This window comes from Lottia gigantea (assembly GCF_000327385.1).
Source record: "Lottia gigantea unplaced genomic scaffold LOTGIsca_103, whole genome shotgun sequence".
Taxonomy (NCBI): Eukaryota; Metazoa; Mollusca; class Gastropoda; family Lottiidae; genus Lottia; species Lottia gigantea.
Genome location: NW_008706824.1, coordinates 556,822 through 628,910, shown reverse-complemented (window position 1 = coordinate 628,910; position 72,089 = coordinate 556,822). Strand labels below are relative to the sequence as shown.

Below are 72,089 nucleotides of genomic sequence, written 5' to 3'. Positions count from 1 at the left end.
AGGTCTTCTGATCGGTCTGAAATTAATCGGTTGATTCAATGGTTAATTTGAAGCAATTAGAAATTCCATACTTGAGACAAACTAAAAGTATTGTATGTTTCTCTTGCCATTGTGAAAGATTATTGAGTGTATTGTATAAAAACAGTTTGTTCTAGTAGTTGAATTATAGTTTACAGACATGTAATTCTTACACAACCTGAAAAAGATGACCTCGTGTATTTTATGAACTTTCCTGTAGTCAGTAGCACTTGTCTTCTTGTGCCATGGGTTTCCGCCGTCTTCATTAGATCACATGGTGCAGAAAAGTAGGACGTAAAAGTTTTTCATTATTTCTGCCATGAGTTGGGGATATATAAATTCATATCAGAACAAAAACATAAAAAGAAGTCACCAACCAGAAGCCGAAACTTTAACCAGGGGTTTATTAAATCATGAAACTATCTTCTCATTAAACTGAGCGTATGTCATCCCTTATTTCAGTGTCCACATGTGTTCAGGCGCTCATCTACGATCAGGGTTGTAGGAAAATACTTCTTTACTCTGTTTCAAAGCGCCCTCGTGATAAACAAAAAAGAGGTGTCGCGAAATACCAATCATACTACAAACTCATGGTGTTACCTGTCTTCATTAGCTCACATGGTGCAGAAAAGTAGGATGTACAACTCCATTCATTTCATTTTTCCATATTTTATCGTAAGATTTATTTTAGAAATGAGGGTCTGGAATTTATTTCATCAAAATTTACCAAAATGATAAGAAACAAAAGCAGGTACCTGACAGTAAGTTGGAGGATGAAAATAAATGGTTTGAGATACATATTTTCGCTGGTCATACATTGTCCAGAAAACTTCATTTTAATACCCTGAAATTGAAACCCTAGGATCATGTGAGCAACTTTAAAACAGTGCATGAAACAGTGAAATAAACACTGCAATTCTGTTTTTATTTATAAATCAATCCTCTTAACAAATATACTGAGGAGGAGGTGAAGGGGCCGTTTTCATCTGTAATAGTTATTACACATACTCATTATGTTTTGTGTCGGAATCGGCGATCTATTTAGATAAAGTACGATTACGTTTTGTCTGAGAGGCGGCAAGTTATTTAGATTTATTTATGCAACCTGTTAATCAACATCTAAAATCTGGACAAGGACATAAGAAGTAATAAATCAAAGCTAATAAGACAGATGGCTATAGTCCAAGTCCAATAATTAGACGCTAAGAAGTATGTTCAATTGTCCAATGGAGTATATTAAAAGATGAGATGAATTGCCTAGTTTGTTGTACTTAATACGATTAACTCGTCCAGGCTAGACAGTTACGATGCTTCTTGATGGACCGGCCATGTCAAACTCTTATCGTCGTAAAGGGATATTTACCACAAAATTTCATACGGACGTATGAACGTAGCATTACTTTATATACCCAGAGGACTAAAGAGGACTGCGCAAAAAGAAGATTATTATATTTGGATACCTTCCTTTCTTACTATACTACAAACTACACGACAGTTACGATGCACGTTGATGATTAAACGTGCAAGTCAGCCTGTTATAGTTGTTATAGGGATATTTTCCACAATATTTTATCCAGCTTTCAACTGAGCAGTTGGTTTTAAAAAAAAGCCCCGATACGCACTTCTCTCGATTGTTTTGTACGGTGCCGCTTGGTGAAACTCGCAAGTCAGTTTGTTATCATTATAAAGATATATTGTCGCCTAGATTACATCTGGATAGAACACAGTTTTACGAATAAAACTTCTCAGATACCGATCAACAATTACCGCACAACCCGTCCGTCGATATCCACCTGCCCTTGCCACCTTATCATAATGGAGGGATATCGAAATATCACCAACCCGAAAAAGGGCAGAACAAACGATTATACAACCACAGCATGTGTGTGAAGATGAACCTAATAATATGTGGTGATGAACCGACCAACTCTAGTTAAGGATATGTAGAAACCGAATTCTCTAATGTTCGAAGTCCATTGCTTTATCAGACAAAAAAGGGATTACATACACAATAAATTATCCCTTCCAGCTTAAAACAATAGTTCCTAGTAGAATTTGACTGTCTCTTTCCTTCCTAGACTCATCTATAATGGTAAGATAAGTTCTTGTCTTTCGTACACACGTGTTATAACCAATAATAGATTTTTGAATCTGGGTCATTAAAATAAATTATTTTCTCCAAGTTCGTTACTCATTTTCTCTGATTATTTCAACATGTAATCTGGCGATTAATATCGGCCAGTCAGTAAATAATTTCTCGGATTTTCCTCGGATTTTTCAAACCATTGACTATGAAGTTTTTTTGGATGTTGCTGTACTATTGTCATGCTTTCTGAATTCGTGAGTTTGTGTACGTAAATACAAGTATCTAGTTGACCCTCTTGAAGTCTAAAATCAATATACATATATTAGATTTTGGTAATTTATTAATCCAGAATGATAAAATATCCTGTTTGTAATTGCTACTGCCTCTCCTAATGTAACGTCTCGCTTAAAATTGAACTAAAATTGATATACATGTATATTAGTTTTTGGTAATACCTGCCCCTGAAGAAATTCACAATACCGGGTTATTGTGGGGTTTTATAGCAGAGTGCGTTAGAGCGCTGGTTCTTTACATGACGTCATTTGCTTGGTTACGTCGATAGAATAGGGGCTGTGGGTTCCGATCTCGATCGGCGTGTGAAAGACCGATGAACTTGAATAAGTCATCTTTACTCATAATTCCAGTTGACCTAGCTGTAAATGGGTACGGATAATCCGGGAAAGATCAATGCCAAGAGGTTTGGCCAAGGACCAGCTGGTAGAAAGGATCTTTAACAGTGAACTTCAGTTGTTATACTTGTTAAATGTTGTTGTTGTTTTTTTCTTTCATTGATTCCATAAAATGTCCCCTTTGTAGTTGGTCTTTATATATATAAAAAATATTCTAGGAATTTTCTTCAGAGAAAAGCATTGTAAAAAAATCGCATTAGTATTGTTACTTTAAATATAATTATTTATAAACACTGTCTGATCAGACCTCTTGTGACTGGTAGATTAAAAAATACTTGTTTCTCTTCATCTTGGATAATCTTTAAACTTTCAGAGCTCTAGAGGGTTCACTTTAATTATCCTCTTACTAGATCGTGTTACTCCAGCAAATCTCAAGGGGAGGCAATTTGATTCCAGTAGAATAATCAGTTAACAAATTAACTCAATCCCAACAGACTGTTAATATAATTAAACTTGATCCAATTTAAACTTTGCTTGATTCTCAGTTTTGAAATGTGTTAGAAACACCACTAGTATCAACAAGGGCTTGGTATCGATTTTCAAAGAATATGAATTCCTAGCGACGATAATCGATTATTTCGATTATTTTACCCAGTCCAAGTATGCACACTTCAAACCTGAAATCATCCATGCTGACTTTTCATGTACATGTAAATGACACACATTTTTTGGAATATGAGTCCGGGCATGTTCTACTAGTAAGAAATACAACTAATAACAATATTTCCGAAAGCCATCCATGCTTACTAGTCATGAAAACAGGACCTCTTTCTTAATAGCGAGGCAGGACATGCTTCCCCTAAGAAACACCGTGTCACTTGTTAGTAAGACAACAAGAAACAACATCCATACCGACTTGCTAATGGCAAATTGAAATCACTATCCAAATAGCAAGGAATGTTTCTCCCTCTCCTCGAATCTTTTAGTGTCACTTGTAAGAAATGCCTGATCTCATTTTAAATGTGTTGGAAATATGGTATATCTAACATCTCAAGGGTTAACAAGGCTTAACAAAATCACCATTTTATTAGCGAGGTATGACATGGCACCATTTCGAATCAACTGTTTTAATTTATGAAGAGATAATTCAAGTATTATTAAAGTAGCCCCTGTTAAACTTTTAAAAGAGATAACGTTGCAATTCGTTTTTCATTAAACCCAACTGGTAGCTGAAGGATGAACATCCCTTTATTTCTTTGGCGGTATCTAGAATATATTGATATTATCAGGTAGTATATTTAAAATATGTAGTTAATAAAACTGATGTATTAAAATGTGTTATTTTCCCAATCTCAGTCCACGATTTCATAAACCCAAACAGAAGCTGAGGGCCATATGCAGCGCTCATACTTTACCTAAACTTTGACAAAAGTTAGACTTAAGTCGTACTTTAGGTATGCACCGATCGATCTTTACGAAAGTCGTGCTTAAATTTGACTCTCAAATGTAAAAAATAAAAGCCTTAATCCTAACTTTGTAAAGTTCGACTTTAGCCAAAATTCCACTTTAGTCAAGGTAAGAGCGCTGCATACGGCCCTTCATCCCAACTTTGTAAAGTTCGACTTTAGCCAAAATTCCACTTTAGTCAAGGTGAGAGCGCTGCATACGGCCCTTCATCCCAACTTTGTAAAGTTCGACTTGAGCCAAAATTCCACTTTAGTCAAGGTGAGAGCGCTGCATACGGCCCTTCATCCCAACTTTGTAAAGTTCGACTTTAGCCAAAATTCCACTTTAGTCAAGGTAAGAGCGCTGGATACGACCCCAAAAGTTTTATATTCCTGTTTCAAGAATATATTGAAATTATCAGGCAGTATATTTGAAAGATGTAAATACACTGTATTGGAATGTAGTTGAATATTTTTCCCATCAATCTGAGATATCCTGTTAAAAATTATCTCAATATTCAACTGTTACACCCTGCTGTTATAATAGATTATTATTATCATTTACATGTAGATTATATTCACTGATCATTTTAAAAACGACTGCAGTTACTTTTATATGCAGGCAATTCAACTTTGATTATTCTAAAATTGAATATAGGTATTTTGAATTTATGTGTGTCCATGTTTTGAAATATTAAAACAGAACCCTAAAAACCATGTTGTTGTTACTCAGAGTTTCACGCTATGTGATCTTCAGACAACTGACGTATTAATTCAGCCTGCGTCTCAACTGAGGTTGGACAAGTAGAACTTGTTCTCATGTCTATACTGTGTCCATGTAAATTTATGTGAAGACTTCCATTAATACTTTGGATCCGCTTTCCTAATGAGCACAGAAATAATCTGCAACATTGGACAGCAACAACTTTCTTGTGTACATACAGTTTTACTAACTGTTATAACAGTACTCGTGGATATGCTCGTTCCACTGATGTCCTGACAGTCATACTTTTTGAGATAGGTAGGTGACAAAAGGCTTTATCTCCATGACTTGAACATATTCTCAATTGAAAAAGACAGTACGTGCTGTTATATATACATATTTACAGGCAGTATATGTATAGGAAATATGTGACAAAGGAAAAAGCCAGTAAGTGTGAAGAATAGTTTGAAATGAGAATGAGTTTTCTAAAATGTAAGATGTAAATGTACTGCCTTTTGCCGTTATAGGGTTGTGTGATGTCTTATTTTTTCCATCTCATGTCCCAATACAGAATAGACACAGTGCAGTTAATTCTGCTAGTAGAGTTATACTAGTCTTAGATCAATGAAGACATTGCAAACAAATTTGGAATATTTTACAACCGAGTGAATCATCTAAATTCACACCATTTCGTCTTCTAATGTTTCAAAATGTGACGATCTGTCAAAAGACTAATGATTTTTGTTTTATCACCCCCTAACAGCTTTCTTATCCTGGCATTATAAATTACTTCATTCAAGATTTCTATCCTTATCACAATTTTTTATTGCTCACAGTTTTCACGAGCTATTTACTAATCATTAAGATTGGTGGTTATTTAAATACGCGGTGATAAACAGTTTAAATACAGTTTACTTTTACAGAAATTAGTCAAATATTTAAATTATTTCACCAATTTATAGCATGACTGATAAATTCTCAATGTTCAACTCAACTCCTTTTGCAAGAATGGAGAATTTTTTCTAAATATTGCAAGATAAATTTAAATACTTAACATGACCAGTCGGATGAAGATATCCAGATTTAGTTGAAATTTTATGTAAGACCAATTGTATATCTAGTTAATACATGTATACCAAAATATCATTCATCATTAGCAATGTGTAATTTTTGACAAACGTGTTGGGTTATTATAGGGACAGGTGCGCCATATTATGCTAAGCCAATCAATCATAGAGTTCATAGCTAACCGGCGAAATTAGAGCCTTTAAATACATGTGTGTCCAGAATTTTCTGCGTTTGAATGTTAAAATGACGACTCTGTGATTTATAGAAAAGGTATATATAGAAGAGTACAAACTGAAATCCACTATTACATTTATTTTATGCTTTAGGAATCATGTAAGAATTGATATCGTGTAGCCGGCAGCGTTAAGTAACCTTAATCAGTCCTACTGCCTTCAATCCAATTAAAAACCTGACTGTTTCAGTGTATTTCTATTATATATAATTAAAAATTTATAGAAAAATACAGTAGTCAATTAAAAGCAGTCTATTGTTTAATAGAAAATCTGGCAATAATTTGACAATAAACATATTGTCTTCCTTCTAATAGCTTAAAACATAAGGGTCGGCAGTATTGCAGGGTACAGGTGAACACAAGCACACGGAGTTGACAGCTTTAACTTGCAGGAATGGTCATTGGCCTTCCATTGAGTAAAATTGTTTAAATTAAATACTTGCTGGAACGTTAAAATGATTAAAATTATGAATGTTGTCTTTACGGGCATCAGTAAATATTTCACAAGTGTTTCCTATCGTAAAAATAAACCGTTATCTTGATATAGAAATCCAGATATACAGCAATACAGTACCCAGACTAACTATACTTTTTAGTGATTGACCAATCAGTTAATTTGAACACTAAAATCATTTTTAGCTTCTTGTGAAACAGCCTAGTTGTGCACCGCGTTTTGAAGCAGTTTTCAGAAAAATCAACAATTGAACGTAGACTGTTTCTATCTAAGTCTTCCAAAACACGACTCATTTAGTAGAAAATAACAAAACAGTTTGAAACGTTTTCGCTTTTTCTCAGGATAAGTTTTGTTATCACATACTAAGTAAGCAGATAGGACTCGGGTATTAAATTAAATCTTTCATTTTGAAGATGGCAACGAAGTGGGAGAAAAAGAAGACAGTCGCTGTGGTTTCTGAGTTACTTCCAGTAAGAAATGTAAAGATCTTGATACAGCAGATATTACAGCGGAAATTACGTTAATATTGGCAGGTTGACAGTGATGTTTAAATTAACTGTCATTTTGAATTCTACTTCTATTTCAGTTTTTACACGTTTTATATATTTATAACAAGGCAGTCTCCTGGGTTGTATGAAACACTAGATACGGTGCAAAGTGGCTATTGATGTTTGAATGATTTTCAGAAAGATAGTCCGTAATGTATTGTATGAACAATCTGTTTCTTACCTTTTTTATATTTGATCGAAGCGCGAAACATGTATTCGCTGTGTGATGCTGTATTTGATTGTACCTTGCACTGGTCAGCTCGGAGAAATGTTGCGTACGAGGCAGAGATTAAATATCTGAATATCAATTCTGTGTTGTTACCTGTATTTGTCTCGTAGTATGTAATAACCGTAGAAGTAGTATATCCACATATCTTAGTGTTCTTAATGTCTACCTTCCTACATCTATAATGTCTTAATAATATATAAATATTTTAATTCTAATATATCTTTCCAATTGACTTCACTTTGTTTTTTCATACTTTAGTCTCAGAAACTGAAATTGTTTAGCTAAGACTATCAATAATAGTGTTCACAGCGCACCGTCGAAATTTGAGCCTCCAAATCCATGTGTGACCAGAGTTATCTGCAATTGAGTCATTTAAGATACTCTGTAATATTTAGAAAAGACGTATATTGAAATTGTTGGTAGAATTCCTAATTTGAGATATTTTTGAAGGAATTATGCGGTTTTCTAGTACTTCTGAAGACTATTTACACATTTTCAAGACTAAAATCAACCCCCCAAAATCGCGCACCTGCCTCTCTAAAGGATAGGAATTGTATTTTAAGATAATTTCTCTGCGTTTGGGACAAAATACTCACATTTCACTTTCCCGTCTAACTGATAAAAATGTGCATAGTTCTTGAACGTACGTTTCATTTCTCGTACATATCCACTTCAAACCCCCAGCCTTATAAGGTAATAAGAAACTGTCCAAGTGCCTGTACAACAAAATGTCACACGAAAGCTGAGAATTTCAGATGAAAATACAAAATATCCATTAGAGAGAATGTTTGTATGCAATCTTGTGATATGTCTGATTTCCGTAAGAATGTGATGTTACTAGTGCTAATGAATATTGGATGTTGACAGGCGGTGATAGTATAACCTGTGATTGCATGATATAACTCTATATATTTCTACTACATATTCTACATAGAGGATAATCACATCCGCTTTTCACAGTCTCAAGCTCTATTCACACGATACAGATAAGTTTGAGTGTGAAGCCCTTGATATAGCAACCCGATGTCCTTTTTCTACAGTCTCATGCCTAATTCACACGATACAGATAAGTGTGAGTGTGAAGCCCTTGATACAGCAACCCGATGTCCTTTTCTACAGTCTCAAGCCTCGTTCACACGGGACATACATTTATAGATCGGGTGATGTTTCAACAACAATACCAACAGTGTCATATATTCCACTTGATCCTGATCGTACTACCAACAGCTGGAACAGACGTTAACCAGTTGGTACAGAATTTATTGGATTGGGAACATCTATATCTAGCTCTATAACAGCTGCAATGCGTCTTCCACTTTCGTTCAAAAACCTAATGTATTGGATCCAAATAAAACAAAGCCAACTTTAATGGAAATGCTACCCTCAGATAATAATATGCTACCTCCAGTAGGTTAAAGTAAAGAGCTATCTATTGAGTGTAAACAGGGCCTGACAGTCGACCTAAATGTAATGTAATTAGTAAAGTTGTCAGAGAAAATCTATGGTGATATATTATAAGTGTGTAGCTTAGTTTTAAAATATATTTCAACTAGCATGTTAACAATGTATTAATTATATAGGTCTAGAGACAGCCACACCTTAACACCTTTATCACAGTGTCGACTCTTCTTTCTCCATCTTTTATCAATGTATTAACACTTTTAATGGAGTTTTACGTACTACTTCTCCCGATGGGGCTCATGTTGACTTCCCTTTTATCATATGTTTGAGATGCAAAAATCGGGTGTTGACTTCTTGTAATAAATTAGTTTTGCGTCTTAAATCTCCTGATGGGGCTTCTCTCTCCATCTATTAACAAATTTTAAAATAAAAGAAATTACAAAAAATTTTACGTCCACTCCTTCTAATGATTTTAATAAATATTCACAACGCCAATATGTTTATCAGTGTTGCTCATCTTTTAGAATCTTTAAAAAACCCTATAATGCAGTTTTTCGTCCTTTCTAGGGATAATCAGACAGGCAAAGGCATATTGTGAACCGTGAGAGAAAATTGCTAAGATATACATTTTCCATTTTACAACTATGAATTTAACATGCACAGTCTTTGTAGCAACACTAGATTTCTAGTGTATCTACAGAAAGTTTCCCCCATTCCACACGGCATGGTGTTGCTCTTCGTTACAGTTTTAGACTGGACTAAAAAGCATTAAATTTGACATATTCGATCTAAGTCTAGGTCACACTCACAGCCGTTGAAGTACATTTTAGAATTTATTTTAGCCGTGACGGTAAATTTTTCACTGATTTTCGCAGTAAATGTGCATGATAATTGTAAACCTATTTTCAGCATGGCATCTTGTCAGTAACGGTAGACGATAAATTACGTCGGCTATAAAAGAAAATTAAATGTTCTATGAAAGATGTATGAAATAGATTAGATGTGTTACGATGTGATTTTAGAAGAGATTTCAGAGAGATTAAAGCGATTGCAAAACAGATAACGGAACAAAATAACAGTCTTAATAATCATTAACTGGATCGAAATAAAATAAAAAAAAGGGTCGTCGTGTTTACTGCCGATGGTGACAATGTAAATTGCTGAAACGTTGTTTAGAATAAAACTCAGGAGAGGTATACCATATAGACTGATGATGACAATGTAAATTGTTGAACCGTAGTGTGTAATAAAACTCAGGAGTAATATACTATACAAACTGATGATGACAATGTAAATTGTTGAAACATTGTGTACAATAAAACTCAGGAGTAGTATACTATATAAACTGATGTTGACAATGTAAATTATTGAAATGTTTAGTACAATAAAACCAGGGAGTAGTATACCATATAAACTGATGGTGACAATGTAAATTGTTGAAATGTTTAGTACAATAAAACCAGGGAGTAGTATACCATATAAACTGATGGTGACAATGTAAATTGTTGAAATGTTTAGTACAATAAAACCAGGAAGTTGTATATAGATATTTAAACGACAGTATCCCTTTAAGTTATTGGGTCAGAGGCGTGCCGAAATGAATTAAGGTCTATCTGATGACAAAATCAATAATTAAAAAACCTCCTAATCGAGATATTGATTTATAATTAGGTGAAGTTTATTGTATATAAACATTGTATTATCAACTAGAATATTGATTATATTGATTACTGCTTCCTGTTCATCATTCATATCACATTAGTCTTTCTATCATCTCAAGAATATACTCTTCTTTATATCGACATGTCTCGATATCACCCTGATATACTGCGTGTATTGTCAGAGTTGTATTGTCCTCACGCATACCTTTACGGGGCGTTGGTCAGTGATCGTATCTTCCTGTTCATCATTCATATCACATTAGTCTTTCTATCATCTCAATCAGTTTTTAACGGGTTTAAGGTATTGGGGTCCTGTGTAATATCCATTATGTATCTTATATACTTGTATTGTTATAACTAATTTCAAAGGTGTATAAAAGGGGATGGGCGTTCTATGGGTTCTGACGAGTATATACAGTGAATTTCTTTATTGCCCTGATATACTGCCCATGCTGTTCTCATGGTTTACTCGAGGGAAAGGGTGTAGGATGGTGAGAGGGGTCCAGTGACGTGTGTTATGAGTTCAGACGGAAAACCCTCATACTTCCTTTATACTCGTATTTTTTTTCAAAACCATTTTAGGGTTATAGGCTGTGGAGAGGGGGTTTTAATGATGACAAATATATGTTCTACACCAGATTTCTTCTTTCTCTCTGGTTGACATATTTCGCAATATCCTCCCGGAGTTGGGCTGGGGGTACTCGCTGGTTTAAACAGGTTGACCTCGTCATAGATAGTAAATTTATTCCAATACCCCAAAAACATGACCTCAACATATTCTGCTAATATCGACATTTTTTATTTATCAATTTTAAATTGAAAGCTGGTTGCAATGTTAACAAGGTATATAAAATATCTTTCTTTTCACGCCCTGTCAATCTATTGTCTAATTTCAATCGAATTTCCCCGACTGATAATGATGATTATCATGGCTCTTGACATATATTGCTTGAAACTCGGCTTGTCTGACTAGAATTGTGAAAAATAGCGAACAAGTTAAAGGGATTGTAGAAGATTGTGAGAGACATGCAAAGAGACAAAGAGACGAACCGAGGTAAAAGAAACAACTAATTTATGTTGAGAACAAATTAGGTTCATAAGCATCCTTCCTTGAGCTGGACCTTGAATATATGGGCAACATGCATGGGGATAGTTAAGAAAACTCCTTATTAGCCGTGGATTGTCCAAAGAATTCCTGGTTTACAGACCGAGCATGCCCTGTCTCTAGCGATACGACTCAGTACTTCTTAATACTGCCGGTTTAAATTCAATGAAGACTTTAGATTTGAGCTTAAAGCGAAGGTGGACGTTCTTCTTTATATAGGCGAAACAACATCTCCAATCAGTTTAATTCATAAATATGGACTTGGATCTAAATCATAAGCTTGGAGTAAATGGTAATATAGGCCAAAAGACCACCTCCAATAGTTTCCATTCACAACAAAACTGCTGTATATAAATAAACTAAACACTAAAAAAGACAAATTAGAAAACATCGTGGTTATGATTTATCCTATTAGATCAAATACAGGGTAATGATCGGTTAGACTAGTTTTTTTTAATCTGCGATCTCTCACCAACGACGCTCAAGGGAATATTGTATTAAGAGCAGTCAATGGCTGATAGAAAATCTGTACAGAGAGTAAAATATCGTCTATTCATTGTACAGCTTTACAACTCTCTAGATGATTTGTGAATTTTTTATAAGTGTCAGTAAACTGGTCGAAGATTTCAATAAAAGCTGATAATTTATTAAAATGACGAGACATTATTGACATGTGTACAATAAGAATTCAATGGAATACAACTTGGTCCTTGCCTCTCTCTTGATTTCTATTCATAATACTCTTTTAGCATTATTTCCATGTCAAAGGATGGCTCTCTGACCTAGTACACATCAGACGCTCTTGATGTGAGTTAAATTCCACTTTTTTCAAGGAAGTTATAGTCTATAGTTAAAACAGAATGATCGTTTCAATAAAAAAATCCGTACAAGGAGGAAAATTCCTTTAATCCAAATCTCGTCATAAGTATGGCTAAATCTCGAGAGCAAACATTGTATAGTAGAGAGAGAAGTACCAAAAAGAAGTTTCAAAAAGCTTCGGGCTACTGCTATAAATTGAGATGCACAAAATCATCCAATCCCACTGCTAACTACTCGACTACCAACAACTACCTAGTTTGTAATATCAGCATCCGCTGGAAGCGAACGTCAACCTGCATCTACCAACCTTTTTTCATTTAAAACTACTAGATTTTTAAGAGTTTCAAGTGGTCTTGACTTGACTTCGGGTCTTCAAAGCAAGATTAGAAAGAAGGTAAAAATGGGTTGAAAGAAGCTGGACAGAAACAACTTTAAGAAGTAAAGTACCGCTATCACGTTCCTATAAAAACAAACCACAGATTTAAAGGCGAAACAAAAATGTCATGAAATTCAGCAGAAAATAATTTGCAGCATTTAAAACAAAATCAGAAACTGAATGATAAACTTGACTACATCAAGCTAAAAATGAGTATAAGAGAAACTGACCTTTCGCCTATCAAGAGAGTTATTATTATTTCTCTTATCGTACTTCAGATCAAATTAACGGAGATTAAGAGAATAGAACTATTCAGCCAATCGAGACAACCTGATAATTCATCTTCTTCTTTATTAATCAGTTAGCTGTATAGTAACGTAACAGACTCTCCCGTATATAACCTAACTAACTAAATTCATACAGCGCTCATAGTTCCTTGAGCTTAATGTAAGGAACAATCTTGCAGTAAGTCACGATACTTCCTTCATAATTGATTAGCGTTGATTTGACAATCGCGGCAACGTAATGTTTGCCTCTGACCAATTTAGCTGTGAGAAATTAGAGTGTAAACTTATAAGTGTGACCTATTTACCTGTGACACATTTACCTTGTGACCGAATGTACCTTGTAACATATTTCCTATCCTAACTGAACTTTTAACTGTGACCAAGTTTCCTTTGTGATCTTATAGTTGTGACCAAATTTTATATTGTAACCTTATAACTGTGACCAAATTTCCTTGTGATCTTATAGATGTGACCAAATTTTTATTGTAACCTTATAACTGAGACCAAATTCCCTTGTGAACATATAATTGTGACCAATTTACCCTGTGACCTTATAACTGTGACCACATTCGCTTATCTACATCACCGGAATGAGCTGCTTTAAACTGTTTATCAAACGTTTTATTGTTGAATAATGACTGTAGACGTTTTGAAACTCTTTAAATTGATGTTAAATCTACTCCTGATATTGACCACATAATACAATCTTCTACACCTATTATTGTTAGCTCTTTAATGCCATAATGCACAAAACAAGTTGGTAATTTAAAAGACCATTCAAGCCAAGGTGTGAATAGTTGGATAACATATAAAACCTTTCATTTCCAGTCTTTATAAATTGATAGAGAACTAAGTAAGGTTTCACACATCAGACTATCTTCCTACTGGCAACAACATCTCTTTACCACGATTCAAAACAGCCATTATTTCCTTTTAAAGCTAAATTAAATTGTTTGTTGGTTTTAATGGGAATTATAAAACCTGCAGTCTTTAATACGATTATATTTCATTGTATAGGGTATTAGGTGACCTTTCTACTATACAGTGTTGACGTAAACATTACAAGAAAATACATTCTATACATGTAAAACCTTAAGCGACCTTAAATAGTAGAAAAATCATTGGAAAACATATAATTCGTTATTGGTTGAATTTTTTTGCACCATTAAACTCAGGAGCTGTATACCTCATGATGGCAATGTAAATTGTTGAAACGTTGCGTATAATAAAACTAGGAGTATTATACCGTATAAACTAATGATGAGATGTTGTGATCAATATAACCCAGAAGAGGTATACCATATAAACTGTCGATGATATGTAAATTGTTAAAACGTTGTGTGTAATAAAACTGGAGTAGTATACCTTATAAACTGATGATGAGATGTAAATTGTTGAAACGTTGTGATCAATATAACCCAGGAGAGGTATACCCTATACACTAATGATGAAATGTTGAAACGTTGCTTAAATTAAACTAAGGAGAGGTATACCATACAAACTGATGATGAGATGTAAATTGTTGAAACGTTGTGATCAATATAACCCACAGAAGTATACCCTATACACTGATGATGAGATTTGAAACGTTGCTTAAATTAAACTAAGGAGAGGAGTACCATATACACTGATGATGACAATGTTATTTGCTGAAACGACCTTTTCCCTCTCAGTCCATCCAATCTGCATCATGACAGTGGAACCGGTTTGAAAGTTAGAATGTGCCATGTTGACCTATGCCTTGAAGTGTTTCCTTCATTTCAAATATAACTATGTTGTTTCGGCCTACTGAAGGCATCAAAAGAGGTTTGAATAACAAGTATCCTTTTTCATTATCAGTATGATTATCAAACCTCTCGTCTAGTGGGTTCAGTGAATTCTGGTCATTTGCCTACACACTGCAATTATATTTATCTAGAATCAACAGACACCTGCAGATTACTTACATTCCCTCACTAATACTCTAAGGTCATAGATTTGTGTGGGTTCCATTACTAGCATATCTTTAAGGCCATGGTTCGCCGTTTTCGGTGGTTTATTTGGGTTTTGAATACATGTAAAAATATATAAATAGTCTCCAGAACTACACGAAAATGGCATAATCTCTTCAAATATACCCCAAACTAAAGGTTTATAGAATGATGCAGGAAAACTGCTCTCATTTGTTCGAATTGTTCTTCTTTTTCTGCTTTTTCTTCTACGATGTCTTGGTACCTCGTGTGAAGCAGTCACCAAGCGTTATAGAATCGTGAGACTTCTGGATTGTGATTTGAATATGATCGCGTCTGTTTTGATATTGTGATGATATTTTCAAATTAAAAAGGTTGAGAAGTAACTGTTGTAGTTTAGACGGCGGATATAGGGGTCAAATCAAAAACGTTACAAAATATCTTGGTCACGCAAGGGAGACAATTGTGTACGAGTCGGCTGATTTATTCCTGTCATTGTAAGCGTCTGATGTCTCGTGTTTTTCTGACAATTATAGCATGACTGAATGATAAAAAAATGATAATAAACACCCACTATAACCAGTGTATTTAAAACTATTGTCAGTATAAACTCTGAAACTCGGCTGTAATTACATACTTTTGCATTTTAACTTTTAAAAAATGAAAATGAAAACAAATTATTCCGTCTGGAGATTTCTAATTCGTACTAGATACACCTATTATAAAACAACACAGAAAAAACGAACCTATAAAAAAATAACACAGAAAAAACAAACACATGTATAGATTTATAAAAATTGTTTTATCCGTCTTGGAATACAGAGAATCGTCGCCCCAATTGAAACAACCTTTATACGAGAGGTGTTGTCCGGGCTCAACTTCAGATTCGTTTTTGAAACAAAACGTAAAACTAACGACATGCAAGTGTGTTGACTATCTACAAGTAAATCTTCACAGATTGTTACCATACAATTCACGACTCTCATTCAACTTGTACCTGTAACCAGTGCTGTTCCGGTTCACATCAACAGAATGTACACTTTATCAGTAAGAAAACTATAATATGTGGCTCTAATCGGCACAAAAACACTTGCACTATATCACGCTTGTAGGTTTACAGTTTACAGCATACCAGAACGTTTTGGTTCAATTCATATCAAGGTGTATTTTCTTTACAGAATTTTTCCACCTATACACATCATCAAAGAATTTGTTGCAAATTATTTTATCGTGTAATACATTCCAGAGCGATATAAAATACACACTTATACGTTTTAGATTTAGAAGGTACAGGGAAAGTCATAACTGTGGTTTTCATTTTCTGAAACACAATGTAGTTTTACCTTTACCTTTCTGCTCCTGTTTGGGATACTAAAGGTTTGCAAAGCCTTATGCAATGAGGATAATGTTGCCAGTAATTTGCTCTGTGCGTTTGTTTCTGTGGAACACTATACCACTAAACTGAAACACATATTTATGTAGATGAATACCTATTCCACATTATAACACTGGCATTATGAGGACCCTTTTATTTTTTCGAGTGCCTATGATGTGTTGCATGTTTTATGATTATTGATTATGGAATCGTTGGTATCTATTCTTTAACGATATACATGATTTGTGTTGGATTTAAGAAGAAAAAGCAATCATGATATGATTTCGTGTCCCTGTGATATGTATGGGTTGTATAGTATACGAATAATGCCCCCCTTATAACCAAGAAACACAATCGATGCCATCGGGGTACCGATACTCATAGATTTAGAAAACCTCTTTACAGCCCTTTTAAATTCGTTTGTAGATATTGATATATTTCATTGTGATGAGCTGTTTACATAATACATGCCCTGTTTCGGATCGGTTCCACGACACAGACATTAATTTCTTCTACGTCTTTATGGGGTGAGTTGTTCACATTGAACTTGTTTACTTCTATTTAGACTAAAGAATGAAAACATATTTCATATACCTGTTCAAGATAGTGTTATATTCTCGTTGAGATGTTAATTATATTGTTTAATTAACTAATGAACGATGTCTGTTCGAGGTGGTATCAATGTTATAACTCGCCGACAGAAAACAGGTACAGGACAGTTGTTATGGCTACAAGATGTATGTTATTGATGGTGTGAGGAACACGGTCACAATTGATTTTAGGATAGGATCATTTTAGGGGCTTCAATGTCTATGTAAATTTCACGATAATTTGGTATATTCAGTCCAGTAGGTTGAACTACCACATCCACTTTCTTCGTATGGATCGAAAAATAGTTCAATCGATGGAAGAGGCGATCATACAGGTGGTTGTCCTTCATTTTGACAAATCCGAAGGAGTGTTTTACATTTTGATTGATGATTTACCCGATTTAGGCCTACAAGATACAATATCAAACTACGACACAGTGGAAAAAAGACATTCGGAAAAATAGCTCATCCAGATCATAAGTTCTGCAGCTGCCACTCTAAGACAGTGGAAGAGATCAAGGCCCTGTGGTTCAAAACCTGACTGTAACATATTTCTGAGTTGTTAGCGAATTAACATAAACATGTTTGGAGGATGTTTTCACAGTTGAAGTATTTTGATGGTGAAGAAGAAATAGTTTGAAATACCTGGCCAATATTCTCGGTATATATAATAATAATACTGTATTGTTATGGGTAGAATACTTGAGATATTTATAAACATCCCTCACCATCTGTTAGCAGCACTGTCTGTAAACTGAGGCCATACGTCTCATTCCATCTTCTAGATATACTTACCTTTATTTTTATTAGTTGTTCTACACCGAACCGAACATATCATACATGTTATTAATAGTCTAAGAATTTAAACTGAATGTTTTAGTGAAAAAACTGGACTCTCTATAGTTGCATCAATGTAAACTTCAAATTCACTTAAAAAACGAATAGTACATGTATATTAATAGCAATTAGTATACAGGATTTGGACATAATTCCTAGACACTGTGGTGGTTTGCTGGGTAGCCTGAGAGTCCAGGGTTCAATCCTGGACGATATACCTATAGATATACTAATAGATAACAGTTAACTATTTGGTATTTAGGTTTATGAAATCAGCATCACTTTCAAGGAGTCCACTTAGCTTATAGTGTTAGTTGGCATTGATATTTCAAATATTTGCCCGGAATAAAGTCAATATCATCGTTCATTCAATTCGAATTTGATATTAAAATTTTACAATGTGTAAGGTCAAAGGAAATGTTTATAAAATTTGCTGACAACTTGTTATCTGATATAACACAATCAGATACGCCGTGTATTTTTATATCGTCACTAATTTAGTAATAAATAAATATAACTGATGAAACTAATTCCGGTGTATTTTTTTTACATTTTTTTCAAATGTGTGGTGTTGATAAATTGATATTGGATATTGTTTTTATCTGAATTTGTACTGAAATACACCATAACTCGGCGTTCAAACAGCAAAGAGTAATGTGACCCAACCGGGTTTATTTGAAATGATTGACAGTGATGCAGGTTGGAGGGAACCTGTTCCAGTTTCTAACAGTTACCATCGATTACTCGACAGTTCCACTTGACAGCAAATATGACTCGTTACACCATTCTAGTGTGGGAAAGTAGGAAGTAAAACTTCCTTTAACTCGTTTTCCAACTATCATTAACCCCACTTTTCTCATCGTGTGTATATGATATACTTCATACGTAGGACGTAAAACTCCATGTCACTCTCTCCCTGTGTGTATGATGTATCAGAAAGCAAATTTGCCCCATTACACACTGCATGCCCCGGTTTATCATTGGCTTTAACCCTGTCTTATCTACCGTGTTTATATGATATAAATCATTGTAATATTGATAATAAGGGAGTTGATGTAGATATTTTCTCTCCTGTAAATTGACAGTGTAATAATCTATATCCTGTTCATTTTAAAGTTCACTATTATTATCTCGCCATTTTACATAGCAATAATTCTAACAGCTTTTTTACTCTCCATCTCGCCACAATTTTCTATATTGCTATTATATGGTAAAACTTCTCTCCAAATATATCTTTCTAAACCACTTTATGCCATTTTCGGATTTACTAACAACTTCTTTTTATTCTGGATCTGGCATTCTTTATTATTTTTTAAATTCTCATTCTTGCTACAATTTTTAATATAACTTTACATCAGTATGCCATTTTCGGACTGGGTTTGTCAACTCGGCATACCTACAACTGGAATGGGAGGGTACATAGCTAATAATGAATATTTGGCATTTGGTTCATTCTGATAGATAAATGTGGGACTCCATTTTCTTTTAATACAATAATCCATCATAAAAAAAACAGAGTGTGACAATTTTTCTAATTATCGTCTAGTTTACATCCGTGACAAATTGCAAGTTGTACATTAATTGAGCGTTACCTTGTACCATATAGACAATATTGAACCACATTGTACTACATGTTTATTAAAAATATTGAACCCAACCACGGTGCACCACACATTGTACCATTCTGAGCCACCAGTATCTCGTTACACCACATTTAACAATAATGTACACAACTATGTATAATGCCCAATGTTGTACTGCACTGTTCCACGCTGTACTGTTCAGTGTATCATGTGGTGCCCCATTGCTATTTTAACATAGTGCTACACATTTTGCCGTCTTTTACTGCGTTGTATTGTGTTGTATACCACGCAGGGAAACATAGTGGCATTCTGTATATTATTATGCATCAGAGTGTACCATTTAGTACCAGATTGTACCAAATTGTATAACATTATACAACGCTGTACTACGTTGAACAACGCTGTACTAAAGTGAACGTTTATTTTATAGTATGATATTGTACCACACTGGATAACGCGGTTGCATGTTGTAAAGTATTATTACAAATTGCATAATGTATCACAGTGTACCAAGTTGTACTATATTGTACTATGTTATTTAAATATCACGTTGTACTACAGTGTACTATGTTATTTAAATATCAAGTTGTACTATATTGTAACATAGATGTATAGTAAAGTTGTACTAAGTACATGTACAAGTTTTGCTTTTGTACTGCGTAGTATAATGTTATTCTTTATTTTGCAGAATATTGTACATTGTACCAGACTGTACTACATTGTACCACGTTGTACTATTTTGAACCGTTCAGACCATATTTCCAGTTAATTATCATAGAGATAAAATAGAGAGCAATTAATTACACTTGTAAAGAAACTTCGACTTTTCATTCTTCGTCTTTCAACTGAAGCTTAAAGATACAAGAAAAAACCGACGATAGTTTTCAATCAAGAGAATCCATCTCAGTCTAAACAGACAACTTTCTTCTATTCTTCGTCAACAAGCATAGAAAGCCTGGTGAATAGACAACTCGGTGACTTTATTTAACTTGATTCAGCTAGGGGCGATCAATGCTGTCTCTTACTAATGAAACATATTATGTTGTTTCTTTACATTTGAATGATTACTCATGTTTTTCATTCCGATTGAATTTTGTTTTTCAACTTGTTAATATAAAAGACAAACAAGTTCTTTACTGTAAAGCTAAAAAACGTCTTGAGTGTAGCACAAGAGTTCTAAAGATAGCGCTCAATCATAGTCAAGTCAAGGGAATTGCACGCTTAAATATGCAAGTAAGAAAGATCCTTTGAGATATTTGCGAACGCCAAGAACTGATTGGTTGATGTTATTGCTATCCACCAATCAGAGTTGCTACTGGCGACTTGTGGAAGAATCTTACCCATTGCTGATTTAGCAAACCTAAGAGCGCTGATAAATGAAAATTCACAATTGTCGTCACTTGTTCAGTTGCTCATCTTCCAACTCAACAATTGCATCTAGTCAACCTGAGTCACCATATAAGTGATCACAGTTGCTGGTAGTCTCTCAATTGTTTGGCCATTTCGATTGCAATAGCTCGATGAGACGGTTTGAATCGCCAGTGTATCTGAGCTCAGCTTTAAATGGTCAATGGTATTATGTAATTTTCAGTGCAGATGAAAGAGCAAGGAATCAAGCTGTATTGAAATATAACATATTTTAAACAGTCTTCCTCGCCTAAATCCACAAGGTGCTGCACCATACGACATAGAAAGGACACCCCAATGGAACTATCGTGAACTTGTTAAAGACTAATATACAAACGAATAAAGCTGTCTCTTTCCCCGCTCTAGTTTCAAGAAGTCAGATAAAACACCATTGATTATGAGTAGAATCTGTCGATATGAACCAGTTACCAACTGGCGTTCTTCTCACTCTTCAACACCAGATCGTTATTCAATACAAATACAGTGAAACAACTTGGCGCTGCTCCTGCATTTAGTGTTTATCTTCGATGGAACCGACGTCTCGTACCCTTTTCTGTCGTACATATGGTTGTTTTTTTTTATTTTTAATCGAGAGTCTACACTCTCTTTTGATTTGATTATTCGGGTTATTCTTAAAGCACCATGGTCTCGAAATTTTAGCACGATAAAAACTAAAAAATACAGTGTATTTAACGATACAACTTAAAACAATAGTCAATAAATCTATCCATATACATAACTTTTTGAACAAAATAAACACTTTATTCATTGTTTTTTTTTTTGCAGCTCAGGATAATAATAATAATGATAATGTAATTTGCGAATCTTGAAAATTGAAAGGAATAAGAAGCCAAATTATGAAAATGTAAGTTTCTTCCCAAGGGTTGACTAGTTAGACGAACTAATTTTTGGATCATTTGACTTTTTTAGATTCTGTTCGATGGAAATACGAAACAACAAAAATAATTTGCGATTTTTTAATTGAAGAAATACAATTATGAAAAATATAAATTTTAAGTCTTGCGTTTCCTATTCAGGGGATAAAACTCTTTAAAAAATCAGACAACAAAGTGGCAATGGGTATACTGACTCCATGAATATTTACTTATCGAATTGATTCATTTCAAGGGACGAAACTCTAATGTTCGCATGAAAATTTGGCTAATGAAGACGGACAACGCCATGCAGGGTGCAATGAGGGTAATTTTGCCAGGACAGCGGCATTAGCCTGATCTTTTTCGATTTCCAACTGTCGAGGGATCTTTAACGTGCACAGCCTGTAGCACACGGGGCCTCGGTTTATAGTCCCATCCGCACACTAGACGCTTTTGCTATGTCAGCCCCTCTCACCTGCATCACTGACAGGGGGAAACTGGGTTGAAAAATCCGAAGGTATTATCGAATCACACAACCAATACACAATTGCCATCTTCTATAACTTTTTCCAGAAATCTCGTTGAACGCTTTCCACTATGTCGCATGAAAGTCTGACTGATACTGACCGTGAAGATTTTGAGTTGAGCAATGGAACAGTAAACCTGTAATTTCGATCTTCCACATCTTCTTATCTTCATATTTCTCAAAATCTGAATGAAAAATACAATTTCAGAGAACAAAATTATGCAAAAAAAAAAACGAATAAAAGACAAACTACATTAATAATTGGTACTGAATTATAAGTAGTTTGAGTTCTTATTTAACTATCTCTAAAGATTTTAATTAACTATACTTGCTAAGGAATAACTCACATTATACAATTGTCACATTATACTATAAAACCCCGGTCCCCAACTTGGAGTGTTTTCACCCCTTGGGGGTGTGGGACTAGGGTGTCAGGGGTGTGGCCAACAGGATTAGGAGAAGAATTTATTTTGAAAGAGCACTTCACATCATCACATGCTGGAAATGTGGATGAAACAAATTTTTGGGGGTGTGAAAGGTCCGGGTGATTGCTACGGCGGTGAGAAGGCTGAAAAAGGTTGGGAACCACTGCTATAATGTGACATTAGTTGTCAATTTGTCATTTTCGTATGGTTGATAAATATAAATAAAGTTTGGTTTGCAATGAACAGACATCATAAAATATATAACAGTGCCCAAAATTATCCAATTTGACGCATGTTGGCCTGGCATCAAGACGTAATCAGGGGACATTTTCACCAAACGTTAAAGTGGAACCGATTTACATCTCTTTCAAGGAGTTCACATACTTGATAACTACTTAATAATATACTTCTACGTATAATACCATTATAAATATTCAAATAGAAGCTATGCGATCCCCAGAAACCAATAATACCAATACACATATATATGTTAAAACAGTTTTCACGCTTTTACCTGGATTTAAATCTACTGGTGTCAAAATCTTCTACAGATAATAAAATATCAAATATAAATCACTGTTAATTCATAGCTTTTAACTTGTATTGTTCAAAATTTAATTTACAGCGTGCACAAGGATGTAAAGTATACATTAAAATTTTTTTCACTAAAGGCGTTAAATAACATAATGTATTTTCGTTTCGGTTTATTGAACACATGCTATATTTTTTAACCAGTCAATGGGCTTCGTACAAATTTAAGGCAATTTTAAAAGCGTCTAATCTTTGTTTAAGATTTTAAAATGGGGTGGATTTTTATAATTTAGTGACCTGTATAGTTTAGACATTAACCTTCATCTTTTCACACGCTTATTTTTATGAATGAAAGTCGCCCTGTATAGTTTATACTTTGTATCGTAAATGAGGCTAACCCAACCTTATACTATAGGCTCGCTTGCCATATGCTGTTTTCCTTTCAAACCAAACACAGTATAGCGATATAGACCTAATGTATTACACTTTATTATCAAAGACAATTTGTAAACCCTTTCATCCAAAATTTTTGAAAAATATTTGAAAGCGTCGATGAAATTTTTACATTCATAAAATCGCACGAAATTTTATAATTTTCTCCCCTCCTAAAGTTTCATTCATAAAAAAAAAATCTTTTTAACGGGCCTATTTAGTTTATATAACAGCTTTGTATGACCTTGTCGAGTACCCTAGTCAGAATGGGACCCTGGCCCCATATTCTCGAAACGATCTTAGCGCTAGGATACCCTAGAATCAATGTTAGAAGATAAGAACTTAGGACATCCTAGCGCTAAGATCGTTTTGAGAATACGGGGCCTTTCCCAACTTGGGGTACATTAGCCAACTGCAGAAAAAGATGTCAATTTTATGTCGATTACTAAATTCGCATGAAAATTCATCCTTAAAACACATGCTTCTACAGGTGTTGGAGACAGGAGGGGGTAGGGGCAAATGTTATATAAATAAAATATCAAATAATAAATATTATCTTTTCGAGCAGCGACCGAAAAAACCTCGAGTTAGTAGTGTTTTCGCAGACTCGCGCCTTCGCCTTCGACCTTTGAATCCATCAAAATTTTTGGGCAAACCAGCCTACCTCCACGCCCCAACAGGCCTTCGGCGCGTACACCTATGCATGTTTCGTTGTTACCCGTCATTATTGCACAGAACCTGAGAAAAAGGATGTAAAACTCCATTTCGCTTCAATAACTTGATAGTAACGAAGGATTTTCAAGTTGAGAAAACTCGATATTTCCCACCCGTTGTTTAGGTTCAGAAAGCGAATAAAACTATCAAATATTTATAAGTTATTGTGCAATCAAAGTGTTTTAATTGGTGAGTGGAATAACGAGGCATAATAGGGAACTAATTAAGAAAACTCGTCGTTCTGCTGATCAATAACTTACAGGAATAATAAATGCAGGAGTAGAGGTGGGGCAGCGGAAAGGTTTCGCACCCCTGCTAGGCGACATACCTACAGCCTTTCCCTTCATTCGTTTTTTCGAAATGTTCAGTGTGCCGCTCCTACGCCTATAGTCTATAATTTGCAATGTTATCGCCATTTTTATACGCCCACACGTAAGATGGGCGTATATTGTAATCACCCGTCGATCCGTCCGTCCGTCCGTCCGTTCCCATTTGGCTCATGCTCACTCTACAGGCTACAGTTCTTTATGGATTCTTTTGATTTTTATTTTGTATGTCAATGTTGTTATGAAGATGATCTCTATTGATTTTCGTGATGATTGGATAATTTTTCACCGAAATATCGTGTCTGACTTGACGTTTTTCTCTATTAGCTATATTGTGCAACTCGTGCTCACTCTACAGGCTACAATTTTTTACAGATTCTTTTGATTTTTATTTTGTATGTCAATGTCATTATGAAGATGATCCCTATTGATTTTCGTGATGATCGGATAATTTTTCACCGAAATATCGTGTCTGACTTGACGTTTTTCTCTATTAGCTATATTGTGCAACTCGTGCTCACTCTACAGGCTACAATTTTTTACAGATTCTTTTGATTTTTATTTCGTGTGTCAATGTCATTATGAAGATGATCCCTATTGATTTTCGTGATGATCGGATAATTTTTCACCGAAATATCGTGTCTGACTTGACGTTTTACTCTATTAGCTATATTGTGCAACTCGTGCTCACTCTACAGGCTACAATTGTTTACAGATTCTTTTGATTTTTATTTTGTATGTCAATGTCATTATGAAGATGATCCCTATCGATTTTCGCGATGATCGGATAATATTTCACCGAAATATCGTGTATGACTTGACGTTTCACTCTATTAGCTATATTGTGCAACCCTGTAGTCACTAAAGACTGTTTAATCATTTCTGACAGCTGCCAGTGGGTGTATGTTACCTTGCCTGGCAAGCTATCTTTATTTGTGTCATAACATTTTAAACATTCCTGGTATCCGAATGATTTGACGGTTTTCAACCTTGATTACAGTTAAAACCTTGCCTCGATTACAGTTAAAACCTTGATTACAGTTAAAACCTTGATTACAGTTAAAACTCTGATTACAGTTAAAACCTTGATCACAGGTAAAACTTTGATTACAGTTAAAACCCTGATTACAGTTAAAACCTTGATCACAGGTAAAATCTTGATTACAGTTAAAACCTTGATTACAGTTAAAACCTTGATCACAGGCAAAACCTTGATTACAGTTAAAACCTTGATCACAGGTAAAACCTTGATTACAGTTCAAACCTTGATCACAGGCAAAACCTTGATCACAGGCAAAACCTTGATTACAGTTAAAACCTTGATTACAGTTAAAACCTTGATCACAGGTAAAACCTTGATTACAGTTAAAACCTTGATTACAGTTAAAACCTTGATTACAGGTAAAATCTTGATTACAGTTAAAACCTTGATTACAGTTAAAACCCCGATTACAGTTAAAACCTTGATCACAGGCAAAACCTTGATCACAGTTAAAACCTTGATTACAGTTAAAACCTTGATCACAGGCAAAACCTTGATTACAGATAAAACCTTGATTACAGATAAAACCTTGATTACAGATAAAACCTTGATTACAGTTAAAACCTTGATCACAGTTAAAACCCCGATTACAGTTAAAACCTTGATCACAGGCAAAACCTTGATCACAGTTAAAACCTTGATTACAGATAAAACCTTGATTACAGTTAAAACCCTGATTACAGTTAAAACCTTGATTACAGATAAAACCCTGATTACAGTTAAAACCCCGATTACAGTTAAAACCTTGATCACAGGCAAAACCTTGATTACAATCAAGACAAAACAAAAGAAAGAAATATTTTTTTAACCTTGGGGTAATTACCCCAGAAGGTTAATGAGGCACTTTGTAGCATAATATTTTGGACAATTATAATTAAAGTCGCTCTATTCAGTCAGGCTATATTCTTCGACATGAAGAAGATTGCAGAGAAAACCTAAAAGAAAATCACGAAATAGTACGGATTTACACAGAGGAAGAGGGATAATAGTAAGGATTTATAGGGGGAAGGGAGGGGGGGGGGGGGGTTATAGTAGGGATTTATAGGGGAAAGGGGGGTAATGCAATCGATCAAAGATCCTGAAAGGATTAATAAAAAGAGAAAAGTTTAGCGAATATAGACAATCAAAAACCCTCGACAGAGACAATTACAGTGCATGTAATCGAGGGCTGTGTTCAGTTGCGTGCAATTCAATCCAATCGCTGCATTTACTAACTTCAGAAATATGAAAAAGCTGATTATTGAAGTCAAGGTATTAGACACAGTTCGTTATAGTTTGATATTGTAAAGATGTCACGCAGTATAAGTTATATGTGGAATCATGAACGCTAATTATACATTTCTACTTGGTTAGTTATTCCAACTGAAGCTCAGAAGTTAATATTTGTACGCAACCGTTCAAGTGGAAGTGAAAGTAGAGCTTCCTTGCCTTAGCTCTTAATCGTAATATTGTCATCTCTAACAATCTACACTTTCCCAAGTGGATCGTTTCAATGCTTCAATACAGCGTTTCATCTTCTTGATCATACAATCGGATTTACCAACCATTCTGACTTGGTGAAAAAATCTCCGATACACAAGAGGTCATCTCATCTTGACGTAGCTTGCTTTGGATATGGAATCTCAGAAAAAAAATCAGTCCACGGACTTCCAGACCTCACAAAATAGAAAATATGTGGAATCAGCCGAACCTAAGCGTCGAGCCTTAGCCGTTAAGCAGAAGAAAGCAAGTAAATGTCCTATAATTGTCCAGTGCATTGGTTTAATGTACCAACTTTCGTCAAATAGAACATTCTAATTCAAAATTACTCAAAATCAGGCTTTCAGCATCAATTTCATCTTGGACGGATACCAATAGACCAAGTAGTCAACCAGAAGTCTCGAAACAGGCATTGCTTTTTTATAATGGACGTAATATTACGGAGCGAAATAGATAATCGAAAAAATATTATTACTTATATAAAATTTGTTTCGTTTCGTTTGAGGAAAAATGGTATTCCATAATATTAATAATGTCCACTTCCTTGCTATATGTTACTTCCGGTTGGCCATTCGACCGATGTTCGTTGGTCGGTCAGAGACCATTCTTTAACAGTTTTAAATGAGTTCAGATTGTAGTAACAATTAAGATTTCAGTGGAAACGAAGTTTTGTTTTTGAGATGTCAACCGACAACAAGATATTTCAATTATTTACACGTGCAGTAGCTATAGGTATTTTGTTTAGGAAGGTTTATTCAGGCGGATAACTCCCGATGATGAATAATATATAATGTAAGCAGTATTCAGAGTTCGAGAAAAATTGATTTACCATTAATAACTAGCTCCTTTTCATATCAAATCTCTTACAGACTCTGGGCATTGTAGCCTACCTGAATACTAATGTTCCGCTGGAGAATTGGAATAATAGATTGTTTGTATCCTTTATCAGCAGCATTAATCAACTGGAATATTACCTCTAGTTTTCTTCACCCATCTGAACTAATGAAGACGGGCAGCGACAGCCAGGACAGCGGTGTAAGCCTTCTCTTTTCGTTTTCCAACTGTCGGGAAATCTTAAACGTGCACGACCTGTAGACACATGGAGCCTTAGTTTAATGTACCATCCGAAAGACTAGACGCTTTTTCTATGTTTGTCTCCCCGGCCTGCATCACTGACCGGAGGTTATCGGGATTAAATGGATATTAATTGGGTTAAACTGAGTTTAACGGCCCAGTTTTCAGTACCTTATGATGAAGACTGGGGCTTAACATCCTGCAATCCTTTCGGTAACATTTATTAAGAATAGAGAATATTATTACGTCCAACTTCTCTGCACCTTATTTGTAAATGAAATGGAATCGTACTTAACCATGTAAACGCTTATAAAAGCCATTAAACTTGATTTTAAGCTCCACTATAATAAGTGCTATCAAGAACAACTAATACGCCTCTACGACTGGGTTTGTCAACTCGATATTCCTTTCGGATAGTTAGGATAGATAATTGTTTTCTGTGGTATATTTATTAATACTCAATATATTACGACCACATCATGCTAGACGAGGCTTGATATACCACGATCACACCATGTTAGGTGAGACTCAATATATTACGATCACATTATGCTAGGTGAGACTCAATATATTATGATCACATCATGTTAGGTGAGACTCAATATATTACGATCACATCATGCTAGGTGAGACTCAATATATTACGATCACATCATGCTAGGTGAGACTCAATATATTACTACGATCACATCATGCTAGGTGAGACTCAATATATTACGATCACACCATGTTAGGTGATACTTAATATATTACGATTACATCATGCTAGATGAGACTCAATATATTACGATCACATCATGCTAGGCGAGACTCAATATATTACGATCACATCAAGTTAGGCGAGGCTCAATATATTACGATCACATCATGGTTGGTGAGACTCAATATATAACGATCACATCATGTTAGGCGAGACTCAATATATAACGATCACATCATGCTAGGTGAGACTCAATATATTACGATCACATCATGTTAGGTGAGGCTTGATATACCACGATCACATCATGTTAGGCGAGACTCAATATATAACGATCACATCATGGTTGGTGAGACTCAACATATTACGATCACATCATGCGGTGAGACTCAATATATAACGATCACATCATGCTTGGTGAGACTCAATATATAACGATCACATCATGCTAGGTGAGACTCAATATATTACGATTACAGCATGCTAGGTGGTAGGGGAGTCTGATAATTATATTTTGTGGGATATCAGAAAAAAGAATGCCTCTGTCTTCAATCACATGAAGAGTTGCGATGAACGACAAAAACACATACTTTGAATTCAGTAACATACGGATTGATGGACACGGGTGTCGTGGTAATAATACTCTCAAAATTTAATGAAGCAAAAGCAATTTAATAAGCAAATTATTGGACGGATGATAATGTAATTAATAGAAAAAAACAACAACAAAAACAATCACCAAACTCGCCAAAAGTCCACATTTTTGACATTGTCATTTGGAAAAGGACTGTAAGGGTAATAGTGAACTGAGTCTGAAACTTGCTTGGATGGAATTTGATAAAAATTCACGAAACTTTTGTTCGGAAAGGCATCGTATTGTTTCAATGGTTTAATCAAACTGAGATTCTGGAATTCTTCGTTTTTCGTTTTAAATTTATCATGTAACGACTGTGGACTATGGTTATATAACTTGGGGTAATTCAAAGAACGATAACTATCGTCTGCTTGGTTATTCAGGCGGGGTATTTTATGTGCGCATGTATTGGAATACCGGAAGTCGTTTGAGCGCCTCTTCCTGTATTTGGAGTTTGATTCTAAAACACTGTTATTCTTAGGCGACTTCGGTGAAACTGATGACTCTTGTACAGTCTCTAGATCTTTACCTTGCACTGTCTCGAGCTTCTTCCTTTTAAAAGCATTAGTAAAAGGCAGAGTTGGTTGGTGCCTCTCTCGTGTTAAACACTGGTGCCTGAAAAACTCCAGCTGGTATTTAAAATGTCGGTTACAGACAGTACACTTATATGGTCTATAAAACATTCTCTTAGAATTCCCGACTCTAGTTAACTGATGGTGTCTTTTGGGTATTGGTAAGTCTTGTGAAAACTGATCTTCGTCGGGGACTGATGGAATGACAGCTTTCTTTGAAATATCTGTATTGTGTTCCATTTTGTTTCCACAACCGACAAAATCAGGCACAAGTTCGCAAGTGTCTTCTTTGGGAGACTCGTTCCCAGAATTTGGTACCGAATGGTAAGTATGAGCTAGCCGTTTTGGTAAAAGCAGATGCCGATAAGTATTTTTGTTGCACATTTTTCTACGGAAAGAACCGCTTCTGGATTCTGCATGAAAGGTGTGGCAGCGATCTTCATCGGACGAATGGTCGAGCATGTGACTACCATCACCACAGCGAAGATGGACCTTTTGGTGACGCTCTAAATTGCTTTTATGACTCGTAGCATATCCACACTGACTGCAAGAAAAGTCTTTCTGTCCACTATGTACCGTCAGATGTCGATGAAGCAAGGCTTTTCGGCAAAAATTACGACCACAAATCTGGCAGCAGTAACCTCCTCTATGGAATAAACTAACGTGATCCCTTAATAACGCTTTACTTTTGAACAAAACACCACAACATTCCAACGATTTCGAACTCTCCTGGTGCATCGTAATTATATGTCTCTTCAAATTGTTCTTGCGGTCCGTTACGTATTTACATTGCGGGCAACGGAATGATTTACGTTCGTCTTTAAAATCCAATGAAACGTCAAGTGATAAAAATTCTGGTTTTCTGTTCACATCCATAGTTGTGTAATTCTCCATAAAAATAATTTGTTCATAGAGTACCTGTGAATTCTTAAGCGCAGCGACCACACAAAGGTCGATGATGATTATTATATCCCAAACTTGCGAAAGATGAACTTATATCGCGAACATAACAGCAATATATCTGCTCGGTAAAGATTGTCATTTATTTGCTTACCAATTATATGTAGTTACATGTATTTTTTATTGGAATCTATCCTTAAACAACCCTGAAGTCATTTCGGTTCATCGATTGATGTTTGCTCTGAATTGTTCCTTGCAGGTTCAGGTATCTTGAGACTCGGTTTCGCTTGAGTTAGTTAAAGCGACTGAATCAACGCCTTCGTTTAAGAGTCTTCAACTGTATTTTAAATATTTTTTTTTCACAAACTAGAAATAAATTCTGTACTGAATTGGACTCCTGAAATTTGGGATGTTAACAATGGCCGCACATGAAATCAAGGCGAGAGAGAGTGTACAGTAACAAAATCCAAAATCTGCTTTTCGCAAGGTTCCTCACAATAACAGCAGTCAGGTTCCAGGCAGTCAATTATCAAGAAATGCAAACAGCCAACAAATATTCACTGTTGTGGGACTCTCATCAGCTCCGACGTGTCGTGGCAGTTAAATCTTGTAGATCATCATCCAAAGGTCAACACAATCTTGTATTCCAGGAATTTGACTATCCACAGTTCTCCGATCAACCGAGGGTATTGATAATCCACAGCGCCAGTTAGTTTAACCAGGGTTCGATATAAATGAAATCCTATTATCTAACTGAGAATCAAACACTAATAGAGACCGAGATGGTTCCACACCCTGACTTTATCTTGAATTATTTACTCTCTTCACATGACTTAGTCAAAGTTATGATCAAAACAATCAGAAACCTGAGATCCTTAGTCAATATTCACATTCTACTTCTTTTGATTCTTCATTTGAAATCATTCCACCATGAATTCTGTAACTTCAGTGAGTTTCAGCTATCTTTCTGGAATTCTTTACGTCTGGAAATTTAAATTTGAAAAAAAAAGACAATAAGAATTTATGAATGACTAACGAAGTTCAAAGATTTCAAACTGATTTCATTTTCAAAAATATGTGACTAACTACAAAAGTGTCTGGTTGGATAGATGCAATCAGAAAAAGAATTCTTAGACAACAAAAATGACAAAATTTGGCACCCAAAATCCTGTGAAAAGAAATATTTTCAAGTTGGAAAAAGGATGCAAGTGAACTGAAAAACAAGGTGAAAAAATTTGGCATACAATGGCGTAGCCAAGTTTCTGTTAGCACTTCCTGTCCAATATACTTCACCGTCCAAAATATCAGCCCTCAAATATTCAAATTTATAACAAATATTCTTTATTGCCTATAAGTATTTTGTTTTTGCTTTACTTAAAATTAAGAACATTTCATAAGTAATTTAATGTTAAGATGAATTAATCTTTTGATATAAAATAAAAATAATTTAATCAAGTTTTATAATTATTACAATTAATATCCGAGTGAATTTAAAAACATAATACAAATTTTGAATAGAAGTTGTCATTACCTTCCAGGTTCTCTGAATAGTCGTGATGCCTTCGACCAGCTTCTTGAAGATATGAAAGTTTTCTCAGGCTGTTACCATAATTTATACAGAGTTTGTTTAATATTAAAAACTCTAGCAATTATTGCCATCATATTCTATTTTTCATGTAGTAATACACAGTCACGTGACCACATCAACCTGCCAATCATCGTTTTTGTGCAGCGCGCGGATTGAGATGAATGAATGAAATGAGTATATTTTTATTTCAATACAAGGGTTTTGTAGTAAGGGATGAGGACAACACGATAACAAATTTATGAATGAAAACTCAAGTGTGGGAATATTTTCACTGCATCAGTACGCACGCTTGTGACGTCACATACGAGCGCTGAATCCGTAGCGTTATGAAGAGATGGGTCACAGAGCGTGACGAAAATAATTCAATAAAAGCGAGAGATTGTGAAAAGAGATTCCTCTACATAATTAATAATGTTATAAGAAAAGTAAAATGGGGGTTATTAATTCAATAAATACGTCGGTATTCACTAATTATGGCATCTTTGGGTGTCAAAACATTGTGGTCACGTGGCGGTATGTTTGTCTCCAATGCACAAATGTTAAAATTGCTATGACATATCGCTTGAGTTTGAATATTTGATTTTCACTAGGATTGTGTACAGGGAAATGTGATAATGTAGGAATAAAAACAATAGTGTCACTATAGCGTCTTGTATGAATTTTTAAAGATTGGTCTGATATGAAACAGGTGAAGACGAGAGTATTGGTGGATATTTACAGTTACACCATTGTTCAATATGCAGCATCTATTGATATAATTACTCAAATTGACGGTTAAATAGGTATTAATTGATATATTAACTACATTACCTTTAAAAATCAGGTACCGCTATCATAACATTTCTAAAACTTTACAAAGATTTCTCACCTGATAGGAATAATTGGGTATTTTAATGACAACAAGCAATTTTTCAATGTGACACTACAATCAAAATAAGAGTTTAAATCGAACTTTTCTGTGTGTGATTTGGTTAATGAAGGACAGGCAACGCCATGCAGTGTACAATGAGAGAAATGTTTCGGGACAGCGGCATAAGCGATTGCAACTATCGATGATCTTTAAGTTCACAGCCTATAGTACACGAGTCCTCGTATTGTTGTCCAATACTTACGGCTTGGCGGTTTTTTCATCAGATAGAACATTCTTGCATTTATATATGTACTGAAATCCCACATATAAGAGTATTTTTTCAACTTAGGTATACAAATTTATTTCAGCCCCTAGAGATTTGGGGATTTTCATGTAAGAAACCTATACCGACAACCTTAACATTTCTATTTATGTCGAAATTCAGTTTCTATCCGGCATAGATGCATCTTTCTACCGTGCTGGATATAAAACTCCATTCATTTCATTTCTACCGTGCTGGATATAAAACTCCATTCATTTCATTTCTACCGTGCTGGATATAAAACTCCATTCATTTCATTAATACCGTGCTGGATATAAAACTCCATTCATTTCATTTCTACCGTGCTGGATATAAAACTCCATTCATTTCATTTCTACCGTGCTGGATATAAAACTCCATTCATTTCATTTCTACCGTGCTGGATATAAACTCCATTCATTTCATTTCTACCGTGCTGGATATAAAACTCCATTCATTTCATTTCTACCGTGCTGGATATAAAACTCCATTCATTTCATTAATACCGTGCTGGATATAAAACTCCATTCATTTCATTTCTACCGTGCTGGATATAAAACTCTATTCATTTCGTTTATACCGTGCTGGATATAAAACTCTATTCATTTCGTTTCTACCGTGCTGGATATAAAACTCCATTCATTTCATTTCTACCGTGCTGGATATAAAACTCTATTCATTTCGTTTCTACCGTGCTGGATATAAAACTCCATTCATTTCATTTCTACCGTGCTGGATATAAAACTCCATTCATTTCATTTCTACCGTGCTCGATATAAAACTCCATTCATTTCGTTTATACCGTGCTGGATATAAAACTCTATTCATTTCATTTCTACTGTGCTGGATATAAAACTCCATTCATTTCATTTCTACCGTGCTGGATATAAAACTCCATTCATTTCATTTCTACCGTGCTGGATCATTGTTTCAGCTTTTTGCTTTTTATAAAACAAGCTAATATCAAATTTTCCCTTATTTTGATTAAAGTAAATTGTGACGTATTCACTTTGAAATGGTTTTTATCATTTTATTTATTATAATTATATTTATTATTACCACTAGTGTGATATATTCTGGCCGTGGTTTAATTCTATATTATTTAAATTTATATTTCAAATGTATTTAGGTGCTATATGGCCCGTTTTGGTGCACATTTCATTTAAAGACATTGGTGATCCAGAACAATGTTTAATTCCGCATTGAACTTTTATTGTGAACCCAGGGAATCTATAACAGTTTAGGTAAGTAAAGGGAAGTAACTCATTTAAAAGTAAACAAACCTATAATATTTAAATGACATATAGAAGAAGAAAGAACATAGTAAGTAAATAAGAACATTATTAATGATATACTACTCTTTTTGTTTAATTTCTGCAACGTTTCACATACAGGAATCTTTATCACATAATAAAAATGAAAACATCAACCTGTCGTTATTTTTGTCGTATCCTTTACATTGATATTACTGAAATTAAATGACTTATCACTGATATTACTTACAGATAGGTTCCCTTATTATTATTTATGAAATTGAAAATGCTAATACTTATATGAATAGAAAGTAGAGGTGTTCTAATGACTTGGAAAAATACCAGTTTGTCTCCATAATTAATTCATAATTGCTAAATTGGAGGAGAATTACCAGCAGAATTCCAATGAGTGACTGATCAAGAAAGGTCAAAAAGTCTTATTTTGTTTATCCAGATTGTACTTATGTGAACATTTATGGTTGGTTAAAACTCTTAATTATATGCAATAAGATCACAATATGATTAAGAATACATGATAATTCATTAAAAACACCAATTAATCAAATAGTTTGCTTAATTTAACAATAAAAAATAAGGAAATCCATCTTTAAAATAACTTCCAACATGTACGGTTTCTCATTTTCAGTTCAGTAGTACGGGACAATTACTTGACGCACTGTTACTGCGGACTGTTTATATTTCATATTATCCCCATTAACGATTGAAATATAATGAGAATTATTAGAATTAGATGTTCCGGGAGCTAGCGTATACATTATATGCGTCGACTTATATGTGTCGACTTCATTTCAGACTCGTAGCTGAAAAAATTAATTGCCCCCCATGAAAAAATTCTGACATCCGTGCAATACTATTACTGCAACTTAACATCTATATATGTTGCATGCCCCTGGGAACAATCAAGTCTGACTTTTCAAAAAAGCATTGAAGTTTAAATTCAGTTTATTGCACGTTGATTTAAATATCTCCATTGGTCAAAGAAATCGTTCAGATCACAATAAGGCTTTTAGCTGTAAATAGTTGAGGCTTGATGTACGATGGACACAGGAATCACTTATTTTTTCCATTATATCGCTAACCCCGCATCGTACACCGTATCTCATCTATTCGCAGAATGATAAGATAGAAAACTCATTCCCATTACAAAAACCCTAGGCGATAGGCGTCTTCTTAAGGTAAAAAAAGTTTTATTTCTCTTTCAAAAATAATTTCTCTATGCTCTGCTCCGCTATGTCAGAATGAACCATTAAGATAAGACGCAAAACTTTCCTCTATTTTGTCTCAGAAATACCTGATTTTAACGATGACTTGTGGTGTCCTGATGGAAAGAAAGAGATACAGGAGGTGTATTGATCTTAACGATATTCACACCATTATTAAACTAATGTTTACTTGTATTGACTGATGCTCTTTTCACACATTGTTGTCAATGTAAATGATGTATTTATTTAGATCTTTCTACCTTAACCATTCAATTACATCAAATTTTCCTTTACCTGTTAACCTCGAACCCTTGTATACATAGGCATGGGTATAGGGGACGGGGCATCGTCTCTTAAACATGTTCGAAATTATTACATATTTCTATCGTATTTCACTTTTTTAAAGAATTTTAGGTTGAAACATTGCAGTTAAGTAATCGATGTGGGGACAATGCTCCAGATAATCACATCAACACAGAAGCTATTATCATTGAACACATTTTTCACTCTAAAACAGGGCGATTGTGACGCTATGCCGAAATAATTGCCTTTATTCCAGTCTCTGAAAGCTATCTTGAAAGTTGTCGGTTATTCCAGTCTTCAACTGCCAAAATATCTATCAGAGGCCGACATAGAAGTAGATGTTTTGGACTATGCCCAGGGAGGCCGGGGTATTGTGACGTTAAAGAACTGGAGTGTTAGTCTTTTAAGGGTTAAGTTTTGTTGTTTTATGCAACTCCTACTATGCCTTTGATTGGCTAGAGATCAACCCTTCCACACAGAGACAATAAAGTCATGCTGTATCATGCGACAACTGAAAACTGATTAAACCCCTACCCACAAACTTTCAGTACAATGACGCCCCTGACTGTCAAGTGAAATAAAAGCCATTGTAACCGAGATAGACCAAACATGACATTTTGAAAGTGTTGATTTGGTGTTGATAACAGTGAAATTGAAACCAATTAAAACTGAAACGAAGTGAAAGTCTGCGACAAAGTTGGTACTTTTCTCAAATTGTGTTTACTCATTTCCATGGTAACAGGAAATTAACAAGATGGTGGTTACACATGATCTGGTGAGATCGTGCCAATATCACGTAAACGCTTGTATCTTACAAAATATTAATTGGTATTCTAAAATAATTAAATTCATCGCTCAAACTCTAATTGGTTAATAACAAATCGTCTGAATGGAGTTTTACGTCCTGTTCTTCATCACTATGATGTCTATAGCAGGGGATTTCAACGTTTTCCTTTCTAATACATGTACCTTTCAGGTTCCTTGATCGATTGCACTACCCGTCCAAAAATCTTATTATTTGGTGATATTCTCTTAGGTTTTCCTTGCAACCTTTTTCATGTAAGAGAATACAACTAGACTGAATTGAATGATCTAAATGGTAATTGTCCTAAATTTTCTGCTAGACTACGAAGCGCCTTATTATACCCTGTTTACAACAAAGAAATAGTCTGCGAATTACAGTTGAATTTTGTGTAATGATGCTTTCAGTTCTATCAAGGGAGATAACTACCATTCAGCATATTTGATCTACTACCTGTTTAGAACAGGAACAAGATGACAGCCCCCACAAGTTTTGTGAGTTTATATTAACTCATGTTAAATTTATCGATTCCCCGAGCAACGGGTTATAATCAGAACTTATGTGGAGCTACAATCAAAATTGAATTCTTCAACCAACTATCCCACACGAAACTATGCATGGTGCACATGGAAATAACACCCACGGAACGTAGTTCGCAACCAATACAAATCACAGTCTACCACCTTCCCTTTGGTTTCAGGTCTGGTCTACCACGGTTCCCTTGTTTTGGATTTTAGTCTACCACTGACCCTTTATTTTGGGTTTTTTAGTCTACCACTGCCCCTTTGTTTTAGTTCTAGTCTACCACTGTCCCTTTGTTTTGAGTTTTAGTCTACCGCTGCCCCTTTGTTTTGAGTTTTAGTCTACCACTGTCCATTTGTTTACAGTTTTAGTTTACGACTGCCCTTTTGTTTTGAGTTTTAATTTACCACTGTCCATTTGTTTTCAGTTCTAGTTTACCACTGTCCCTTTGTTTTCAGTTCTACTTTACCACTGTCCATTTGTTTTCAGTTCTAGTTTACCACTGTCCCTTTGTTTTGAGTTTTAATTTACCACTGTCCATTTGTTTTCAGTTCTAGTTTACCACTGTCCCTTTGTTTTCAGTTCTACTTTACCACTGTCCATTTGTTTTCAGTTCTAGTTTACCACTGTCCCTTTGTTTTCAGTTTAATTTACCACTGTCCCTTTGTTTTGAGTTTTAGTTTACCACTGTCCCTTTTTTGAGTTTTAGTTTACCACTGTCCCTTTGTTTTCAGTTCTAGTTTACCACTGTCCCTTTGTTTTCAGTTTTTGTTTGCCACTGTCCCTTTGTTTTCAGTTCCTGAATATAGTTTAATAGAACCATAACTTTCCATTTGTTTAGACCGAGTCCATAATGGTGTCCATCTTGACTCCTAACTCCGTGAGTCATGTCGTAGGTGTTAAACTGGGGAATATTTACACTATCTAAATATTTACCGGTTTCTTTCATGAAACGCAACACGTCAACTTTTCTCTGTGGGTAACGATTGGCTTTAAGAAAACCGTAATTACTCGGGGTGGCCCACAATAACTTTGTCCTCGAGTGTTGAAATGACGAGTGAAGTTTTTTCAAGGGTTTCAGATATGATTCAATAACCGCTGTAGAGTTATAATTGTCGTGAACACCAAGTCCTAACACCACCAATGATTTGGGATATTTTGAAACTTGTTTAAGAAGCTGCGCAGTCAAATCCAGATTCCGCACACGCTTATATTCCTTCATGATGAGCTTCACCCTTCCACCGCACACTGTAATATCTCTTGCGATATAATGTCGACATGACTTGTCTGTTAATATCTCCATATTTGAACATTCTTTTCGGATTTCTGAAATGGATAATAACAAAATAATAAAAAAAACATTTGCAATGTCCACTTTTCCCAAAATGGATAATAACAAAATAATAAAAAAAACATTTCCAATGTCCACTTTTCCCATAAATGTTTTAGTATGATTGAAGATCGTTAATCACCCATAAATACAATTTAGCCGTCGTCTTAATTGAATAGTTTCCAATAGAAACCAGTCCATGTTTAGTGGTCATGCGAAATGAATCCAACTTGTATTATTATAGGGTTCAATCATACCCAAGCTCCTATACCAAACTTGATAGGGTAACATACCCCCATTTCTTGATAAATAATAATAACCTGTCAGACAACGTAACATACCCCCATTTCTTGATAAATAATAATAGCTTGTCAGACAACGTAACATACCCCAACTCATTGTTTAATAATAATAGCTTGTCAGACAACGTAACATACCCCAACTCATTGTTTAATAATAATAGCTTGCCAGACAACGTAACATACCCCAACTCATTGTTTAATAATAATAGCTTGCCAGACAAGATAACATATTGATAAATGATAATAGCTAGCCAGGCAAGGTAACATACCCCAACTCATTGATAAATAATAATAGCTAGCCAGGTAAGGTAACATACCCCAACTCCTTGATAAATAATAATACCTAACCAGGTAAGGTAACATACCCCAACTCCTTGATAAATAATAATACCTAGCCAGGTAAGGTAACATACCCCAACTCCTTGATAAATAATAATAGCTAGCCAGGTAAGGTAACATACCCCAACTCCTTGATAAATAATAATAGCTAGCCAGACAACGTAACATATCCCCACTCATTGATAAATAATAATAGCTTGTCGGCAAGGTAACATACCCCAACTCATTGATAAATAATAATAGCTAGCCAGGCAAGGTAACATACCCCCACTCCTTGATAAATAATAATAGCTTGTCAGACAAGGTAACATACCCCCGCTCCTTGATAAATAATAATAGCTTGCCAGGCAAGGTAACATATCCCCACTCCTTGATAAATAATAATAGCTAGCCAGACAAGGTAACATACTCCCACTCCTTGATAAATAATAATAGCTAGCCAGGCAACGTAACATACCCCCACTCCTTGATAAATAATAATAGCTAGCCAGGCAAGGTAACATACCCCCACTCATTGATAATAATAATAGCTAGCCAGGCAAGGTAACATACCCCAACTCATTGATAAATAATAATAGCTAGCCAGGCAAGGTAACATACCCCCACTCCTTGATAAATAATAATAGCTAGCCAGGCAAGGTAACATACCCCAACTCCTTGATAAATAATAATAGCTTGTCAGACAAGGTAACATACCCCAACTCATTGTTTAATAATAATAGCTAGCCAGGCAAGGTAACATACCCCAACTCATTGATAAATAATAATAGCTAGCCAGGCAAGGTAACATACCCCAACTCCTTGATAAATAATAATAGCTAGCCAGGCAAGGTAACATACCCCAACTCCTTGATAAATATTAATAGCTTGCCAGGCAAGGTAACATATCCCCAACTCCTTGATAAATAATAATATCTAGCCTTGATAAATAATAATAGCTAGCTAGGCAAGGTAACATACCCCCACTCCTTGATAAATAATAAAAATAATGTTACCTTTTGGGGTATTTGGTTTCAATGCTCCGTCTATATAGTTATTCTTTAACAATAACAACAGAGCGATATAGACACCACCATAGAATCTCCCATAAAAACCATCACATGGTCTGATAACAACTCACAGGCATCGTTTTGATTGTACACTTTCACTGTACATCTTCTGTCAAAGGGAATCCAATCTGCATATTCAGCAATAATTCTCGTCCGTAGATCCAAACAATTGTCACAGATACACTCATCTGATGTCATAGAAACACATTTATTATTATAACAGCACGGGGTAGCTCCATGTTTATCACAGACCGCTCGGATCCACTTATTATAGGGTAGTGGATATGTAACGTTACCACATTTTAGATCTGTTCTCTGGAAGTTCGGTGGTACAGCCTCATATCGTGCTAATACATTCAAAAAATGATCGATCTCTTTACGCTGGTCTGGTGTCATTGAATTCTGTTTCCAATATCCCTGTACCATGTTGGTCAGAACATTAGGACAAGATGGAAGCACAGCTGGGGGAACTGCAGGACTTTTTTGCAGAATTTCAATAGTTTTGGGTTTACTTAACTTGGGAAGCAAATCATGTTCTTTAAGTTGTCGTAGTTTCTGATTTACAAGTGATTCTGTTGATTTGGATGGCTGCGGAACTTCGACCAGTTTGAAGTAGACCAGAAATAATATTAAACATGGGATGATCAGGAGTACTTTTTGAGGCGAAAGGATGGTCCGTATCTGGAAAACAAAAAAAATAATAACAAACTGGAATTTTGAAATCGATTTGACTCTATTTGGTTCAATACCATGCAGTGTACAATGCGGGACATTCAATGTAGAGGACAGAGAATTTAATTCAATTGGTAACCGGTTCTTAAAGAGAGCCAATCTACTTTAGATCAAGATAATAATAAAACACTAAGATATATAGATATACTATACTTCTGCATTTATTACATACTAAGTTTCGGAACACATACAGGTAACGTAAAATGATTAACAACATAAACAATACAATTTATAAGGTGATCTTCCCTATGGCTTCTAAGATCTTATAAATTATATTGTTTTTTGTTGTTAATCATTTTACTTGATAACGTTATAATGGAATAATGTCTTGATGGACTCGTTTATGGTTCCACTTTGTAAAGATACTAAAATTTATGCGAAATGTGGTTTTGAACACGTTGAAAATTCTCTCAAAAACTAGCGAACCACAAGTGGATCGGAGCATCTCAAAAAGGTGACGCAACGTTTCATCAGTTTACAACAATCTCTTCCCCTCAATGTGGCTTTAGTATTTATCTAGCACAGTGGTTTTCAACCTGTTTTTTTATGTGTCCCCAAATCGAATCAACATGAATATGATGTCCCCAAATATAGAAAGCGTATCTACGATTGGATATCGGGCACGTTCTCGCATAGTTTGATAGTAATAATTCTCTATAAGCCTACTTCTAGACAATGTTAATTTAGGCTGTGTATAGTGTAGTCATCATATGAGATGTTGTATAATTAATATATTGTAGTTGGAAGTTTTTTTTTCATAGCCAAAGAAAAGTGAAAATTATCCCGACCTTGGGTCATGTCCCTGTGGTTGAAAACCTACGATCTAGTCCGACAAATGTGACCCTACCCAGTTCGTCCGACGTGATATTCGGATGTAATATACCATTCGAATTCTAGGAATTAACATGCAAAAGTCAAAATAAATAAAACAATTTGTTATCCCATGTTACATTCGATAAGAATCAAAAAACTTTTTCAATGAAAAAAGAAAAGAAAAAACAGCGCTTACCTTCCACATGCTACCTGGTCAAACAACTACTTGTCCAATGCACGCTTGGATAGTTAGTTGGTTTGTAGATGACAAGTCCTCGTCCATTGTTAATGGTAATCCAGCTTATATGGTTACAGTTCGCGGACATGTAAACAAAAAGTCGACACGCACTACTGAGCGATAAGTGTTAGGGTACTTGAAAATAAAAATTTACTATTCAACAGACATATTCAGAAATATACAAAAAGTTGGTTTGATTCTAACAAATAGGAACCTAAACAAATCATAAACTTAAAAGTCATTCTCTTTCAAGTACTTTGTTCATATGAAAATAATTTTGTATTGTTTTGTAAGATTCAAACAAGTATAACATCTATCAGAGACTAGGTAAGAGACAGTTAGTTTCAGACTATTATAATATCTATCAGAGACTAGGTAAGAGTCAGTTAGTTTCAGACTAGTATAATATCTATCAGAGACTAGGTAAGAGTCAGTAAGTTTCAGACTAGTATAATATCTATCAGAGACTAGGTAAGAGTCAGCTAGTTTCAGACTAGTATAATATCTATCAGAAACTAGGTAATAGTCAGCTAGTTTATTTAATTAACGGGCCTGCTAATCTTGCATTGTTTTGTAAGATTCAAACAAGCATAATATCTATCAGAGACTAGGTAAGAGTCAGTAAGTTTCAGACTAGTATAATATCTATCAGAGACTAGGTAAGAGTCAGTAAGTTTCAGTCTAGTATAATAACTATCAGAGACTAGGTAAGAGTCAGCTAGTTTCAGACTATTATAATATCTATCAGAGACTAGGTAAGAGACAGCTAGTTTCAGACTAGTATAATATCTATCAGAGACTGGGTAATAGTCAGTTAGTTTCAGACTATTATAATATCTATCAGAGACTAGGTAAGAGTCAGTAAGTTTCAGACTAGTATAATATCTATCAGAGACTAGGTAAGAGTCAGTAAGTTTGAGACTAGTATAATAACTATCAGAGACTAGGTAAGTTTCAGCTAGTTTCAGACTAGTATAATATCTATCAGATACTAGGTAAGAGTCAGTAAGTTTGAGACTAGTATAACATCTATCAGAGACTAGGTAAGAGTCAGTAAGTTTGAGACTAGTATAATAACTATCAGAGACTAGGTAGGAGTCAGCTAGTTTCAGACTAGTATAATAACTATCAGAGACTAGGTAGGAGTCAGCTAGTTTTGGACTAGTATAATAACTATCAGAGACTAGGTAGGAGTCAGCTAGTTTCAGACTAGTATAATATTTATCAGAGACTAGGTAGGAGACAGTAAGTTAAAGACTAGTATAATAACTATCAGAGGCGAGGTAAGATACAGCTAGTTTCAGACTAGTATAATATCTATCAGAGACTAGGTAAGAGACAGCTAGTTTCAGACTAGTATAATATCTATCTGAGACTAGGTATAAGAGTCAGTAAGTTTCAGACTAGTATAATATCTATCAGAGACTAGGTAGGAGTCAGCTAGTTTCAGACTAGTATAATATCTATCAGAGACTAGGTAAGAGACAGCTAGTTTCAGACTAGTATAATATTTATCAGAGACTAGGTAAGTGTCAGTAAGTTCCAGACTATTATAATATCTATCAGAGGCGAGGTAAGAGTCAGCTAGTTTCAGACTAGTATAATATCTATCAGAGACTAGGTAAGAGACAGCTAGTTTCAGACTAGTATAATAACTATCAGAGGCGAGGTAAGAGTCAGCTAGTTTCAGACTAGTATAATATCTATCAGAGACTAGGTAAGAGACAGCTAGTTTCAGACTAGTATAATATTTATCAGAGACTAGGTAGGTGTCAGTAAGTTCCAGACTATTATAATATCTATCAGAGGCGAGGTAAGAGTCAGCTAGTTTCAGACTAGTATAATATCTATCAGAGACTAGGTAAGAGTCAGTTAGTTTCAGACTAGTATAATATCTATCAGAGACTAGGTAATAGTCAGCTAGTTTATTTAATTAACGGGCCTGCTAATCTTTTGTCCTAACTTATGTCAGTAACAACAATTGAATAGTTAATTTCAACCACGCTAATCTCTTACCAATTACACTAATCTTAATCTTGTTTCAGTGCCTTCTGTTGAATGGTAATTAATAAGCCTAATAACTGATTTCAAGCTTGGGGTTTGTCGATTTGTTGATTGCAGTTGGATTAGTTTCTTAATTAGTTGTCAGACTATAACAATAAAGACTGTATTACTACCTGCACTGTCATTTACCAACTAACTAGCCCCCAAAAGCCAGCCAGTCGTGTGTGTATTGTACAAGTCGTTGTCATAAAAATTACTATGACGAAGGTAGAACTCCGTTATTTCATATCATTATTAGTAGCAGTGGAAAAAAGTGTAAAAACCCCAGTCACTCAGATGAGTGTATCTGTGACAATTGTTTGGATCTACGGACAAGAATTATTGCTGAATATGCAGATTGGATTCCCTTTGACAGAAGATGTACGGTAAAAGTGTACAATCAAAACGAAGCCTGTGAGTTGTTGTCAGACCATGTGATGGTTTTTATGGGAGATTCTATGGTGCGACACATCTTTATCGCTCTGTTGTTATTACTACAGAATAACTATATAGATGGAGCGTTGGACCTACACATTCCAAAAGGTAAACCATTAAACCAAACAATTTATTAAGGGATGGGGTTAGAGCGTTGGGTTTTAAATGACATCATTTGCTTGGCTACGTCGAGCAAATGGCGGCTTTGGGTTCCTATCTCGATCGATGTGTGATAAGATAGTACGATAACCTTGAATAAGTCATCTTCAATCATAATTCCAGTCGACCCAGCTGTAAATGGGTACGGATAATCCAGGAAAGGTCAATGGCAAGAGTTTTGGCCAAGGACCAGCTGGCAGAAAGGATTCTTAACTGTGAAGCTAAGTTGTTAGACTTGTAAAATATAGTTGTTTCTTTCTGTCCATTCGAAACCACCCAATCAAGAGCAACATGTGTATTTGAATAAATACAGCTACCATTGTCTCGACAACTCTGGACCGGGTTTGGAAATCGGGGTACAAGAATGACAATCGACTCACTGACTTCCGACCCTTGATGACAGACACTAGGTGGGTCGTGGCTTGCAAATTGTTTTATTCATTTTTGTATTTTTCTATTTCAGAAAAGCGGAAAAAGCGTTCAAATATGGCGATATTAATAGACAGGTCATGTCGCCATTACATCATAAGAGATATCACAGTGTGCGGTGGAAGGGTGAAGCTCATTATGAGGGTATACAAGAATGTGCGGAATCTGAATGAGACCGCACAGCTTCTTAAATAAGTTTCAAAATCTTCCAAATCATTGGTATTTTTTGGAGTTGGTGTTCACGACAATTATAACTCTACAGCGGTTATTGAATCATATCTGAAACCCTTGAAAAAACTTCACTCGTCATTTCAACACTCGAGGACAAAGTTATTGTGGGCCACCCCGAGTAATTACGGTTTTCTTAAAGCCAATCATTACCCACAAAGAAAAGTTGACGTGTTGCGTTTCATGAAAGAAACCGGTAAATATTTAGATAGTGTAAATATTCCCCAGTTTAACACCTACGACATGACTCACGGAGTTAGGAGTCAAGATGGACACCATTATGGACTCGGTCTAAACAAATGGAAAGTTATGGTTCTATTAAACTATATTCAGGAACTGAAAACAAAGGGACAGTGGTAAACTAAAACTGAAAACAAAGGGACAGTGCTAAATTAAACTGAAAACAAAGGGACAGTAGTAATCTAGAAATGTAAACAAAGGGACAGTGGTAAACTAAAACTGTAAACAAAGGGACAGTGGTAAACTAGAACTGTAAACAAAGGGACAGTGGTAACCTGAAACTGAAAACAAAGGGACAGTGGGGGTAAACTAAAACTGAAAACAAAGGGACAGTGGGGCAAACTAAAACTGAAAACAAAGGAACAATGGTAAACTAGAAATGTAAACAAAGGGACAATGGTAAACTAGAAATGTAAACAAAGGGACAGTGGGGTAAACTAAAACTGAAAACAAAGGGACAATGGTAAATTAAACTGAAAACAAAATGACGGTGGTAAACTAAAACTGAAAACAAAGGACAGTGGTAAACTAAAACTGAAGACGAAAGGACAGTGGTAAACTAAAACGGAAAACAAAAGGACAGTGGGGTAAACTAGAACTGAAAACAAAAGGACAGTGGGGTATACTAGAACTGAAAACAAAAGGACAATGGTAAACTAAAACTGAAAACAAAGGGACAGTAGGGTAAGCTAAAACTGAAAACAAAAGGACAGCGGGGTAAACAAGAACTGAAAACAAAAGGACAGTGGTAAACTAGAACTGAAAACAAAGGGACAGTAGTAAATTAAACTGAAAACAAAAGGACAGTGGGGTAAACTAGAACTGAAAATAAAAGGATAGTGGTAAACTAAAACTGAAAACAAAGGGACAGTGGGGTAAACTAGAACTGAAAACAAAGGAACAGTGGTAAACTAGAACTGAAAACAAAGGGTCCGCGGTAAATTAAACTGAAAACAAAAGGATAGTGGCAAACTAAAACTGAAAACAAAGGGACAGTGGGGTAAACTAGAACTGAAAACAAAGGGACAGTGGTAAACTAGAAATGTAAACAAAGGGACGGTGGTAAACTAAAACTGAAAACAAAAGGACAGTGGTAAACTAAACTGAAAACAAAGGGACAGTGGTAAACTAGAAATGTAAACAAAGGGACGGTGGTAAACTAAACTGAAAACAAAGGGACAATGGGGTATACTAGAACTGAAAACAAAGGGACAGTGGTAAACTAGAACGGAAAACAAAGGGACAGTGGTAAACTAAACTGAAAACAAAGGGACAGTGGTAAACTAGAAGTGTAAACAAAGGGACGGTGGTAAACTAAAACTGAAAACAAAAGGACAGTGGTAAACTAAACTGAAAACAAAGGGTCAGTGGGGTATACTAGAACTGAAAAAAAGGATAGTGGTAAACTAAAACTGAAAACAAAGGGACAGTGGGGTAAACTAGAACTGAAAAAAAGGATAGTGGTAAACTAAAACTGAAAACAAATGGACAGTGGTAAACTAGAACTGAAAAAAAGGATAGTGGTAAACTAAAACTGAAAACAAAGGGACAGTGGGGTAAACTAAACTGAAAACAAAGGGACAGTGGGGTAAACTAGAACTGAAAAAAAGGATAGTGGTAAACTAAAACTGAAAACAAAGGGACAGTGGTAAACTAGAACTGTAAACAAAGGGACAGTGGTAAATTAAACTGAAAACAAAAGGATAGTGGTAAACTAGAACTGAAAACAAAGGGACAGTGGTAAACTAAAACTGAAAACAAAGGGACAGTGGGGTAAACTAGAACAGAAAACAAAGGGACAGTGGTAAACTAGAACAGTAAACAAAGGGACAATGGTAAACTTAAACTGAAAACAAACGGACAGTGGTAAACTAGAACTGTAAACAAAGGGACAGTGGTAAACTAGAACTGTAAACAAAGGGACAGTGGTAAATTAAACTGAAAACAAAAGGATAGTGGTAAACTAGAACTGAAAACAAAGGGACAGTGGTAAACTAAAACGGAAAACAAAGGGACAGTGGTAAACTAGAACTGAAAACAAAGGGTCCGTGGTAAATTAAACTGAAAACAAAAGGATAGTGGCAAACTAAAATTGAAAACAAAGGGACAGTGGGGTAAACCAGAACTGAAAACAAAGGATAGTGGTAAACTAAAACTGAAAACAAAGGGACAGTGGAGTATACTAGAACTGGAAACAAAGGGACAGTGGTAAATTAAACTGAAAACAAAGGGACAGTGGTAGACTAAAACGGAAAACAAAAGGACAGTGGTAAACTATAACGAAAACAAAGGGACAGTGGTAAATTAAACTAAAACTGAAAACAAAGGGACAGTGGGGTAAACTAGAACTGAAAACAAAAGGACAGTGGTAAACTAAAACTGAAAACAAATGGACAGTGGTAAACAAAAACGGAAAACAAAGGTACAGTGGTAAACAAAGAGACAGTGGTAAACTAGAACTGTAAACAAAGGGACAGTGGTAAACTAAAACTGTAAACAAAGGGACAGTGGTAAACTAGAACAGTAAACAAAGGGACAATGGTAAACTTAAACTGAAAACAAAGGGACAGTGGTAAACTAGAACTGTTAACAAAGGGACAGTGGTAAACTAGAACTGTAAACAAAGGGACAGTGGTAAATTAAACTGAAAACAAAGGGACAGTGGTAAACTATAAATGTAAACAAAGGGACGGTGGGCCAAACTAAAACTGAAAACAAAGGGACAGTGGTAAACTAGAACTGTAAACAAAGGGACAGTGGTAAACTAGAACTGTAAACTAAAGGATAGTGGTAAACTAAAACTGTAAACAAAGGGACAGTGGGGTAAACTAGAACTGTAAACAAATGGACAGTGGTAAACTAGAAATGTAAACAAACTCTACTCTTTTGCACCTAATTGGGCTAAGACGAACAACAAAATACAGTGAGCCATGAGAGTAATCGCCAGGACAGTGGCATTGGCCTACTCTTGTTTGATTTACAACTGTCGAGGGATCTTTAACTCTCACAGTCTGTACCACATGGGGCGTTGGTTTATTTTCCAATCTGAACAGGGGGAAACTGGGTACTTAAACTCTATTTAATAAAAATATAGAAATATAATTTGGAATGATAAATCAGTTTATTCTATCAGAGTAGATATTGTATAATTTAAGTACAGAATTGATATAAATTAAGACAAATACAGACCATTGTCACTCCAGAAATTAGACTTATTGTGATCAAACTCTCCATGTATATCAACATTTTAATGAAGAGTTTTAAATGAAATGGAAAATCAGCTTCAAAATAGTACTGAAGATTTTAGAATGGTAAAAAATACTAAATTTTGCAAGAATATAACCAGAAATTTCAACCTAAAAGTTTTGACTGGAAATTTCTTTCAGTTTTACATCAAATGATATTTTCTATTAACATAAAAAAATATTATTTCAATTCAATTTACTGTTGAATGTACTAAAACAGAACGGTATATATTTTTACCCCAGACCAACATCTCTCTCACCACCCTCTCCCAGGCCAATTTTCTAAGATATATTTGTTAGATCAAACTCTATTTTCATACTTAGCAAGATTTTACTCGAATTTGAAACAGCTAATAGTCATGCATAAATGATTGTTTCAAGGAAAAATATATCAATCTATTCCTTAGGACATAATGTTACTGGTATTATTACCTTAATCTACAAATTTTACCTTTTATAGAAGGGGTATTATGAATTTGAGTATAAACTAAGCTAAGCATGAGAAATGTTTTATGGCCCAGGGGCTGAGCAAGGTTAAGAGAGAGGTGTTTGTTAAGTTAGAAGCCCTCAACTTCTAGATAAGTTCACAGATACAAAGAAATAAACATTAAATGCCATTTCTTATAAAACATTTCAATAATTTTATTTGAGCTTTAGATAAAACATTTGATGAGAAAAAAAACACAAAGAGACACATAGAAACACATATTGTAAGAGATTGTAAAGACGCTTCCTAAAATTTTTAAAAAGTTTTTGCAATTCCTGTAAAATTAGGTGTTTTATGAGAACACTTTTATAAAGGTTCTTATATATCAATAAAAGTTTTTGAGACAGGGATGTCATAAAATGCTTAGTTGAATGGAAATAACAAGAATCACAGACGTCTGATTGAAAATTGGAATGGTGCAAATTGATGCTATCAGTGTCTCAGATTCACATTAAAAGTTAACAGACAGAAAATGAGTATATTTCTCACATCTTAAAACTCTTTATATCTTTTTGTGTCACATTGAGACAAACCAAAATTTACAAACCTTGAGACCAATTCTAGTTAGGCAAATATATTCAGGGCAAGCAGAGTCAGGGACTAATCTTGACTATATATACAAACAAGAGTGACTAATTCATATTACGCTCTACTTTTGTTCAATCTGGGACCTTATTTTTAAAAACTAAACTTAAATAAAATCCAGGTTTAAGAAATAAACTAATCTGATTAGATAACAAAACTAAATTTAAAATCAATTTAAGTGACTGACCAATCATATGACTGGAACACTTGAAAATATGAAGTTAAGTTTTCAAGAATAAAGGCCCTGGACAAGTCTACACTCCACTATATTTCAGCCTGGAAAGTGAGATCTTCTCTTTATTCTACTTAAACTACCTCAAAAAAAGAGAGAACAAAAATAAAATCATACTAATACCATCTTCAGTTATAAATATTTTTGAAGATTAAGAGATTTTAAAAAGAGATCTTGAATCATGTTGTTACTCAGAGTTTCACGCTGTATGATCTTCAGATAACACAAGGTGAAACTCTGAGTTTCTTTCTTGTACTTTCTATATTGCTCTACAATTGTATTGAGCACTATTTTAACAATGAAAATTTTTTATTATTGTAATTTATCTCTGTAACAATTTTACTTAAATTATTAACGTTTCTTCATTTTTCATATTAAATACATCTGTGCCCCAAAACATATGACAAGTTTGAAGCTTGTATAGAATTTTTAACACATAATCTATGTGTCATTTAAATAAATCATTTTTCATCCTTATATTGCATACATATTGCAGCCCATAACCACAAATTATACATAATAATCATATAACAAGATTTAACATTCTAATACTTACTGGACTAATATGATCTACTGAATTCTTATTCAGTTTTAATAAAAATCAAGTTGTTCAACATGAAAACTAATTAATATATGCATAATTTATAGACAATCAAAAATGAACATTTCCACAATGTGACAATTTAAATTAATTTCTCCTCATTGGTCAAATTTTTAATGATCTAATTCTTACAAATTTAAAGAAGAATTTTGTCAGATGAAGGATGATTGAGTGTAGTAACCCACAAATAAAAAAAAAAAAATGACACAACTAGATCTGTATTTTAATCAGATTGTCACAAAATTAGTTTCTTTGGTATTTTAATACAATGATTAAAATCATTCTTAAAGATGGGTTCCCTTTTTTCATTTATGAAAATGAAAATGCTAATACTTATATGAATAGAAAGTAGAGGTGTTCCAATTATCAGTAAAATTCCAATGAGTGACCAATCCAGAAAGATCAAAAAAGCTTTTTTTGCTTTTCCAGACTGTACATACATGGACATTTATGATTGGTTAAAACTGCAATAGGAACATGATATGATTAAGAATACATGATAATTTATTAGAAACACCAATTAATAAAATAGTTTGCTAAATTTGACACTAAAAAATAAGGAAACCCATCTTTAATTTACTTAGCTTCAAGTTCTAACCCATTACCCCTTTTGCACGACAGATTCAAATTTTGACTGAACAAAATTAAACCAATTACCCCTTTCCATTCCAAAATTGAACACAATTTGGAAGGAGAATTTTGTCAGATCAAGGATGTCATTTTCAGTAAATCACAAAAAACCCATGAAACAAGAATCAAAATAATTTTTTTCTTTGATATTACTTGTACTTAATTAACTAGCTTCAATTAAAAATTTTGACTGAACACAACTTAAGGAAGAATTTTGTCAGATCAAGGATGTCATGTGAAGTAAATCGCAAAAAACTATGAAAAAAGTTTCCGTTAACTGGCTACTATTTTAAACCATTACCCCTTTCTAAATAAAGGTTAAAATTTTGACTGAACTCAACCTAAAGAAGAATTTTGTCAGATCAAGGATGTCATGTGAAGTAAATCACAAAAAAAAAAATAAAACAAGGATCAAATAATTTTTCTTTGGTAGATTCATTTTTATTTAACGAGCTACAATTTGGACTAACCCATTTCCCCTTTCATTCAACAGGGTGACTAAAATCACAACAATTTCTTAATAATATAACAATAGTGTTTAAAATAAAACAGAATTAAAATCAAAAATATCACAATAATGACTCCAGCTAGTCATACGGGTAAAAATTTACACACGGTTTTACGTTTAGTTCTGATTGTAAAATGATAATAAAGCATTAAGACAATGACGGCACAAATAACATAGAATGCAAAACACATCCCTAAATCAACAGTACTTAACCCCCAGGAGGTTCTACCAGGCATTCCGTGGGGGTGCCGCTCTATCTTTTGTCTCCGAACATAATTCTTAGTTCTATATTCATCGACAGCTTTAGCAATGATTCTATCGTGTTTTTGTTTATGTATATTTTGTAATTGTTTTAAGTCTTGTTGCCGCTGTTTTTTCTCCCACCAATCTAGTTGTCGATGGTCCGTCTTGGATTTAGATCGAAGTAATGTTTTTTCTTTATCCTCCTTCAGGAATGTTTTAACTAGGTTTTCACCACTGTACATTTCAACTATAAAATTCAATACTTCAGTATTTCGGTATTTTGGACTCCACGGCTTACTTCCCAACTCAAAACATTTTGGGCAAGCATCTGGAGACGGGAACTGTATTTTAGGATATTGTGGATCCTCGGAAAGATCTCCGTGAAGTCTTATATTCGCTTTATTATGAGCACTCCATAGCCATAAAACCATATCCTTCTTGTTATTTATCTCACTTTCTATAGTCTTAGCCATTTGTAAGAAATTAGTGGAACATTCGGCACAACCAAAAAAATATTCCATATAACCTTTAATAGCTTTTAATACTTCTTGATTATCTACAACTATAATATACAAATTAATTATGATGAAATAAAATTATAATTAATGCTATCATACCATTGTAAGGCTTACTATTTTGTTAAAGATTGAATATAAAGAGATTGTAAAGAAGTTTTCATAGCATCATTCCAATTATCAATCAGATTTCTGTGGTTCTTGCAATTCCTCAAATGTGTTTTATGACTATGTTATTTCAAAGCTGTTATATATTATTTAACAACATATGTAATAGTGATATCATATAACTAATCATTTCTATAATTATAGGAATAACAGACAGGGAAATTGGAATGATTCAATAAAGCCCTTAAAGATGGGTTTCCTTATCTTTTAGAATCAAATTAAGCAAACTATTATAATGAATGTTTGGTTGAGATAGTGTCACCATTGTGTTATGTAGGCTAATAACAAGAGTTACCTACCTTTATCTGATAAATAGGCATTGACTGTCAGGGTATGAAATAATGTCCACATACTACACGGGTAGCCTCTATAATGGGGTTCACTCCCTTTACACCCTCTCCACTCTGTTGTCTCAGGTAGATAGGCCATTTCATCCTGGTGATAATAAAATAAAAAAAATACAAAGTGAAATCAACTAAATTCTACTTTTCCATGCTCCAGATTTGACTATAAAGACAGGCAACACCTTGCAGTATGCAATGATAGTAATTTTGCTAAAGGAAAGTCTTGTTTCGAACTAAACTTTTAACTATCTATGCCATAAAGTATGCTAAATTACATGGCATAATCCAAGCTATGCTATATTCAATGCTATATTCCATGGAATAATCTAAGCTATGCTAATCATACCTGCAGAGTATGCTTATTATAATGGTATAATTACACAATGCTATAGCCCATGCTATATTCTATGGTGTAATCTAATCTAAGCTATATGTCATGCTATGCTATATTCAATGCTATTTAATCTATGTTGAACATACCTATAGAGTATACTAAATATATGGTATAATTTCACAATGCTATAATCCATGCTATATTTTATGCTATGTTAATCATATCTGTAAATTGTCCATGCTATAATCCATGGTACAGGCTAACATAGCTTTAGGTTGTCCATGCTATAATCTATGCTATATTGTATGCAATATAGTATGCTATATTAGCTACATTTAACATACCTGTAAATTATCTATGCCGTGGACCCATTCCCCTCCAGATATAACTGTAGTAACTGTTGTTAACCAATCACTGACTTGCTGTAAAAATCTTTTTATTTCATCTCTGCCTGGTAAATACTGAATAATAATCAAAATTGTCTTGATTAGCTGGTTCGAAAAAATCTGACATTTATTAATTTGGTCTCTAACACAGTAGAAATGTGTTAAATTAAAAAGAAATAGTCATTTTCAGAAAGTACAGATGACATGAATTTCATAAAAGCAATTAGAACCTAACCAAATTTTTCATCCAATCAGCATTGGTTAAATTTCCAACTATTTTAAATAAGTTAGAAAATATTAAGTTAAATTTTTGTGGTTATAAAAAGTGGCTCCCTCTGCCCACTTCTTAGCCATAAAGATTTTACTTCATACACCTCTAATTTCTACTGGTATATTAAGTTGAAATACCGGTACTGTATATTTGTGTGAATACTCCTTACAGAAAGGGTGTGCACTATATACAGTGAAATAAATTTGTTGTACTTTTTTTCTACCAGAAAAAAAATGCATATCAATGTTTGAGATGCACCATTTTGTTTGTGCATTATACACATCTCACCATATTCGCAATTATACAATACAACCCATAAACAAGACCCATTATCACAGCGATAAACCCATAAAAACTATAGCTACCAACCTTTGATAGTACAGATACAAAGTTTTGAAGAGCAGCTAATTTATCACCACTAATTTCCTTACAGATAGCGATCTCCTGACGGAACGAATAATGTAACGCTGATTCTAAATCTTGTAGATATACTTGTGGTCTGAAATAAAATCATTACACTAATAAGAACTAGTATTGAGTAAAGTGTCATTACACCCTGTGACAGGACTGAGTACTAGTAAGGGCCACATAATTGTCAAGGGGGCTCACTGTGATATAACTAGTATAAAATCCTAGGTTTCTTAAAAATGGTAAGAAAATTATAAACTTTGCATACTTTTCTATTTCTTTAATTTTCACATCATCATCTTTAGGACCATCTCCTGCCCCCATTATGCTTTCTGGAATCTCAACTTTTCCATCTTTATTAATAACTACTTTATTCTCTTCTTTGGTTTTAAAATTATTTTTCATGAGGTTGTTAATAGCCTCTCTAAACGTTGTTCTATCTGTATCTGTATCAACATCAACTCCAATACCACTAGAAAAAATATCAAACTTTGTGATGGAGTTAAATGTCCTACTCGATCTGCATCCAATTGGGCTAATGAAAACAGTTAACGGTATGCAGTGTGCAATGAGAGAAGTTCTATCTGTATCAATGCTTACTCCAATACCATTAGAAATAACAACAAACTTTGTTATGAAATGAAATGAATGGAGTTTTACTCTTCTGCATCTAATAGGGCTCCATAAAACAGGCAACACCACAAGCCAAAAGTTCTAGAGTTTTCTGAAAAACGCACAGCTTGAAACTCTAAGTAACAACATGTTTCAGGTTCTGTTTTAAAATTTCTAACTCACCTTGCTATATGATTGTATGTACCATCAGTATTGACTACATATAATGATGGTATTTTATTTATACCATATTTTACTACAGTTTCTTTCAGTAATCTCCTTAACAATACTTTCTTTTCTGTCATATAGTCCAATATCAACTACAATATAAATATTAATACTTTCATTTCTGTCATATAGTCCAATATCAACTACAATATAAATATTAATACTTTCTTTTCTGTCATAATACTTTCATTTCTGTCATATAGTCCAGTATTAGCTACAATATAAATATTAATACTTTCATTTCTGTCATATAGTCCAATATCAACTACAATATAAATATTAATACTTTCTTTTCTGTCATATAGTCCAATATCAACTACAATATAAATATGAATATATAAGATATAGTCTTCAAAACAATTGCTTAATCAGTTTAGATATTTTTGCTCATCCAGGTCTGAACAAAAACTTGAGCAGTTTTATTTTTAGTTAGTATAAATAGTATTAAGGATGACCTACCGCGCACAGACAGTCGGATACAGACAATCCGGAGAAGATAGATACCAAGAGGTTTGGCCAAGGACTAGCTCATATAAAAGATCCTCTTGAAGTAAAGAAATTATCCATGTAAAAAAATTTTGCTTCTTTCAAATCAATCGAATACTAAGAGGTTTGGCCAAGGACCAGCTAATGGAAATGATCCTCATGAACCTAAGTAATTATCAATGTAAAACAATGGTTGCTTCTTTCTTTCCTGTTGTTTCTTTAGAGCATGTTGATATGTACAAGACATAAATCAATATAAGATGTAGTTACCTGAACACCCAGTAAAGAATTCTGCTCTTCGAATATCAATATAACATGTTTATGTTCTGACTTAGCTTCCTCCCATATCTCTTCTATAGACCTGTAATATTATTATATAATATAATAGATAGAAATATTACAACAGAACCTGAATCATGATGTTTCTATATCGCTCTACAATTTTAACTGTTGAAGATGGGTTTCCTTATTTTTTATTGTCAAATTAAGCCAACTATTTGATTAATTGTTGTTTCTAATAAATTATCACGTATTCTTAATCATATCATTATGTTCTTATAGCATATAATTAAGAGTTTTGACCAATCATAATTGTCTATGTATGTACAGTCTGGATAAACAAAAAAAAAAACTTTTTGACCTTTTCTTGATCTGTCACTCATTGGAATTCTGCTGATAATTCTCTTCTAATTTAGCTAATTATGAATTAATTATGGAGACAAACTGGTATTTTTCCAAGTTATTAGAACACCTGTACTTTCTATTCATATAAGTATTAGCATTTTCATTTTCATAAATAAAAATAAGGGAACCCATCTCTTAAATATTTGGTTATTGTACACCCTAGTTATACTCTTTTATGTGTTAATATTTCTATTATGTTATACTCTTTATGTTGTACTCTTTTATAATTATGTTTTTGTAGAGATAATTTATGGAGTGTGCTCTCAATATATCAATATTATTATAAAAAAAATATATTCTACCATGCCACAAAGAAGCTAACAAAATGGCAACCCAAAGTTTTGCAGTATTGCATAGAATGAGTCAATTCAGTAGATAAACTGTCTTGAAACTGCAAAAGAATAACAAAGCGAAACACCCTAATAAATATTTTGAACCGATCGGGACTGAACTGGGGGCTCCTCTCATTAATATTTAAAACATTAAAAGATTTCTTAGTCCATTTTTGTACAATGTATTTGTAAATGCCTATTGTTAGATTTTAACAAAGGTTTTAAACAATGAACATAAAGCTTTTAAACTTCATTGTCTTGTCTCCAATCCTTTTCAACTCAATGACAAAAGAACATGCAAAAAACTTAGTAATACTCTTGTGAACATTCAGACAGACATTTTACATGATCAATAAGCTTATATACTGCTCTGACCTTGGCCAGTGCTTTCATAGAGACTCGTCTCTATACACCTCAATACTAACTCAGTGACAAAAGAACATGCAAAAAACTTAGTTATACTCTCTATACAATTAGACATAGAAAATTCTTAATAAAAAGTAACTAATTTTCACATGATCAATGAGCTTATCTATTGCTCTAAGACCACATAAGTATATATTCCATTACCACACTAAGGTCATAAGAATGCACATCCTTACCACCCTGGAGTCATAAGAATGCACATCCTTACCACCATAGAGTCATAGGCCAGTGCTTTCATTGAAACTTATCTCAATACATCCTAACCTTAATCTTGTTTCAATGTGCCCTAAATACCAACAATACCATATTATATTTCATACAGATTTCTTAAGACATGAATATTGCTTGTTGAAATATTAATGCACATTTCATTCAAAGTTGATGGTTAAATATATTTTTTTAATTTTCTGAAAAAGGTTTTAAAAGACTCAAGGTTTAAAAGTTTATTTTACATTCAATAAATACGATATTTTTATAATATAATTTATAGATTTAATACTAGCGTAATATTAAAGCTATTCAGATTCAATGACAGGAGTCAATGACGTAGAGTTAAACACCAATGTCACAGGTGTCGGGGGTTTCAGCCATTTCAAACTTGTATATGTGGCATCTTTCATGACTTAAAGGGACAGAGGCGCCATTTTTTTGACCAATCATACGTTAGTTTCAGAAATGTAAATTTTTCAGCTAAGCCAATCTGTAATAGTGTTCACAGCTCACCATCGAAATTAGAGCCTTCAAATCCATGTGTGTCCAGAATTATCTGTAATTATCTGCGTTTGAATGGTAAAATGATGACTCATCAATTTATGATACTCTGTGATATATAGAAAGGCATACAGAAATAGTGAATAAAATTCCTAGTTTGAAGTATTTATGATTACATTCAAGACTAAAATCACTCCCCTAGAATGGCACATCTCTCCCTTTAATAATTGTATTTGTAGTGAAGTCCAGATTGCATATGATTTATAGATTTCTTTTATTTATTTATATTTTGTACATTTGTACATGTATCTGGTCATCTTGTCTTATTTTGATGTTTAAAGAGATAAAGAAGGGGTGTGCAATATACTATATTCTATACTAATTATACAATTAGTGATATTACTGAATAGATCAAACACATGTTTCAGATATAAAATCCTCATCAAGACAGGTTCATTAGAAATGAAGGTAACCTTCAAAAATTGGACTTTGGGCAAGCTAACTTATTGAGTTATTCATAAATAATACAATACCTTAATGGTTTAAGTTTGGGCCAGGATTTATGCCTTTTCTTCAAGTGTAAATTGTTGACTATTTGAGACAAGGTAAGTCTCAGTTCGTTGGGATCTAGGGCTGGAACAGTCTCCATTTTGGTTTTATTCGGTGAAACATTCAGTGGGAAAAACTGAAATGAAAAATTCCATGAAATCAATATTAAAGTGAATGTTATATAGAAAAACTTTTCTCTTTCTGAATCTACTTAATAAAACAAAAAATCAGATATCAGTTGGTATAGTTTATATTTTGGCTAGTACAGCTTGTGTTTAGAGGACAAAAATCAGATATCAGTTGGTATAGTTTAGTTCTTGTGTTTAAGAGGACAGAAAATCAGATATCAGTTGGTATAGTTTATATTTTGGCTAGTACAGCTTGTGTTTAGGGGACAGAAAATCAGATATCAGTTGGTATAGCTTATATTTTGGCTAGTACAGCTTGTGTTTAGAGGACTATTCTGAAGTTTTATCGGCAAATCAAAGGAATAGAAGTCAAATATCAGCTGGTAAAACAAAATTTAGAATGTAGCCTTTTAACCAAATGACAAATAACTGAAAGATACAGAATATTTGGAGTGAAATAACGAGTTAAATTGTTAATGTTAAGTATGTAAGTAATGTACCCTGACTTGGTTGACAAATAGATTATTTATACAATAGTTTAAACTTCTGACCAATTAAATAAAACATTTTAAATCAAATATCACACATCATTCTGTACTGTCTGTTATTATTTCCTTGTATAATTAACTCAAATCAACAAATAGAAATATTGAAACCGAATTTGAATCACGTGTTTCACTATGAGATCTTCAAATATCACTGTCCTCATACAGCAATAAGGAAGAAACTTATGTTTAAACTGAAGGAATGATATAAAGTTTTGTATTCTACTTTTCTGTTCCATTTGGGGCTTCTGAAATCAGTCTTAACTGATGAAAACAGAAAAAATTTGGAGAACAGTTTATGTATATATAAATTTCCAATTTGCCTTTTTTTTTAAAATCGGTTTGTAGGTTATTAAAAACTGATTTATTTCCATCACAGTTTGTGCTTTGTAATATCAATTTCATATTGTTGTTACAACCAGTCTCACCTAGGATAGGATGATTACTTTAAATAATTAGTATTCACATCATAATAATAATAATAAATTATTATAGATATCATTTAACACCAGAATAAAAAATTCCTCATTATAAAGTACAGTAACTCTAATTAAAACTCTAACTTAATCAAAATCAAAACACGATATTTAATTCTGAATGATAATTGTGAGTGAAACATTAACCTTGTCATCTTCACACTGTCAAGCTACTACGAACATCAACCTATACCTTGACAGCGAGAGCCACTTTTCTTGTATCACTGAATGAAGCAATTTGATTGGATTGGACATCAGCGTATACAACCAATCATAGCCCTCGACAGACAAACCATAAACATAATGGCCTATTGTTTACAGACTTTTTGTCCAGGATTCTGATTCGCTGTACTCTCTAGTGTACTATCCAATCAAATTGCTGCATTTACATACTTCCCTGATGAAGAAGAAAGGTGTCTATTGCAGTCAAGGTATAAAACAAAGTTGATAATTGCTTGACATTGATAACATGCAACCTGGTATGTAACCTTTTATATGTTCAATCTTTCATCCAATTAGTTTAAATTCAGGATGTTTGTGATGAAATCAAATGCTTCAGGTATTTTCCCCTCAGGAGCGAGTAATCTACATAATAAATCATACAATAACAAAATATGTCACTGTTAAATCAGATATATTAAACATGACGTCCTCATTTGACTTTTTACACAACAATATCAACTCGGGTGATGAATATGGCTTCAGTTTCCTTTAAAGTTATTGTTAAAGGGACAGCTGTGCCATTTTGGGGGGTTGATTTTAGTTTTGAATATATGTAATTAGTCTTCAGAAGTACTAGAAATGTACGAAAACTCATAATTCCTTTAAAAATACTTCTAACTTGGAATTTTACTCACGATTTCTATATTTGTCTTATCTATATATCTTAACTTGACGAGATGTCATTTTAACATTCAAATGCAGATAATTCTGGCCACACATAGATTGAAAGGTTCAAATTTCAACGGTGAGCTGTTAACACTATTATTGAATAGCTCAGCTAAAAAATTCCAGTTTCTGAGACTAAAGTATGATTGGTGAGACATCTGATTAAAAATTCGAATGAAGCAAATTGATGCTATCAGTGCCCCTGATACACATAACAAATTTAGAAAACCTCTTCACAATCTCTTTAATGATTAAAATTATTCAAATTAGGCCATGAATATGACTTTTACTTAACTCTAAATAAAATACTACTTTTTTTTTCTGTTATACCTCAATAATTCTAAATCATATTGATTATATCTAAACATTAAATAACAGCTTGGAGGTGACATCTTACTGACCTTACACAGTAAGATATAATGAATTATAGGAGAATCAGATCTCACTGTTTTATTCTGTAAAATGATTTAAGTGATAGCACAAATTGATGTCTGTCAGTTGTATCATTAACTCTGATTACAATTTAGTTTCTTTTTTTTCTGATATTTTTTGTCTCCATGCCCATGATGAATTCATTGTGGAATAGTGAAATCCATCTCGCAGTGTCCAGCTATTACCAACTTCACCTTATACCTTGACTGCATTAGCCATCTTTCTTGTATCACGGAAGTTTGAAAATGCAGTGATTTAATTAACATAATTTAACAATCATTCTGTCGAAGGCTCTGATGGGCTATATTCAATGACCTACAATCCAATCAAATTGCTGTTCTCCATGAAACAAGACCTTGTGTGCTATTGCAGTCAAGGTATAAGACATAGTTTGTCACTGTGATTATAAGTGAAACCCATTTTAATTAGATAAATCTTTTTTTATATTTCAGTCAATATTTAGATGACTATTTCCCTATAAAGAAACCTTTCTTGAGGCTCTACATACCTTTATGGTGGGGTAGGCAGCTATATCATATTTTCTACATAATTCAGTATTTACATTATCTGAACAATCTACTACTCCTAGAGACATGACTTTCGACCATCCTGTAAAATAATAATTATCATTAAATTAGTGCTCATCTCAAGTTAACCTGTGTTTCAGATATTAATTCTTCATCAGGACAGCTAGATTGGATCTGAGGGTGAAAGTGGATGTATGAAGAGATATCCTTGGTTTAGTGAAATATCCTAATTGTCTAAAAGGAGAGTAAAATCTGTTGAAAATGTTTGAAAAATTTATAAGCTAAGAAAGTTCGTTAAACATGGACTATCCTTCTTTTAATATAGAAGAAAAAACCAAAAACTCACTTCACAAATATGACACAATTCGCTACATATACGATATGGGGTAATGGGATAAAATTTAACACTTTATCTTCAAGGTTTCAATATCTATTGATTTATAACTTTATTTCCACTGTCTTATAAATATAGTTACCAACAATTTTAGTCAAGTCAGTACGAAACATTTGTGATTCCATTTGTCAATAATCCCCACTTTTTATGGAATGAAAGGTATAGTCAAGTATCGATAAGTGTTCTATTATCATGATGTAATTGACTAAACTATATAAACCTGGGGACAATTACATTAATAATGACTTTTCATAAAATCGTGACAGCATATGGCATGTATGGATTTTGATTAAGATATTTAAATGCGGTTTGTGTGTATCAGGGACAATCAAGAATTCATCTATTGCAGAAAGTATGCCAAATCAGCTATGGTGCTGCCATCATTTTATCACATTTTTGAGATTTACAGGAACCAAAGATATCAGACAATAACTAAGAATCTTTAATCTTTTGGCCCAAGCCCCATTCAAAGATATTCAACAGCACTGAAAACCAATTCCAATCAATATATAATTTTATGGGAATAGTATATCCATACGGAGCAAACTGACAACATGTTGACACAGCACAGCGTGACAGCTTGGAAGTTTTTAAGTCAGAATCAGCCAGCATAAACACATTTTGATCATTAGCTTGTATGTAGTTTTATTCTGATCTTCTGTCTGTGATTTGGCCTGATGTAAGATAGAAATCTTATCTATTCAATTTAACAAGTGGCAATCAAATCAGATCAATTAAGATTATATGACTTGAATCACTTCCCTGAGGGGAAATAAAACCAATCAATTTTAATAAGGAAATACAGGTCTGTTACAGGGAGAGTGTTCCTGCTTCATAAAAAAAGAAATTATAACTTTATGTCTCAAGCAATAATTGGTAATAATATTGTGTAATTTGCAGATTATTGTCAGGTTTCTTCTTTTTTAGCAAGTTCTCCAAATAAACTTTGGACAAGATGTCCAATTTTACTGTTTTCTTTAAATTCAAAATTTAATTTTGATCTTGACATAAATGTGAAACTACCCAATTTTCAAAATGTCATCATTTTTCATTATCATAGAAATATGAAGATCAGACAGAGTAAAACACGGTGTAACAACATGTTTCAGGTTATGTTTAATATTTCTATTTCACTGTACAATTAATACATTTGCTTATATGGCCACTTGCATAGTGCTCTTTCCAAACAAAAAATTATTCACGGCGTGTTTAAAACCAGTCTGTATAGATTTAGGATTGAAACGAAAGTGGATGTCACAATAAAGTCTCACTGATCAAAATATGAAATTTTAAATTGTAATATGTTGAATATCAAGATAGTTATATATTACACATTGTCTATAAAAAACACAATTTTCAACAGATTTATAACAGATGTTAATTTCATCATTATAAAACAGTGATACCATGAATAGATAATGATCAATAGTCCCCACCTTGTTTAATAAAATTATTTTGTAGAATGTGAAGTATTGAATCAAAATTAGAAGAATTATTGCATTAATAACTTAATCAGTGCCTAAAGTCCAACTCATACTGACCAAGTAATAATATGTTAGTGAAACCATCTAGGATTTTTTGATTGCATCTTATCATTTAATCTTCCATTCCATCTAAAGTTTTGGATCGAAGGAATGGGTTTGGGCTCTTGTCATCTTGGCTTTGATTGGTCGAAATTCATGTCATACACTAACGTCATGGGGGTTCCACGTCTAAATCCCACTGTCAATATTTTGACTGTGAGGTTTAGGCCCGTACCTATTGTGTAGCGATAAGCGAACACAACAAGGTACGATACCAGTTTACAAATCCCCTGGACACTTCACTCCACCTCATACTGACCCTAGCTTCAATATATTTTGTCTTATCACTTTTTTAAAGCAGTTCTGACATTAAATTGAAGACCAACCAAGTGTGACAATTTTTATTATGAAAAGTGATATCTTTGTAAACACAGTTAACAGATGAGATAGGCCACGGAAAGCTAACTGGTAATTTGAATTTCAATAATCCATTGTCTTAAAAGCTGAGTTCAATTGCCTCTGGTTCTTACCTTCTATGTCTTTGGCCAATTTCTTATATTTTGGAGCATATCTCCTACAATGGCCACACCAAGAATTGTAAAACTGTATCAACCAAGTTGAATTTCTTCCTTTCTTGAAAACAACATCCGCGAAATTGTTTGTTGTCAGTACGTTTATTCCATCTCCTCGAGTATACAGACCTTGTTCTGAGGGACACACGGACCCTAGACAACAAAATAACAATACAAATATGGTAAACTTCATCATGAATTGTCAAAGACAGTCAACATCTTAATCAGGAAGTCACTCCAAGTTGACTTATTACACGAAGACACTATGACAGCTTTCTTCCATTCCACTCTCTAGCTTCAACGTGAGAGTTTAAATCAACCTCCCCTACAGAAGAGTTACAACAATCGGGTACGTTCGATTGCTATGTACGCCAGATTTTAACTCGAAAATTTTGCTCAGATTCAGAATATAGGGCTGAACACTTCGGCAACTGGACGATTTGACACGTATAATTTGGGACTTCAAGGATTGTATTCATCTCGAAAATTAGACTGAGACAAAACTTTTCGAAATGAATGAATTCTACTTTTTACACTTTATAAATACACCTTGTAAATTTGACCCCTGTGTTCTGTTCGCAGTTTAATACACCTTAATAGATATAGATTAAATGAAATGAAATGAATGGAGTTTTACGTCCTACTTTTCTGCACTAGATATAGATTAAACACAATAAAATATATATAATACGTATGAGTATACACACACATTAGATATATTCAGAATTTAAAATTCATACGGGAATAGAATTTGGCGTGATTTAATCTTGAAACTTTCTGCTGATATCTAGAAATATTCAGGAACAAAACTAGAGCAAGGTGCTTTTAAGCAAAAATCTTGTAAATGGCTGAATATTATATTAGGCTACCCAGTTTCCCAGAACAGGGATGAACAACAGAAATGGAGTGAGCCACAAAAGAAACGTGAATCGAGGGTAATGTATAATCCGAAGATCGAAGATCGCAAACCTGTATAATCGGAAGAGCGCAGACCCCAACTAGAATCCACAGACCCTCTATACTATATTCCGCAGATCCCCTATACTACAATCTGCAGATCCCCTATACTAGAATCTGCAGACCCTCTATACTAGAATCTGCAGATCCCCTATACTAGAATCTGCAGACCCCCTATACTAGAATCTGCAGACCCCCTATACTAGAATCTGCAGATCCCTATACTATATTCTGCAGATCCTCTATACTATAATCCGCAGACCCCCTATACTAGAATCTGCAGATCCCACTAGAATCTGCAGACCCCCTATACTATATTCCGCAGACCCCCTATACTAGAATCTGCAGACCCCCTTTACTAGAATCTGCAGATTTTTTTATTTAATTCATTTTTATATAATGTCTGAATGGTACATGTGATAGAATTTTGCAAGGTCTCAGTAATTTGACATATCTTATGATGTCCACAGCTTTGAATCCGATTGATCTTTGAGTTCAAAGAACATTTAATTATTTGGTAAAAGTGCTTTAAAACTGAACAATATTGTGGTGTACGCGAAATCTAATATTTTGTATTTAAGTGCCTTAAAATAAAGACGATATTTTTGTGTTCGTGATAAAGAATTATTTTGTAATTTGTTGTTATTTTGTTACAGAATTATTTTTTAAAAGTGCTTTAGAGTTGATATCAAGATCATGACAATAGATAGCCTATTATGTAAAATAAATGTGAATGAGACAGATGAATGGTTTTTCCAACAATCCAATTTATACTAACATATATATGCACAATATTACAATAAAATATCTATTGAATAAAATAGTTGACACTTCGATTTTTCAATATAATAATCAAAATAAGGATACCGTAAAATTTCGATTATAATGTAATTTGCATCAATTTTGAACATTTCTCATTTCCAACACCCAAGGATGTCAACCCACAGAGCTTCATAAAGCAGATTTTGATAAACTTGGCAAGTAAAAACTACCATAACGCTTATTATGCAATACACACCTCTGGGTGTCTGGATGACCTCATATCCAAGTCTAATTATAGACACATGTAATCCGTGCTTCCATAGGAAAAAAAATTCTGCATCCAGGTCAGTGTGGAAATTCCAAATGTCAGTGCAAAAGTACTGGGATTAAATGCCTGCTGTTGATGCCATGGCGCATATAATTTGCTTGTAAAAATAAATTATAAAGGGCGACGGTGGTTATAGGAAGGAACCTCGTACTCCTGTACATGATCCTATACAGGGTGGTCTGCGGGATATAGTTTAGGGGGTCTCCGTATTCTAGTTGGTTCAACGTATTCTAGTAGAGGGGGTCTGCAGATTCTTGTTGGGTCTGCGCGATATAGTATATGGCGTCTGCAGATTCTAGTTGGGTCTGCGGAATATAGTATAGGGCGTCTGCGGATTCTAGTATAGGGGGTATGCTAATTCTAGTTGGGGTCTGTGATGTTCCGATTATACAGGTCTGCGATCTCCGGATTTTACACTACCCGAATCGAGACATACAAATAAATGTAGCCTGTGCATTTTAATCAGATTGGATGGAACGTGGAAGATGAAGAAATCTGTTGCAAAAAAAGCAATCTGTATGTCAAGTTGATCGAGTTTTAAATCTAAACTAGTGTCCAAAAGAAACGATACCACCTGTTTGCAACGACATAAAAGAAAAACTAAACAATGCAGAAGTTTAGGATTGGTGTTATGCTTTTGAGAAATCCTTTCACAACATCTGTACAAAAATTTCATTTCAATAAAATCTGTACAACCAATATGACAAGCCTTTAAAGATGGGTGGGGTCGAAAAAAGTTTCGTTAGAGCACTGATCACAGAAACAACGGGAAATGTCACACCACACGTCACAAAGTCAAGTCAGTAGCGGGTATGTCCACCGTGAGCATCAATACATGCCAGAACACGCCTACGGACTGATGTCGTCAAACGTATGATGACGTTGGGAGTGATGCGTTGCCAATCCTCCAGGAGACATCGTTCCAAGTCCTGGACGTTGACTGGAGGCACACGGCGACGTCGGATTTGCTGATCGAGGTGGTCCCATAAGTGCTCGATGGGATTCATGTCCGGTGAACATGCGGGCCATGGCAAAACCTGTACGTTGGCGTTGGCAAGGAAGTTCTGTGTCAATCTTGCTGTGTGTGGCCTTGCATTGTCATGTTGGAAAAGGAGTCCACGAGGCTGTTGCTGAATAAAGGGCACCATAACAGGCCGTAGGATGTCATCAATATAACGCTGTGCATTCAGGTTTCCACGAATTACGACAAGCCTCGTTTTGACGTCACCACATATGCCACCCCAAACCATTAACCCTCCACCTCCAAACGACCGGACCTGTTGGATACAGTTAGGCGCCAAACGTTCACCAAATCGTCGGTATACAAGCTGCCGTCCATCGTTTTTGAAGATGAGGAATCTGCTCTCATCAGAGAACATAACACGTGCCCAGTCCCGCCGTTGCCAACGTCGAACTCGCCTGGCCCAGATCAGTCTGTTGTTCCGGTGTCGAGGCGTCAGGAGCGGTCCGCGGTAGGGATGACGTGGCCGGATACCATACTGCCGTAGTCTCCTGTAGACGGTCTGTCGACTGATCCTGTGTCCCAGTGCTGTAGCCACCATGGACGTCGCTGTTACGGTGTGGTTCCTCAGGTGTAATACCCGAATGTAACGATCTTGGACCATTCCAACGGCTCTCTCTCTCGATGGCTGTCAAACGTGGCATATCTTGTGTTCTTTTTGTTGCTGTGATATCGACGTGTCTGATCAGCCGTTTTATACAGTTTTTATGCACGTGCAGAACATGCTAGAGAGGGAAATGTCACTTTCATGAAATTTACGTTTTTTCCCGGAAGTGATCACGTGTTCCCGGTATTTTTATCGACTATGCTGTGTTTGGGATGTGCAATACGAATTGGCATGTTTTCATATTAGACAATTCACTTAGTAAAAAACAATTTTGAAAATAAGTTGGTATCGTTTCTTTTGGACACTAGTTTATATAGGTTGAGAATGTTAACAGCTGTTATTTTAATTCCAATAATCAATAATGTTCAATGAGACAAGGCTATAAAGTTTATCATTATAAATTGGTTTACATGTCTGAAAAATTTATGATAGAACTTGCTGACTAGTCTCTGATAGATTGGAACAACCAGTGAGCTATCTTAAATACATGTAACTCATTGGGAATAATAATACAGAAGTAATACATGTTCGATTGGGTTGTAGGCTAGATTTTAGCTCGAAACTCATGCCAGATTAATGCTTAAAAAATGTATTTACCCTCTCCCCCATCCCACCTTAGAAAAATGGTTTCAACCCCCATGGATCTGATTCTAATAAGACTGTTGAACATGGTATTACGTATGACGTCTTCTCATGAAAATGTTGGTCTAAGGGAGATAAGCGGCTTTATATTTTCGCAAGGTTAGAATTTGATTCAAGAAACAAAATAGGCATTCTCCATTTACTTTACTATTTGCGCTGAAATCAGTGACGTCGCCAGTGGGGGTACAAGAATAGTATAAGAGTGTTACATTACAACTGGACTGACAAACACTGCCATCGTTCAATATAAAAATACAATATAAGGTTAAGTTAATATCACATAAAAAAAAAAATAATCCAGAAATATTAACTTTAAATTTAAGAGTAGGCGCCAAATATTGATTTCAAATTTATATAGGTCTCTCTCTGATACACAAATTCATGAATTGTTGTTTATAAGACATATAGAAGTTGAAAGATTACAATAAAACACTAAATGAAATGAATGGAGTTTTACGTCCTACTTTTCTGCACCAATAAAACACTAAGATATACTTGTATGTAATAAATGCAGAAGTAGTATATCCATATATCTTAGTGTTTTATTGTAAAATTGTTATTGCTTTTTTTCTATCAATGTTTAAAATAGTGCTGGCCGGTATATCACTGTACACGTGTATCGATATTTGACCTCTCATTCCATAAAAAGTGCTGATTTTTATAAGTTAGTGAATAGAATCACAAATTTGTTCACTGACTTGACTGAAATTGTATTTATAATAGGCTGACGTTAATCATTCCCATCCACCACATTACCAAATATCAGTTACAACGTTATAATAAATATATTTGTAAATGGAAACTTTAAAGATATAATTTTGATTTTATCCCATTACCCCATATCGGATACTATCGTATTGTGACCCTTGTATCGCGATACATATCGTATCGTGGCATGATTGACGATACCCATTCGTTATACTAAGATACTGTCAAAACCCGTATTCATTATACTATAGATGATACCCAGCACTAGTTAAAAGAAAACGTACTTTTTTTTTCAGCACATGCTTCCACTTTAAGACCAACAAATTACAACAATGTACTATCTAACAAAATAACAAAAGTAAAGTATAAAGAATACAAATAAAACATTGATAATAAACATGATAATTATGAAATTTGAACTCATCCACAAATCCTACGATAACTCAGGAAAATTGTTTTAATATCATCTGGGATATCTTGTCAAAAAGCTAATGTTGATAGCTGACAAATAAATGCTCATTTATTGCAGGAATTTGTAAAAAAATATTCAGCAAAAACAAATTTTGATAAAAGAAAGCGAGAAAGTTTGTGACATTCCACAGATATTAATAGAAACACTCATTTCATTTGACTCCATGAAACAGGAGTTAGAAGAAGCCAGAAAGTTTAATGCAATTCATAACACAATTAACCCTGCTTTTGTTCTGGTGGTCCTCGATATTTCTTTGTTTTAAAAACAAAGCCACGTTCAATCATGGTGTAGGCCATATCAACTAGGGTGTCAGTGGTGGTGTGTGGCACTATACCCAAAACATTCTTCATACGAGAGTTGTCGAACTTGTACACTAGGCCGATTTGTGGTAGAATCATTTTGACGGTTTTATCAAAAATACTCGAAAGCCACAAAACAAAATATGGTGCGACCATTGTTGGAATGTTATACCCTTGTGGTTCAAATTCCTTCTTCAAAACGTGCGCCATGTCACTAAAATACATGTTATCAGTGGCTAAAATATGGCGATTACCAGCAGCTTCTGGCAATGTCATTGCTTTAACGTGAGCTATGGCCACATCTCGGACATCCACAACTGGAAAGTTAATTTTCGGTATGGCCGGCATTGCTTTTTCTAGTAACCTTTTAACTACTTCTTGGCTAGTTCCTGTAGATCCGTGTAGAACTGGGCCCATTACAAACGCAGGATTGATAACTGCTAGCTCGATCTTTTCTTCGGCTGGTAATTCTTTAATAAAATCCCAAGCAGCACGTTCAGCCAATGTTTTACTCTTGGAATAGGCGTCGATTTTCGTAGTGTCGCTCCAGTCTTTCTCTGTTCGAACTCTCTCGTTGTAACCTGGACATTGTTCCCAAGCTATGGCAGCACAGGAACTTGTCAACACGATACGTTTAACAGACTTGGCTTTAGCACATGCTTTAAAAACATTGGTTGTTCCTTCTACAGCTGGCCGAATTATCTCATTTTCATCCTGGGGAGAGGTGCTTGGAAAGGGACTGGCGACATGAATGACATATTCACAATCCTTGACAGCAGCGTCCCAAGATTCAAGAGAATTCAAATTAGCTTCTACGAGCTCTAACTTGTGTTTAGCATCAGAGCACAGAGAATATAGCGGCTTTACCTTGTCCTCATTAGCCAGACTACGAACTGTACCTCGTACTTTATGGCCCTGTGATTGGAGAAGTTTAACAATATGAGAAGCTATGAATCCTGAAGCTCCAGTTACCAATACCAGACCGGAACTAGCTGCCATTTTGATTTAATTACTGGTATGTGGTTATAGCTGAGGTTTTACTTTCCTGAAAGCAAATAAAGCACATAAGAATGAAAGGAAAATATTTCTTTAAGGTTATTGTAAAAAGGTTTTCTAAATTTATGTGAATCGAAGACACATGCGAACTTTCAATCAGACGTCTGTGGTTCTTACAATTCCACTTAAACTAAATGTTTGATGTTACAAATAGTGAAGGGGCCTTAAATGATAAAGCATTTATTTATTTTTTAGTGGAATTGCAAGAACCACAGATGTCTGATTGAAAATTGGAATACTGCAAATTGATGATGTCAGTGTTCCTGATACACACACAAAATTTAGAAAATCTCTTCACAATCCCTTTAAAAATTACAATAATTCCTAATAGAGCGCAATTTCATTTGCCCCCAACTCCTAACAGTTACCTCCGTTCACTGTGTCATATCACAATGAATCGACACTTTTCGGTATCAGTTTTATATACATAAGAAAACCGGTTTGGTGAGGAGTGAGATAATTATTCTATCATTTACGATATTGACATGGTCTAATAACTTTCAACTTCTGCAATAATCACTGTGCCGTTAGTGAGACAGGTCAAATTGACGGTACA

At 34.4% G+C, this 72,089-nt stretch overlaps 8 protein-coding genes across 8 annotated transcripts; 2 read left to right on the top strand and 6 right to left on the bottom strand.

The window, feature by feature from the left end:
- Positions 1-25,569: 25,569 nt before the first annotated feature.
- LOTGIDRAFT_136055 (hypothetical protein) lies at positions 25,570-26,445 on the bottom strand (the record flags this gene model as incomplete). The annotated part of the gene is made up of 1 exon (XM_009046603.1): positions 25,570-26,445. A coding segment is annotated over one exon (876 nt), but the record flags the coding sequence as incomplete, so codon positions are not given.
- A 4,173-nt stretch (positions 26,446-30,618) lies between these two features.
- Positions 30,619-31,008, bottom strand: LOTGIDRAFT_136122 (hypothetical protein; the record flags this gene model as incomplete). The annotated part of the gene is made up of 1 exon (XM_009046602.1): positions 30,619-31,008. A coding segment is annotated over one exon (390 nt), but the record flags the coding sequence as incomplete, so codon positions are not given.
- An 8,501-nt stretch (positions 31,009-39,509) lies between these two features.
- On the top strand, positions 39,510-40,233 carry LOTGIDRAFT_84274 (hypothetical protein; the record flags this gene model as incomplete). The annotated part of the gene is made up of 2 exons (XM_009046601.1): positions 39,510-39,680; positions 40,102-40,233. Coding segments are annotated over 2 exons (303 nt in total), but the record flags the coding sequence as incomplete, so codon positions are not given.
- A 652-nt stretch (positions 40,234-40,885) lies between these two features.
- LOTGIDRAFT_170762 (hypothetical protein) lies at positions 40,886-42,644 on the bottom strand (the record flags this gene model as incomplete). The annotated part of the gene is made up of 2 exons (XM_009046600.1): positions 40,886-41,575; positions 42,636-42,644. The coding sequence occupies 2 exons, from the start codon at positions 42,642-42,644 to the stop codon at positions 40,886-40,888; spliced, it is 699 nt and encodes a 232-aa protein (XP_009044848.1).
- A 2,295-nt stretch (positions 42,645-44,939) lies between these two features.
- Positions 44,940-45,916, top strand: LOTGIDRAFT_170761 (hypothetical protein; the record flags this gene model as incomplete). The annotated part of the gene is made up of 2 exons (XM_009046599.1): positions 44,940-45,106; positions 45,778-45,916. The coding sequence occupies 2 exons, from the start codon at positions 44,940-44,942 to the stop codon at positions 45,914-45,916; spliced, it is 306 nt and encodes a 101-aa protein (XP_009044847.1).
- A 668-nt stretch (positions 45,917-46,584) lies between these two features.
- Positions 46,585-48,588, bottom strand: LOTGIDRAFT_136103 (hypothetical protein; the record flags this gene model as incomplete). Its single annotated transcript, XM_009046598.1, has 5 exons — positions 46,585-46,745; positions 47,872-47,931; positions 48,121-48,180; positions 48,244-48,297; positions 48,456-48,588. Coding segments are annotated over 5 exons (468 nt in total), but the record flags the coding sequence as incomplete, so codon positions are not given.
- A 3,686-nt stretch (positions 48,589-52,274) lies between these two features.
- LOTGIDRAFT_237352 (hypothetical protein) lies at positions 52,275-68,393 on the bottom strand (the record flags this gene model as incomplete). Its single annotated transcript, XM_009046597.1, has 12 exons — positions 52,275-53,304; positions 53,725-53,860; positions 54,448-54,564; positions 55,130-55,259; positions 55,437-55,640; positions 55,964-56,100; positions 56,765-56,855; positions 59,181-59,332; positions 61,635-61,688; positions 62,174-62,274; positions 64,640-64,834; positions 68,351-68,393. 12 exons carry the CDS (start codon positions 68,391-68,393, stop codon positions 52,583-52,585), a joined length of 2,082 nt encoding a protein of 693 aa, XP_009044845.1. The 3' UTR covers positions 52,275-52,582.
- A 2,000-nt stretch (positions 68,394-70,393) lies between these two features.
- On the bottom strand, positions 70,394-71,476 carry LOTGIDRAFT_136119 (hypothetical protein; the record flags this gene model as incomplete). The annotated part of the gene is made up of 1 exon (XM_009046596.1): positions 70,394-71,476. One exon carries the CDS (start codon positions 71,474-71,476, stop codon positions 70,394-70,396), a length of 1,083 nt encoding a protein of 360 aa, XP_009044844.1.
- Positions 71,477-72,089: the final 613 nt, after the last annotated feature.